At 46.3% G+C, this 52,500-nt stretch overlaps 1 protein-coding gene and 4 non-coding genes across 5 annotated transcripts; 1 reads left to right on the top strand and 4 right to left on the bottom strand.

Annotated features, from left to right (window-relative positions):
- Nucleotides 1–12,006: 12,006 nt before the first annotated feature.
- Nucleotides 12,007–12,080, top strand: trnat-agu (transfer RNA threonine (anticodon AGU)). The gene has a single exon. It is a non-coding gene; the product is annotated as a tRNA-Thr (tRNA).
- Nucleotides 12,081–17,258: 5,178 nt separating this feature from the next.
- Nucleotides 17,259–17,330, bottom strand: trnaa-ugc (transfer RNA alanine (anticodon UGC)). Its single transcript has one exon. It is a non-coding gene; the product is annotated as a tRNA-Ala (tRNA).
- Nucleotides 17,331–28,270: 10,940 nt separating this feature from the next.
- trnak-uuu (transfer RNA lysine (anticodon UUU)) lies at nucleotides 28,271–28,355 on the bottom strand. Its single transcript is given in 2 exon segments — nucleotides 28,271–28,306; nucleotides 28,319–28,355. It is a non-coding gene; the product is annotated as a tRNA-Lys (tRNA).
- Nucleotides 28,356–34,822: 6,467 nt separating this feature from the next.
- On the bottom strand, nucleotides 34,823–49,936 carry LOC137320180 (uncharacterized; the record flags this gene model as incomplete). The annotated part of the gene is made up of 5 exons (XM_067981903.1): nucleotides 34,823–40,199; nucleotides 45,175–45,301; nucleotides 45,906–45,979; nucleotides 47,963–48,083; nucleotides 49,326–49,936. Coding segments are annotated over 5 exons (983 nt in total), but the record flags the coding sequence as incomplete, so codon positions are not given.
- On the bottom strand, nucleotides 35,573–35,646 carry trnat-ugu (transfer RNA threonine (anticodon UGU)). Its single transcript has one exon. It is a non-coding gene; the product is annotated as a tRNA-Thr (tRNA).
- Nucleotides 49,937–52,500: the final 2,564 nt, after the last annotated feature.

Genomic DNA, 52,500 nt, shown 5'->3' with positions numbered 1-52,500 from the left:
CCTCTCTCTGTTTTTCTATCTCATTTAAACAGAGAGAGTCTGACCGAACCGATCATTTTCTCTCTCTCTCTGTCTCTCACTCTATTCACCTTTCTGCAGCATTTTTATTTATTAAAATGTTTTCTATATTAAAACTTCAATTAGAGGCTGGAAACCTGTCAGTTAAATCTCGTTTCTCAACCTTTGGATGATTTGAGTGTTTGAAATGGTGCTGTGCCCTGAGCTCGGAACCTGTTTGCCATCCAGACCCGGGGAGGTGAGAATGAGATGGAGTCCCTGCTCCCTCCACAGCTCTTTACAGTAAACACACAGAGAGAATGAAATGGTCAAACACTGTCTGAGAAACAGCAGCCATTCCAGCTCTGCAGCCCTTGTGTATTCGGAGCAGATTCTGCCCAACTTTAGTTCTTTAAATGTGGACGCCGGGCAGGGTGGGATGTGACGGAGGTCCCTGGGGTGTTTGGGTCACAAGGGGAGAGGGGGGAGACAGGCTGAGGGTGGAGGGGGGACTCGGTTTGGGGTGAGGGAGAGACAGGCTGTGAGGGTTTCAAATCAGTAAAATAGGTCCTTGAAATGTGGCTCATTCCAACAGACAGGTCTCCTGGTCAAACCAGTCCTGTCCTGGGCTGTCCCTGGATTAACATGAGAATGGACAAGTCCCTGAAGGAGACCCATTGAGATTCAGTCTAATATCTCAAAGGCTGAAGCAGGGAGCTCCCCGGGGGTAGGGGATGGCTGTGTGTCTCGTCCCAAACCCTCCCCAGGGGCGGGGACAATCTCTCAGTCTGCCGGGGTCCTTCAGCCTGTCCTGAGTGTATTTCTCCCTCTCTGTCTCTCTCCCAACTTTTCTCTCTTTTTAGATTCTCTGGTTTGTAATCGGGATTTGTGTCTCAGTATTGGTGCTGAGGGATTGTTGGTGTAACTGGGAGTGGGAATGGGTGTGGGGGAGTTCTGGGCTCTTGCTGTGCCTTTTTAATCCCTTGCTTTTGTATTTTAATCAATTCCCTCTCTCTCTCTCCCTCCCCTCAGGAAACTTTTCGATGAAATGCTGCAAGGAGATGATCCAGAAAGAGACATTTTGTGAGAAGGAGGAGGAGGAGGAAGAATCCTGGGCCAAGAATCGTTCTCTCGGCTGGGGACTGACTGACTGAGACCTTCACCGCAGCCTGGACCCGATGGGGGCCACGTGAGTAATGTTTCGGTTACTCTGGGGACACTGGGGATCACTGGGACATTCTGGGGACACTGGGGATCACTGGGACATTCTGGGGACACTGGGGGATCACTGGGACATTCTGGAGACACTGGAGGATCACTGGGACATTGTACAGGAGCTGACACTGAGACACACACTGACCGTCTGACAGTGCAGCGCTCCCTCAGTCCCGACCGTCCAACAGAATATCACCATCTGTTCGAGCCCAAATTCCTCCCTTCGTTCATTGCAAGTGCAACTTTTCAGAAATAACACAAAGTGGATCAAACTATTATTCAGAGGCTGACAATGTGACATATTTGGGGTCTTAATTGAAATTAAAAGCTCTTTCAGGAAGCGTCCTGCAGCACGCAGAGGGCCGAAATGTGAAAACAGCCTCCAAATGTTTTCTTAGTTTGAAGTTTAATTTTTGAAAAGGTCACTGACAACTCAGAAAAAAATAGTGTTAATTCCAAAGCCATTTTGGGCCCCCATGTGAAATTGTATTGTAATGGAACCACACAGACACATGGGGAAGCTCGGGAGCAAACTGATTGGAATTTGAGATTTTAATCCCATATTCATTTGTGGCACAGCTCAGCTCAATTCAAACCCAATGTCTGTGCAAGGGACACGTGTCTCCTGACTGTACAGTCTGTGTGTGTGTGTGTGTGTGTGTGTGTCTCAGTCTCACTGGTCCCATAACATAACTTTAAAGCAGTAAAATTAACCAGAACCTGCTCCAAAGACAAAACCGATCCAGATCTTGAAGGTGTGATGATTTCCTCCTTCTCTCTGCTCTGTTGGTGGGAGGCTCATTTCCAGTCCCAGGTATTTGTCTATTCCCCATGTCTGATGGGTTGGTTCCTGTGAACAGTTTGTCAGAGAGTGTTTCACTGCCTCAGGGTGTTTACAGAGAGAGAGAAGCAGCTCCCATCTTGGTCTGAAAGACCCAGTCAATGAGAGATTTATAAAACAATCCAGCCCAGTGCAGTTAAACCTTGTCCCCCATTAATCCAAACACACCATATTGTGAGCAAAATTCAATATTTCACAGGGCCAGTGAGTCCCAGACACGGATTGTACCCACCTCCCTAAACTAAACTCAACTCCTTACTGCAAAAAGTGTCTGTCAAAACACAGCCCGTTTAGGGACTGAACCCCTCAAATAACCGTTACACTCAACATTGCAATCTCTCAGTGAATCGTTCCCTTTTACCCACTGTGTGCTGTACATGAACAGGAGCTCACACTGAGACACACACGGGCCGTACAGTACCAGACAGGAGTGAATCCTTCCCTTTTACCCACTGTGTGCTGTACATGTACAGGAGCTGACACTGAGACACACACGGGCCGTACAGTACCAGACAGGAGTGAATCGTTCCCTTTTACCCACTCTGTGCTGTACACGTACAGTACAGTTGTGGTGGTGGTTGTTGTGGCGGCCCAAACGCAAAGGCCGCCGCTCTGGCATCGCTCTGGGATCCCCGGCTGCACCCTGGCCTCACTCTGGGCTGACTGGGTGCACTCTGGGACCCCGGCATCACTCTGGGGTCACTGGGACATTCTGGGGTCACTGCGGGATCACTGGCGACACTCTGTCGGCCTCTTGCCGCCATGTGACAAGATGGCGGCGGCTGCCATTTTTTCCAAGATTGTGGCCGCGCTTGCCGCCATTTTGCCCAAGATGGCGGCCGCGCCTGCCGCCATGTTTTCCAAGATGGCGGCCGTGCTTGCTGCCATTTTTTCCAAGATGGTGGCCATGCCGGCCGCCATTTTGTCCAAGACGGACTCCGAGCTTGCCTCCATTTTGTCCAAGCTGGCTTCATTTATTGTATGAATAATTGAAAAGTTTAAAATGTAATATAAATAACTCAATAGTTTCATTCATTAAATAAATAATGAATTGCTTATTTTATTATATCAATAATTAAATTGTTTTCAAGTGTTTAATTTATTATATGAATACTTCAAATGTTTCATTTATTATAAAGAGAATTCAATAGTTTAAATTATTCGATTGATTAATTTATTATATAAATAACCAAGAGTTTAATTTATTGTATAAAAAATTCAATAGCTAAATTTATTATATAAATCATTCAATTGTTTAATATATTATAAATAATTCAAGTGTTTAATTTTTTATGTAAATTATTGAATTGTTTAATTTATTATATGAATAATTAAATTGATTAATATATTTGATAAATAATTCAGTAGTTTAATTATATAATAATTCAAGTGTATAATTTAATATATAAATAGCTCCGTTGTTTAATTTATTGTATAAATAATTCAATTTGTGAATTTATTATACAAATAAACAAGTGTTTAATTTATTAATGAAGCATTCAAGTGTATAATTTATTACATAAATAGTTCATTTGTTTAATTTATTATTTAAATAATTCAACTGTTTCATTTATTATCTAAATAATTCAATAGTTCAATTTATTATATAAATAATTAAAAGGTATTATTTATTAAATAAATAATTCAATAGTTTAATTCATTATATAAATAATCAATTGTTTAATTTCTTACATAACGACTTCAGTTGTTAAAATAAACTATTGAATTATTTTCATAAGAAATTAAGCATCTAAATAATTCAATTGATGAAATTATTATACAAATAAACAAGTGTTTAATTTATTATATAATAATGCATGTCTAATTTATTATATAAAAAACAATTGTTTAATTTATTATATAAATGATTGAACTGATTATTTGATTCTCTAAATAATTCAATTGTTTAATTTATTATATAAATAATTCATGTTTAATTCATTATATAAATAATTCAAGTGTTTCATTTATTATATAAATAACCAATTGTTTAATTTATTATATAAATAACCAATTGTTTAGTTTATTATATAAATAACCAATTGTTTCATTTATTATATAAATAACCAATTGTTTAGTTTATTATATAAATAATCCAAGTGTTAAAATTATTATATAAAGAGGTCAAGTGTTTAAATTATATAATTAATTCAAAGGTGCAACTTATCATAGAAAGATTCAAGTGTTTATTTAATCATATTAATAATCCATTATTTAATTTATTGCATGAAGAATTTCAAAATGTTATTTATTATATAAAAAATCAATTGTTTAATTCATTATATTCATAATGAATTAAACAATTTCATAATGAATTGTTTAATTGATTATATAAATAATTCAAAGGTTTAATTCATTACACATAATAAATTGTTTACTTTATTATATAATGAAGTCTCGTGTTTAATTTATTAGACAAATCATTCAAGTGTTTAATTTATGATATAAATAATTCAACTAAATATTGAATTCTTTATATAATAAATTAAACGAAGGAAAATTTATATAATGAATTAAACTATTGAATTATTTCTACAATAAATTAAACACTTGAATCCTTTATATAATAAATAAACACTAATTGTTTATGTAATAAATTAAACAATTGATTATTTAATGAATTGAACTATTCAATTATTTATGAAATGAATTGAACGATTGAATTATTTATATTATAAATTAAACACTTGAATTATCTGCTTCCAATGTCTTTGTTTTTCGGCCTGATATTAAGATCATCAATGGCGGCTGCATCACCCAGCATGCAGCGCGGTTCAGATTGTGCCCTATCTGAATCAGTGGAGCCCAGCGCGCAGGCGCAGTAGTGACTCATTTTCGGGCAGTGTGTCCTGAGCATGCGCGGCCAGTCGAGGCTGCGGGAGGAGCGCGTTCGGTGCAGGTCAGAGGATCGGAGCAAGAGGCTCAATAAACCCCGGGGCCCGGGTCCGGGCCCGGGCTCAGGCCCAGGCTCAGGCTTTACAAACCCCGAGTGCGGCCCCAGACCCGAATATAAAACAGTGAACATTATCCCCCCCTCACTACCCGCCGGGAAATGAAGGGGAAATGGGGATCGGTCAGGGAGCGTCTGTAAATGAAGGAGAAATGGGGATCGGTCAGGGAGCGTCTGTAAATGAAGGAGAAATGGGGATCGGTCAGGGAGTGTCTGTAAATGAAGGAGAAATGGTGATCGGTCAGGGAGTGTCTGTAAATGAAGGAGAAATGGGGATCGGTCAGGGAGCGTCTGGAAATGAAGGGAAATGGTGATCGGTCAGGGAGCGTCTGTAAATGAAGGAGAAATGGTGATCGGTCAGGGAGCGTCTGTAAATGAAGGAGAAATGGGGATCGGTCAGGGAGTGTCTGTAAATGAAGGAGAAATGGTGATCGGTCAGGGAGTGTCTGTAAATGAAGGAGAAATGGTGATCGGTCAGGGAGCGTCTGTAAATGAAGGAGAAATGGTGATCGGTCAGGGAGCGTCTGCAAATGAAGGAGAAATGGTGATCGGTCAGGGAGCGTCCATAAATGAAGGAGAAATGGTGATCGGTCAGGGGACGTCTGTAAATGAAGGAGAAATGGTGATCTCTATACCTTTAGTCATCCAGGGAGCTCTTGCTTTGGATGCTGTTCCTTTCCACCTCGTGGGAATCTGTCTACTCTGTACCCAAACCCACTCCTCCTTGAAGGCCTCCCACTGTTCAATTACTGTTCTGCCTGCCAATTTTTGATACCAATCCACCTGGACAAGATCCCTTTTTAACTCACTGGAATTAGCCCTCCTCCAGTTAAGAATTTTCACATTTGACTGTCCCCTGTCCTTTTCCATAACTGTTCTAAACCAAATGAGATTATGATCACTGCTGCCCCACTGAAACATGCTCCACCTGCCCCACTTCATTCTCCACACCCAGCCCACTACTGTACTCACACTCTCTCACACCCTCTCACACTCACTCTCTCTCTCACACCCTTTCACTTATGGTTTAGGGCCACTGAAAGATGATGCGATGGGTTTGGATTTCAGCACAGGGAGGAGGGAGAGTGTGTGGGACGGGGATTTACAGCTTTGAGGAATGAGAGAGGAAATAATGTTCCATAGAAAGTAAAGTTATCTGATCTGAATTTCTATCCTGTAGTTACAGTGATAACTTTTATAAACTACTTTTACAGGGGAGGATTTGCAGAGGGAAACTCAAACCAAAGATCACGTCAAGATCTGACAGAGTCACTCGATTCATCAGGACCTGAATATCATCGACCTTTGAATGTTGAAGGAGAAATGTTTGTCTGTTCTGTCTGTGGGAGATGATTTTAGACATCAGTGTGAGTGGGAAAGCACCGAGACACACACCGAGTGAGAGTGTTCTAGTGCACTGACTGTGGAAAGAGCTTTAACCAGTTACACAGCCAGAAAAAACATCGCACCATTCACAGCGGGGAGAAACCGTACACGTGTTCTGTGTGTGGACGAGGCTTCAACTGATCATCAACCTGGAGAGACACAAGGACACCCAGACCATGGAGAAACCGTGGAAATGTGGGGACTGTGGGAAGGGATTCAATTACCCGTCCAGGCTGGAAATTCATCAACACAGTCACACTGGGGAGAGGCCGTTCACCTGCTCCGTGTGTGGGAAGGGATTCGCTCATTCATCCACCCTGCTGACACACCAGCGAGTTCACTCTGATGAGAGACCTTTTAAATGTTCTGACTGTGAGATGAGGTTTAAAAGCAAAATTAATCTGCTGATACACCAACGTACCCACACTGGGGAGAGGCCGTTCACCTGCTCCGTGTGTGGGAAGGGATTCACTATTTCATCCAGCCTCCAGACACACCAGCGAGTTCACACTGGGGAGAGACCTTTTAAATGTTCTGACTGTGAGAAGAGGTTTAAATGCAAAAGGAACCTGCTGACACACCAATGTACTCACACTGGGGAGAGGCCGTTCACCTGCTCCGTGTGTGGGAAGGGATTCACTCAGTCATCCCTCCTCCTGACACACCAGCGAGTTCACACTGGGGAGAGGCCGTTCACCTGCTCCGTGTGTGGGAAGGGATTTACTCAGTCATCCCTCCTCCTGACACACCAGCGAGTTCACACTGGGGAGAGGCCGTTCACCTGCTCTGTGTGCGGGAAGGGATACACTCGGTCATCCACCCTGCTGACACACCAGCGACTTCACTCTGATGAGAGACCTTTTAAATGTTCTGACTGTGAGAAGAGGTTTCAAAGCAAAAGTAATCTGCTGTCACACCAACGCACTCACACTGGGGAGAGACAGTTCATCTGCTCTGTGTGTGGGAAGGGATTCACTTGGTCATCTGAGCTTCTGACACACCAGCGAGTTCACGCTGGGGAGAGGCCTTTTAAATGTTCTGACTGTGAGAAGAGGTTTAAAAGCAAAATTGAACTGCTGAGACACCAACGCACTCACACTGGGGAGAGACCGTTCATCTGCACCGTGTGTGGGAAGAGATTCACTCAGTCGTCCATCCTGCTGACACACCAGCGAGTTCACACTGGGGAGAGGCCATTCACCTGCTCCTTGTGTGGGAAGAGATTCACTCGGTCATCCATCCTGCTGACACACCAGCGAGTTCACTCTGATGAGAGACCTTTTAAATGTTCTGACTGTGAGAAGAGGTTTAAAAGCAAAATTAATCTGCTGATACACCAACGTACCCACACTGGGGAGAGGCCGTTCACCTGCTCCTTGTGTGGGAAGAGATTCACTCAGTCTTTCATCCTGCTGAGACACCAGCGAGTTCACTCTGATGAGAGATCTTTTAAGTGTTCTGACTGTGAGAAGAGGTTTAAAAGCAAAATTGAACTGCTGAGACACCAACGCACTCACACTGGGGAGAGACCGTTCATCTGCACCGTGTGTGGGAAGAGATTCACTCAGTCATCCAACCTGCTGAAACACCAGCGAGTTCACACTGGGGAGAGGCCGTTCACCTGCTCCTTGTGTGGGATGAGATTCACTCGGTCATTCATCCTGCTGAGACACCAGCGAGTTCACTCCGATGAGAGACCTTTTAAATGTTCTGACTGTGAGAAGAGGTTTAAAAGCAAATTTAATCTGCTGACACACCAACGCACCCACACTGGGGAGAGGCCGTTCTCCTGCTCTGTGTATGGGAAGGGATTCGCTGGGTCATCAACCCTGCTGAAACACCAGCGAGTTCACACTGGGGAGAGGCCGTTCACCTGCACCTTGTGTGGGATGAGATTCACTCGGCCATCCAACCTGCTGAGACACCAGCGAGTTCACTCCGATGAGAGACCTTTTAAATGTTCTGACTGTGAGAAGAGGTATAAAAGCAAATTTAATCTGCTGACACACCAACGCACTCACACTGGGGAGAGGCCGTTCACCTGCTCAGTGTGTGGGAAGGGATTCGCTTGGTCATCCTCCCTGCTGAAACACCAGCGAGTTCACACTGAGAGACGTTTAAATGTTCTGACTGTGGGAAGAGATTTAAAATCAGAAACGAACTGCTGAGACATCGACGCACTCACACTGGGGAGAGACTGTTCACCTGCTCCGTGTGTGGGAAGAGATTCACTCGATCATCCCACCTTCTGAAACATTAACTTGTTGACACTATTGAGTGACCTTTTAATGCAGTGACTGTGAGAAGAGCTTTAAAAGCAGAAATGAACTGCTGACACATCAACGCATGCCCATTGGTTGAGAGACTGTTCACCTGCTCCGTGTGTGGGAAGGGATTCACTCAGTCATCACACGTGCTGAGACACCAGCGAGTTCACGAAATGAGCAGGTCCAACGAGCCGGTCTGTAACACAGGCCAATGACTCAGTGCAGCTCGTGACCCAGTCACTGGGCTCCGTTATAGCCTCTCCTTTGAGTAACACACAAAGAGAAATTGTAAATCTGAAACAGAAAGAGATAATGTATAACACTTCATATCAACCACCAGTTTTTCCCTCTTTCCGGCTTTTAAAACAATCTGTTTCACAGTTTGTCAAACCCGAAACAGCCTCTGGGATTTGCTGATTGAGAATTTCAGTGGAAATTGGGACCGTCATTAAGTATCGGAACAAATATCCCCGCTGAGGTTTCGGGGTTGTTACTGGTTTATTTATATCAGTGAGTGACCGATTTTAAACCAGGTGAGGGTCTAAACCTAAGGTAAGAGCCTGGGATAGACAAGAGATTCTTCAATGTATCAAGTTAAATTACACTGACTCCACCAACACTGGACATCACATCCCTCAAACATTGTTACCTGTTACTGTATAAAACTGGTGAGGGTGGAAATGGGAAATAACTGAAAAAAACTTCATTGTTTCAAAGTTAATTCTGATCATTATTATTATACAAACATTCTACAGCCGGTCCCTTAAAAAGGACCCAATATCAAACCAGTCCCCAGTCCTTGGGCCTGTGCCTATGTTGTGATTTGCACCCGCTTCTGACTGACTTGGTATCAGACGCACTCCCGTCAACAGTAAACGGATGGAGCCGGATCCATAAGAGAAAAGTGAGGACCGACCTCCGCGGTTCTCCCAGAGTGCGGGAGGCGGAGTAACAGCAGCAGACAGAGAGATCTCTCTAAACCAGCCGCCGCCGTCGGAGAGAAGCGAGTCCCGTTCCGAGCCGTGTCTGTCAGGCGCCCGCTGACCCTCTCTTCACTGAAGGGGACCGATTCAGCACCAACTCACACACCCACCATTGGATCATTGAATCACCTTCAACACCTGAATTACATCACCACTTAATCCTCTATACACGAGGAAATACAAACCTTGTCCACGCAACCTGTCCTCATAATGTAACCATTTTAGCCCCGGTATCATTCTGGTCTTTCTGCGCTGCACCTCCTGCAAGGCCAATATATCCTTCCTGAGGTCTGGTGCCCAGGACTGAATGCCGTACTCTAAATGTGGCCTTAGCAGAGTTTATAGAATTCTAACATAACTTCCACCCTTTTGAATTCCAGTTCCCTTGAGATAAAGGCCGATATTCCATTAGCCATTTTAATTATTTTTTGCACCTGTCTGCCAACTCTTCCTGATTTCCCGAAGTATCTCTGCTCACCCACAGTTCCTGGCTTCTCACCATTTCGAAAATACTCTGATTTATCTTGCTTCGGGCCAAAGTGGATGGCCTCACACTTCCCCAGATTGAAACTTTGAACAGTCTGGGGCTCTTTTGTATCGAAAAGAGAAGGCTGAGGGTGACCTGATACAGGACTTTAAGATTATGCAAGGGTTTGATGGGTCAGATGTAGATAAGGTGTTTGTACTTTTGGGAGTGGGGACGTCAGAACTTAGGACCATGAATATAATAGTCATCAATAAATCCAATCTGGCATTCAAGAGAAACATATTTATCCAGAGAGTCGTTAGAATGTGCAGCTCGCTCCCACAAGGAGTAGTTAAGGCGAATATCATGGATGCATTTACAGGGAAGTGAGATAAACACATGGAGGAGAAAGGAATATTCGTGTTTGCTCATCGAGTTCGATGAAGAGGGGTTGGAGGAGGCTCGTCTGCAGCATAAACACCGGTATAGTCTAGTTGGGTCGAATTGCCTGTTTCTGTGATGTGCATTCGATGTAATTCGATGTAAGCTCCATCTGACACAGTTTTACCAACTGACTGAATCTATCAATTTCCTTTTACAACTTTATGCTCCCATCTACACGACTCACTGTGCCTCCTAACTTGGTGTCATCAACAAACCTGGATATACCGCTCTCGATTCCTTTATCTGCCTCATTTATACAGATCCCTGGGGGACACCACTAATCAAATCCTGTCAATTTGAGTACATACCCATTAACCCTACTCTCTGTCTCCTACCTCCAAACCAACTCCCTCCCAATGTCAATGGGTTGCTTTGAATTCCACATGTCAACAGAAATGAGAACAGTCTCTGATGTTAAACCTTAACGAATGCCTCTGGAAGTCAATATACACATAACCCCCATAGACACTCCATCATTTACCACGTTAGTTACATCTTCAAAAAGTTCAACTATTTTCATTAGACTTGACTTACACTTTACAAATCCATGCTGGCTCTCTCTGATCAATTCAGGTTTATCCAAGTGCTCAGTCATTCTTTCCCTAATAACAGATTCTGGTAACTTCCCCACAACAGACATCAGACTAATAGGTCTATAATTTCCTGTTTTATCTCTCCTACCCTTCCTATATAATGGAATGATATTTGAATTTTTTCAATCCATGGAACAATTCCTGAATCAAGAGAGTTTTGAACGATCATGACTTAAGCATGTGCAATTTCCTCACCTATTCCCCTTCGTCCCCTGGGATGGTAAACATCAGGTCCTGGAGATTTGTCTATCTTTAGTCTAATTATTTTCTCCATTACCATTATTTTACTTACACTGAATCCCCTTGATTTATTTTCAGTTTTCCTCGTGTCTCTGGTTTATTATCCTCATGCTTTTCTGTGAGTATTTAGCAAGTCTGCCATTTCCTGATTTTCAATTACAATATCACCTCCATCTGTCTTTAAGGGGCCCACATTATTCTTAGTCACCCTTCTTTCTCTTAATATACGTGTAAAAACCTTGAAAGTTGTCCTTAATTTCACTCACAAGTTTTTCTCGTTTTCCCTCTTTGCACCTTTTACGATTTTTTTTTAGTTTCAGCACCACAATAAACAACACTTCACTGTGAAATTTGTTCAATTAGTTCTTCAGTGTCAGAGCGAGAATTGTCCATCCCTAATTTATTTAAAGTAACAAACAAACACAAGCACAAATATTCATCCATGTATCAAAGCACTGATGGACACAGAAAGATAAACACAGCCTGAAACGCAGTCAGTATCGGGATTCACAGGGAAACGGGCAAGTGAAATAGACAAAGATCAAACAGTCTGAACCCACAACAGAATGTGACGTGTAGCTGATAGATATTAATGAGAGGAGGTGGGAAACAGTACCATGACTTGGCTCCGTGGCTTAGTTGGTTAAAGCACTTGTCTAGTAAACAGGAGATCCTGGGTTCAACTCCCAGCGGTGCCTTTGTGTAATTCGTGGTGTTTAGTGAATTTGAGAAGCACACAGTGCTGTGTTTTGTTCAGGATCCAACACGGAACTGATCAGGAGGTCTTTTCAAAAATGCCTTTTCATCAGACAGACAGCCCTCTCATGGAATGTGTCCGTGACACGTTCTTGTTTCTGGGCTCGTTAAGGTCGGGGTATAATTCTTGATTCGATGTTTCATACCGTGACTCTCTGATGGTTTACTGGGTCAAGGCCCTGATCCCTGGTCTGTGCTGATTCTCTGATAGTTTACTGGGTAATGGCCCTGATCCCTGGTCTGAGCTGACTCTCTGATAGTTTACTGGGTAAAGGCCCTGATCCCTGGTCTGTGCTGATTCCCTGATAGTTTAGTGGGATTCATTCTGTGTCTCTCAGTCTCTGGTACTGTGTGTGAGTGTGGGATTCATTATGTGTCTGTCAGTCTCTGGTACTGTATGTTAGTGTGGGATTCATTCTGTATCTGTCAGTTTCTGATACTGTGTGTGAGTGGGATTCATTCTGTATCTGTCACTCACTGATACTGTGTGTGAGTTTGGGATTCATTCTCTGTCTTGTCAGCAGTGTGTGTGAGAGTTTGTGATTCATTCTTTATAGGCAGTCTCTCATACTGTGTGTTAGTGTGGGATTCTTTCGGTATCTGTCAGTCTCTGTTTCTCCATGTGAGTGTGGGACTCATTCTTTATATACAGTCCCCAGTACTGTATGTGGGAGTTGAATTCATCCTAAATATGCAGTTACTCATACTGCATGTTAGTGTGGGATTCATACTGTACCTATCAGTCCCTGGTACTTGATGAGAGTGTGGGATTAACTCTGTGTCTGTCAGTCTCTAGTACTGTATGTGAGTTTGGGATTCCTTCTGTATCTGTGAGTGTTGGATTCATTCTGTGTCTGTGTGTCTCTGGTACTGTATCTGAATGTGAGTTTCATTCTGTATCTGTACGTAATTATTCTCTCAGATTACATTATTGCGTTCAATACTTCAGCTTTAATATCTTAATGTTTGAAGAGTTTTACTCCTTATTTAATTTGTAAATATGGACGAACTTTAGGATTTAATGTTGGAGGTTTTAATCAGATAATTTGTGTGCTTTTTGGACCACTATTAAATCTGCATCTCTGTGAGTACTATTGTGGATGATAATGAATCTTTCAAACTGATAAGGTGACATTTTTGAATTGGTTTGTAATGTGTAGATCAGTCTGTAGAAATGGAATTGATACTGTATCTTTCAGTCTAATATTGTATGAGATTTTTGGACTGGTATATAATGTGTATCTCAGTCTGCACTAATAGAATTGATACTCTATCTTTAAATTTCATTCAACGAGTGCATTCTGAACAGGTATCTAATTTGTTTCTCAGGTTTACTATCTTTCAGTATTTCTCAATCGATACTGTACGTGAGGTTTGGATTTGTTTGCAATTTGTAGCAAATGGTTCACTTTTCGAATGGATATTTCATGTATTAAAGTCATGTGTGTGAGAGTTCTGGGATAGTATTCAATTGGAATCTCGGGTACATTATTGGGATTCATTCTGTCCCTTTCAATCGGATACCATGTGTGAATTCTCTCTGGTATTTAATTCGTAGCTATGTTGCCCTATTGTGAGATTGACACAGTGCCTTTCAATCTGAGAGTGTGATTTTGGACTGGGATTTTTGTATCTACCTGTCAGCGGGACAGAGTTCGGGGCAAATGGAACAGTGTCTGCCTCACCCGCACTGTTTGAATGTTGGATTGAAATTGTGTCTCTGGAACTTGGGATCAGTGTGGGACTGACTACTTCTACTGTCTGAGACTGTGGAACTGATGACCTGTCTGTGTCTCTGTGCTCTGTGGGTGATAATGTACCTCCTGTGTGTGAGAAGGAGCTGGCTGCACTCCTCCTTGTGCCTCGGGTGGAGGAAACATCACATTCATTCTGGATCATTCAAGGATTCGCCTGTGGAAAGAAAATGATCTCTTGTAACTCAAGAAACGGTGAGGTTGAAAATGGAAAAGTGATCAGTTTAATATCTCTAATGATCATTTTGAATATCGACAAATGAAAACCAGTGATACAAACAGTGTCAGTGTCTGACTCCACTGCAGCACTCAGCTTCTGCACACCAGGTGTGTTGGGCTATTTTACAACAATTTAGTGACATCCAGACACAACCCAACCCCTGCACTGATCCATGAATGGGACCACCCGAAGGGGCAGGGACCTTTGTCCAGGTCAGGTTTCTAATTCCCTCTCCCATGGGACTAACCGTTCAACCGAAACCAAACAGCCACTGTTTAAATTGTGTCCTTCACACTTCTCACCTGCTGCCTGCAATAGATGCTCTTTGTATAACTCCCCACATCCTTACTGTCCGGCTCTGTTTCCACTCTTCACTGTCCAATAACAATAAACAGGGTGAGACTGGAACTAAACCAGGACCATTCACTCCTGGTTTGGGGAGTGAAAGCAGCAATGGTTTTAATAGCAGGTTCTTCCCATTCTCTCTCCCTTCCCCTGGACACACCCTGTCCACAGACAGCCCGAGAATGACCTCTCCCTTCCCCCCCTCTCACTCCATGTTCCGGGACCAGTTCCTGATCCACTCCGCCTCTTACAAACAGCCCCCGGACTCCCCCTGCCCTTCCCCCGGACTCAATGCCGATCTCTGAGCCCATCTGCGGACACGGTCCCGGAGCGATGAGCTGCTGTAACGAGGCTGCTCTTTGCTCCCTTCCCCCAGGGGCCGTGATCTCTCCATTCCCGCCTGTCTGAGCAAAGGAAGTGGGTCTGGGGGAAAGGTCAGAGGGAATGGGCTCCACAGGCAGTGCAGGAACAGGCACCAGAATGGGAAACAGATGGGATTCCACCAGTGCCTAACGCTGGAATCCAGACTGACTTTACAATCTCCAACTATTAAACTCGAGGTTTCCATCCCTGCTGTTTCTCTCGGGCTCTTTTGATGGGAAAGAGTCTTTCAGAGATAAAGTGGGCGGCTGTGGAATGAGCCAATGGGTTCTGTTCATTCTTGGCTCCCTTACTGATAAAGTAACATTTGACTCCGAAACTGGAGGGAGGATTCCTCAAACCAATCTTGGAGAAACGGGGGAGGAAAGTGGGAGTCGGTGTATTTGCTGGGACCGTGTAGGATTAATATCAGACAGCAACAGTCCCAGTTTATTTCAATCGGAGTGAAACTCTCGGTCACTGAGAGTAATACAGAACGGCCCTGAGCTGCAAGATTGCAGAGGGGACAACATGCAAGAGAGGGTTAAATGTGTGACACTGTCCCTGAGAGTGGGATTAATAATGTGTCTGTCTCTGAAATAATATCAGTGAGGGATGAGACTGCATCTTCTGTCTCTCCACCTTGGAATAGCATTTGGAATGGAATATTTTCCAATTTGTTCCTGGGTGAAAACGGGACATTACAGGTCAGTTTCTCTCTCTCTCTTTTGTACAGATTATGAAGGTGGGAGACTGTTACTGAGAGTGATACAGAGACACTGATAGGAAGTGTAATTCTGATACTGTGCCTGTCTGTTTTTATCTCTCTCTAGCGCTGTACATGAAGGTGGAATATTGTTACTGAGTGTGAAACGGACACACTGATGGGAAGTGTGAGACTGATACTGTGTCTGTTTGTCTCTCTGTCTGTCTGTCTTTCTCTCTCCCCAGTGCTGTACAAGGAGGCGGGATACTGTGACAGAGCGTAATATAGACACACTGATAGAAAGGGAAAGACTGATTCTGTGTCTGTGAACAGACCTCCGGTGCTATTGGTGAGACGGTCACTGTCCCTTTTACTGTATATCAGCCGGTCTGACGGGGCATTCATCATTGGCCAGTCCTGTCAGGAAAGGTAGAGAGAAACCGTCTGTAACTGTCTGACACTGGACTGTCTGTGAGTGTTGAATTTATTCAGTAACTAGTCGTGTCTGGGTGTTGAGAACGGGATGGAGAGGACACCAGTTACTATTATCCGACAGTCAGTCAGTTTAGGAAGAGAGAGAAACACAGAGAGACTGGAGGAGCCCAGAGCGGATAATTTGTATTTTCATCTTAACCAAACATATCACTGTGTGCGGACAATACAATAATGTAAAAGGAGGAGGACAAGGTGAGGCACAGACAGCATTGAGTCTCATTTCACTATAGACGGACGCAGGACTTGTCCCAGGTGAGGGTTTTGTGTTTGAAGATCACTTCACGAAAAACACCTTGACGATCTGGGGTTGCAGACGGACATGACGGGCAGGAAAAGACCAGCTCGTTCATCAATCCTGCCCCACATGCCTGGAGCATCGTGACTGGACACTTCCTGCACACACCACCAGCCCCACCCACCGGGAACATGGAATCTCCTGGGAGCGGTTACAAACCAGAAAAAAATCCAGGGCCAATCAGGAGGGGAAATTCTGGGAAATTCCTCCCCGACTCCCTCAGGCTATCGAATCGAGTCCAGTGGATCACACTGACCATGCGTAGGTTAACTGTAAAACCACTCACCTTCCATATGATGCGATCTCTGCCCCAGTCAAGAACCAGTCCAGATCCCTCGAGAAGGCAGGGAGAGAGTCAGCACTTACCGCACCAAAGAGAGTCAGAGTCAGCGCCCACCGCACCAGAGAGAGTCAGAGTCAGCACCCACCGCACCAGAGAGAGTCAGAGTCAGCACCCACCGCACCAGAGAGAGTCAGCACCCACCGCACCAGAGAGGGTCAGCACCCACCGCACCAGAGAGGGTCAGCACCCACCGCACCAGAGAGAGTCAGCACCCACCGCACCAGAGAGAGTCAGCACCCACCGCACCAGAGTCAGCACCCACCGCACCAGCCGGGAATACATTCCAGATGCTCACTCCTCTCTGGGAAAAGAAGAAGCTCCCAACATCCAGACTATTCTTCCCTCTTTGTGGTCGGAACGCCGGTCCGCTGCTTCCCCCCAATCTGTGAAACTGGAAATAATCTATCACTGGGCAAGCTGTTCAACCATGAGATGGGAGCCATTCAAACACCGTGGGCGCTCTCCCATTGAATTATATTCTGTGCGGAGCGTTCGGTTTTTCGCGAGGTGAAGAAACTCTTGTCTCTCCTTGTGTGTAAATGTGAGGCGAGTCTCAGATGATATTCTCACAGTTGAATCTAAAATTTGAAATGTAACTTGTTTGGAGATGCCGGGGATTGAACCCGGGACCTCATACATGCAAAGCATGCGCTCTTCCACTGAGCTACATCCTCACGGGGCAAAAGGTACCTGAGAAATAAACAAGCAGACACTTTAGAAGTGAAGCCGTGAGCTTTCTGCTCCGTCTCTCCAGGACATCGAGATGCCCAGCGGTCCCGCGTGTTCACAATGTTCAACCTCTGCTTCAGTTCACGGGGTTTCTGCTCCTCTTTACTTTGAACTTTCCAAAAAAAATCTGCGGAAATAAAAAAACCCAATCGCTAATGGTCAGTGACAAGGCTGAAATCCAACCTCTGAATCATAAAGTGAGATGGAAGAATGACAGAGCGTCAAACAGGAACAAGAGCTGGGACTGCTCGCTCGATATTGCACCGTCACACATTCCCCTCAGTCGGCGGCTGCTTTGAGTTGAGCTGTTGAGGGGACCGTGAGATGAAGTCCCGCTCCGGGACAATTTAATGCTTGTGGAGCCTCAGAAGTTGGAACTCGCTGAGCTCAAAAAGCGTCATTCAACTTTCCGTGGGTAATTCTGGTGAAAAATTATTTCGGAAGATGCTGAGAGTTGAACCCAGGACCTCAACACATGCAAAACATGCGCTCCATCACTGAACTAAATCCCCAGATCACAAAACCCTCGAACCAAGGAAAGAAGAACTGATTGTCCTCATTTTATGAGGCCACCCGTGGTGGGTGTGCACTCCACTCTGCATTTTACTGGAGAAATAATCAATTTATATTATGTAACTATCCCCCACTCACTGCATTTTACTGGAGAAATAATCAATTTATATTATGTAACTATCCCCCACTCACTGCATTTTACTGGAGAAATAATCAATTTATATTATGTAACTATCCCCCACTCACTGCATTTTATGCCTGAGAGACACCTTGATTTAATGAACCTTCAGTCCCTTTATCTACATGTCTTTTAGACATTATGCTATCACAGCACATTCCTCCCTTAGGTCTGTTCATTCCCACTTTACTGTTGTCAGCATCCTTTTAGTTTTATCTGCAAACTTGACTATAATAACCATCATGCATCCTTCTCGGCCCACCAGCACTTTCTTATTGAACACACGTTACATGGTTCATTCTATATTAATACACAGTACAGTTTACATTTATAGATACATAGATTCACAGTACATTTTGTTCTACTTCTACTATTGATTATAATTATACTAAATTCTATCTGTTAATGGGTTAATCCTTACACGTTGTTCTTCCTGACTCGAAACACCGTAGTTCAATCCTGGATGTGATTAACTGCAGAATCCAACCCCTGCAGTCACTTGTGAACTCGCTGGTGTCTCAGCACATGTGATGACTGAGTGAATCCCTTCCCACACACGGAGCAGGTGAACAGTCTCTCCACAATGTGCGTGAGTTGATGTGTCAGCAGTTCATTTCTGCTTTTAAAGCTCTTCTCAAAGTTACTGCATTAAAAGATCACTCAATAGTGTGAACAAGTTGATGTCTCAGAAGGTCAGATGAATTTGTGAATCCCTTCCCACACATGGAGCAGGTGAACAGTCTCTCCCCAGTGTCAGTGTGTTGGTGTTTCAGATCATTTGTTTTAAAGCCCTTCTCACAGTCAGAACATTTCAGAGGTCTCTTATCAGTGTGAACTCGCTGGTGTCTCAGCAGGTGTGATGACCGAGTAAATCTCTTCTTACACAGGGAGCAGGTGAACGGCCTCTCCCCAGTGTGAACTCGCTGGTGTGACAAAAGTTGTGATGACAGTGTGAATCTCTTCCCGCACACGGAGCAGGTGAACGGCCTCTCCCCGGTGTCACTGCGTTGATATCTCAGCAGTTCGTTTCTGCTTTTAAAGTTCTTCCCACAGTCAGAGCATTTAAAAGGTCTCTCATCAGAGTGAACTCGCTGGTGTGTCAGCAGGGTGGATGACCGAGTGAATCTCTTCCCACACACGTAGCAGGAGAACGGCCTCTCCCCAGTGTGAACTCGCTCGTGTTTCAGCAGGTCGGATGATCGAGTGAATCCCTTCCCACACACGGAGCAGGTGAACGGCCTCTCCCCAGTGTGATTGCGTCGATGAGTTTCCAGCTCTGAAGGGTAATTGAATCCCTTCCCACAGTCCCCACATTTCCACGGTTTCTCCATGGTCCGGGTGTCCTTGTGTCTCTCCAGGTTGGACGATCAGTTGAAGCCTCGTCCACACACAGAACACGTGTACGGTTTCTCCCCGCTGTGAACGGTGTGATGTTTTTTCAGGCTGTGTAACTGGTTAAAGCTCTTTCCACAGTCAGTGCACTGGAACACTCTCACTTGAGTGTGTGTGTCTCGGTGCTTTTCCACTCACACTGATGTTTGAAATCTTCTCCCACAGATAGAACAGACAAACATTTCTCCTTCCACATTCAAAGGCCGATGATATTCAGGTTCTGATGAATCGAGTGACTCTGTCAGATCTTGGCGTGCTGTTTGGTTTGAGTTTCCCTCTGCAAATCCTCCCCTTCTAATACCCTGCAAAAGGAGTTTATAAAAGTCATCACTGTAAGTACAGGATAGAAATTCAGAACAGACACTTCTCGTGTCTACAAAACATTCTTTCCTCTATTGTGCCTCAAAGCTGTAAATCCCCGTCCCACACACTCTCCCTCCTCCCTCTGCTGCAATCCAAACCCATCGCATCATCTTTCAGTGGCCCTCAACCATGAGTGAAAGGTTGAGAGAGTGAATGTGAGAGAGTGAAAGGGTGAGAGAGTGAAAGGGTGAGAGAGTGAATGTGAGAGAGTGAATGTGAGAGAGTGAATGTGAGAGAGTGAGTGTGAGAGTGTGTGAGAGAGTGAGTGTGAGAGAGTGAGTGTGAGAGAGTGAGTGTGAGAGAGAGTGAGTGTAAGAGAGTGAATGTGAGTGAGAGTGAGTGAGAGAGAGTGTGAGAGAGTGAATGTGAGTGTGAGAGAGTGAATGTGAGTGAGTGTGAGAGAGTGAATGTGAGTGAGTGTGAGAGAGTGAGTGTGAGAGAGTGAATGCGAGACATTGAATGTGAGAGAGTGAATGTGAGAGTGAATGTGAGTGTGAGAGGGTGAGTGTGAGAGAGTGAATGTGAGTGAGCGTGAGAGTGAATGTGAGAGTGTGAATGTGAGAGAGAGTGAGTGTGAGAGTGAGTGTGAGGGAGTGAGTGTGAGAGAGTGAGCATGAGAGTGTATGTGAGAAAGTGAATGTGAGAGTGAGTGTGAGAGAGTGAGTGTGAAAGAGTGAATGTGAGAGAGTGAATGTGAGAGAGTGAGTGTGAGCACAGCAGTGGGCTCGGTGTGGAGAATGAAGTGGGGCAGGTGGAGCATGTTTCAGTGGGGCAGCAGTGATCATAATCTCATTCGGTTTGGAACAGTTATGGAAAAGGACAGGGGACAGTCAAATGTGAAAATTCTTAACTGGAGGAGGGCAAATTCCAGTGAGTTAAAAAGGGATCTTGTCCGTGTGGATTGGAATCAAAAATTGGCAGGCAGAACAGTAATTGAACAATGGGAGGCCTTCAAGGAGGAGTTGGTTTGGGTACAGAGTGGACAGATTCCCACGAGGAGGAAAGGAACAGCATCCAAAGCTCGAGCTCGGATGAATAAAGATATAGAGATCACCATTGCTCCTTCATTTACAGACGATCACTGACCGATCACCATTTCTGCTTCATTTGTAGACGCTCCCTGACAAATCACATATCTCCTTCATTTACAGATGCTCCCTGACCAATCACATATCTCCTTCATTTACAGACGCTCCCTGACTGATCACCAGTTCTTCAATTACAGACGCTCCCTGACCGATCACCAGTTCTTCAATTACAGATGCTCCCTGACCAATCACCACTTCTCCTTCATTGGCAGAAGCTCCCTGACCGATCACCATTTCTTCTTCAATTGCAGACGCTCCCTGATCGATCACCATTTTCCTTCATTTACAGACGCTCCCTGACCGATTACCATTTCTCCTTCATTTACAGACACTCCCTGACCGATCTCAATTTCCCCTTCATTTACAGACGCTCCCTGACCGATCACCATTTCTCCTTCATTTACAGACGCTCCCTGACCGATCCCCATTTCCCCTTCATTTCCCGGCGGGTAGTGAGGGGGGGATAATGTTCACTGTTTTATATTCGGGTCTGGGGCCGCACTCGGGGTTTGTAAAGCCTGAGCCTGGGCCTGAGCCCGGACCCGGGCCCCGGGGTTTATTGAGCCTCTTGCTCCGATCCTCTGACCTGCACCGAACGCGCTCCTCCCGCATCCTCGACTGGCCGCGCATGCTCAGGACACACTGACCGATTATGAGTCACTACAGCGCCTGCGTGCTGGGCTCCACTGACTCAGATAGGGCACAATCTGAACCGCGCTGCATGCTGGGTGGTACAGCCGCCATTGATGATCTTTATATCAGGCCGAAAAACAAAGACATTGGAAGCAGGGAGAGCGCGTTTGGACCAAGGATAATAAAATAAACTGAAACCCCAGTGCTTCGAGCCATTTAAACCGGCACAAACACACAGCATAGAAGCTCCCCCCCCTCCACCCCGAATTTGGTGAACTCCAGAAAAAAACATTTCAGTGACTTTTATTAATTTCGTTTTATTAACTGAAGGGTTCAATTTATGTTTATTTTCCAAATGCACCTCGGGACCGCCAGTCTCACCATTCATCCCGCCTGGCGATTAAGGAGAGATCCGGACCAATAGGAGGAGCGGAAATTTATAGGCATTTCATATAACTCGTGGGGTGTTGCAGGGATCAGTACTGTGGCTCAATTATTTACAATGTATATCAATGACTTGGATGGAGGAACAGAGTGTCTTGTGGCCAGATTTGCTGATGATGCAAAGATAGGTGGAATAGCAAGTTGCAATGAGGACACAACGTGTCTGCGAAGGGATGTTGCCTGGTTAAGCGAATGGGCAAAAATTGGCAGATGGAATATAATGTGGGAAAATGTGAAGTCATCCACTTTGGGAGGAAAAAAATATTTTGCTTTTTTATTTGAATGGAGAAATACTACAAAATGCTGCAGTACAGAGGGATCTGGGTTTCCTCGTGCAAGAAAGACACAATTCAACATACAGGTGCAGCAGGTAATCCGGAAGGCAAACGGAATATTGGCTTTTATGTCTCGGGGGATGGAGTATAAAAGCAGTGAAGTCATGCTACAAATGTACAGGGTGCTGGTGAGACCACAACTGGAGTACTGCGTACAGTTCTAAGGAAGGACATACTTGCATTTGAGGCAGTTCAGAGAAGGTTCACTAGGTTGATTCCGGGTATGAATGGGTTGTCTTATGATGAAAGTTTGAAGAGGCTGGGTCTATACTCAATGGAGTTTAGAAGAATGAGAGGAGATCCAATTGAAACAGACAAGATTCTGAGGGGACTCGATCGCGTAGATGCTGAGAGGATGTTACCCCTCATGGGGGAATCTAAAACTAGGGGGTACAGTCTCAGAATAAGGGGTCACCCGTTTAAGACGGAAATTCGGAGGAATTTCTTCTCCCAGAGCGTCATGAGTCTTTGGAATTCTTTACCCCAAAAAGCTGTGGAGGCTGAGTCATTGAATACATTGAAGTCTGAGTTAGACAAATTTTTGATCAGCAAGGGAGTCAAAGGATATGGGGAAAGGGCGGGAAAGTGGAGCTGAGGTAAAAATCAAATCAGCCATGATCTAATTAAATGGCGGAGCAGGCTCGAGGGGCCGAATAGCCTGCTCCTGCTCCTATCTCTTATGTTGTTATGGTAAATTGACTGGACGGCTGTGCGGACAGTTGGTCCTCCAACCAATCGGAGTGTGTGAGGGGCGGGAGTTGCGCCACTGAATGGGCGGTTCGAAGTCCAGATATCCGTCATTGTCTGAAGCATCATTTTTTTAAAGTAATTTATCTTAAGCTCCAGGAGAAAACTCGACCTTTCTGTTGTGGCTTGAAACAGATGAAACCAGATGAAATGGAGCAAATATTTCAACATTTATTAGAAAAACACATTAATTAAGAACAGCCAACATGCATAATTTGAGATATCTCAATTCTACTGATAAAGGGAATGTAGTGGATGTTGTGTTGATGGATTGTGAAAAGGTGTTTGATAAGATGACGGACAGGAGGCTTGTTGATAAAATTAATACCCACGATATTAAAATGAATGCGGCAGTGTGGATAGGAAGTTGTGTAAAGGGCAGAAAACAGAGAGTAGTGGTTAATGGATGTTCTTCAGACTGGAGGGATGTAAACAGTGGTGTCTCCCAGGGTCAGTGTTGGGACCATTGCTCTTCTCAATATAGAGAATGATCTCAGCTTGGGTATGTGGGACACAAGGTGAAAATCTCGAGATGACTTCAACGTTGGCAGCGTGGGGAACTGTGACTTCATTGTAATGTGCACAGGTTCGTAAACAGGCAGGTGAAATTTAATGCAGAGAAAAGTGACGTGATACATTTTGAGAGGAAGAAAAATGAGATGAAATGTACACTAAATGGTCAAAGTTTAAAATTAGAGGAGCAGAGAGACTTAGGGATGGAAGGTTCTAAATAATGCATTGTCTTATTAATTAACAAGTCTGAGAGTCAGCAACTTTAATACATTATTGAGAAATATATGAGCAAATTCTCTTTCCTGTACTGTACCAGAGTAAACATGCAAATCCCCGTGTACACGAGATGATCCCGCTGGATGGAACCTCAGGCACCCTGAGCTTGATCTCCGGTGTCTCCAGTCCTGACTGTCCCTTACATCAGTATCCCCTCACTTTTATACTGTGTTGTGATCCATCTCTGTCACTGGAGCTGGAACTTCCCCAGTCTGTGGTTTACAAGGACACATTGCTTGGTTCCCAGCAGTTATTTATCTTCAGTAGCGTTCTCATGATCACTGAACTACCCTGCTTACTGTTAATTAGACTCATAGAATCAAAGAAATTCATGGTACAGAAAGAGGCCATTCGGCCCATCATATCTGTGCCGGCCGAAAAAGCGCTATCCAGCTTAATCCCACTTTCCAGTTCTTGGCCCATAGCCTTGTAGCTTCCGGCAGTTCAAGTATTCTTAAAATGCGATGAGAGTGTCCGCCTCAACCACCCTTTCAGGCAGTCAGTTCCAGACCCCCACAACCCTTGGGTGAAAGAATTTCTCCTCAGTTCCCCACTAAACCTTCTACCAATCACTTTAAATCTATGCCCCTGGTTATTAACCTCTCTGCTGAGAGAAGTGGGTCCTTCCAATCCACGCTATCTGGGACCCTCATAATTTTGTTCACCTCAATTAAATCTGCCTTCAGTCTCCTCTGTTCCAAAGAAAACAACCCCAGCCTATCCAATCTTTCCTCATAGCTAAAATTCTACAGTCCAGGCAACATCCTTGTAAATCTTTCTTGCCTTGTATAAAATGTCTGCTATTTGAAAGTCGTGACATTGATCAAAGTCCATGTTAAGTTTTCTTGCCATTTGTGTCAAGATTTGGAAAAGATCTGCTGCCTGATACTTTAAATATTGCCGACCTTTAACTGTAGCTCACAGTGTCTGAACAGTCACTGTTATCATTATCCTTTTATGTATCTCCTTGTACTCCACCTCCTTAACAGCACAAGCTGATCACAGCAATGTTTTCTTCAAATGGAATCCCAATGTGAAAAAATGCACAATTTCAAAGCGAAGCATCATGTGCAAGATTGGAAGGAGAGTGCGAGTGGAGATAATGGGCTTGGATCAGTGATCCCTTTAGCATTAAGACATTCATTATCTGAAAGAAGCCCGGAGATGAGATTTTTGTCTATATTTATCAGTATAGAAAAGAAGGGAGTTGAAATCTTTTTGTCTATTCATCCTGCTATCGACAAAATCCTTCGCCTCTCAATGCCCAGCATCTTTCTTTCCAACTCCCTGCTCTCTGCAGGGAAGGATTGGTTTCATTAATTCTCTGTGTTTTCAGCAAACATCTCATTCACCTCGCAGATCTGGCCGTGTCTTCTACTTATAAGTCATCCCATCATGTTAGCAACTCAAGATAAGCTGTTTTATGTTGATGGAATGCATTTGAGTCAGTTTTCTAGATCAATATGTCGAGGAATCAACAAGGGAACAGGCTATTTTAGATCTAGTATTTTGTAATGAGACAGGGTTAATTAGTAATCTTATATTAAATGATCCTCTGGGGAACAACCATCATAATATGATAGAATTTCACATTGAGTTCGAAAGTTTGAGAGTGATGTCATTAAGTCGGAAACTAGGGTCTTAAATTTAAACAAAACCAATAACGTAGTTATGAGGATTGAGTTGGCTAAGGTAGTTTGGGAAATTAGATTAAAAATATGATGATAGACAAGCAATAGTGAACATTTAAAGAAATAATTTATAATTCCTCAACAAAATTACATTCCCTTGAGGGTTAAAAACTCCACCGGAAAAGTGGTCCAACCTTGGTTAATTGGAGAAATTAATGATATTTTAGGTTAAAAGAGGCTTATAATGTTGCCAAAAAGAATAGTAAGCCTGAGGATTAGGAGAGTTTTAGAAATCAGCAAAGGATGACCAAGAAATAGATAAATATGTATAAAGGAAGAGATTAGCGAAAGTAAACATGGGTCCCTTGGAGACAGAGACAGGAGAATTTATAATGGAGAATAAGGAAATGAAAGAGATGTTAAACAAGTATTTTGTATCTGTCTTCACAGTAGAGGACACAAAAATCATACCAGAAGTATTAGGGAACCAAGGTTCTAATGAGAGTGAGGAACCTGAAGCAATTAAGATTAGTAATGAAAAAGTACTGGAGAAATTAATGGGACTAAAAGCTGACAAATTCATTGGCCCTGATGGCCTACATCCTAGGGTTTTAAAAGAGGTGGCTGCAGAGAAAGTGGATGCATTGGTTTTATCTTCCAGAGTTCCCATGATTCTAGAAAGGTCCCCGTGGATTGGAAGGTAAGAAATGTAACCCCTCTATTCATAGAATTACATAGATAGAATTACAGCACAGAAACAGGCCATTCGGCCCAACAGGCCTATGCCAGTGTTTATGCTCCACATGAGCCTCCTCCCTCCCTACTTCATCTCACCCTATCAGCATATCCTTCTATTCCTTTCTCCCTCATGTGTTTATCCAGCTTCCCCTTAAATGCATCTGCTATTCGCCTCAACTACTCCTTGTGGTTGCGAGTTCCACATTCTCACCGCTCTCTGGGTAAAGAAGTTTCTCCTGAATTCCCTTATTGGATTTATTAGTGACTGTCTTATATTTATGGTCCCTAGTTCTGGTCTCCCCTGCAGACATAAGGGTCAACCACATAGCACAGAACAGGAGTCATAAGTCGGCCAGAGAGTAGATGTGGCAAGTTGCCCTTCCCTGAACTAGTTGGGTTCGTATGACAACCCACGGTTTGTTTTCTGGTGCTGTCTAATGAAGCACCAGATTTATTGAAGTCAATTTCACAACTTGTCATGGTGTAATTTGAGCTCATTATTCCCGGCTGCTAGTCCAATCACACAATCACTACACTACTGTACCCATAATAGTGTCCTTTGAACGGGCACTTAATAATTCGAGAAAGGAGAAAACAGGGAACTACAGGCCATTTCGCCTGACAATAGTAGCAGGGAAAATGCTAGAATCTATTACTAGGGACGTGGTAAAAGGGCACTCAGAAAATGATAATACGATTAGGCACATGAAACACGGTTTTATGAAAGGGAAAATTGTGTTTGACAACTCTATTAGAGGTTTTGAGGGTTTAGATAGCAGGGTAGATAAGGGAGAACCAGTGGATGCAGAATATTTGGATTTTCAAAAGGCATTCGATAAGGTGCCACACAAGGTTGTGACACAAGATTAGGGCTCATGGGATTGTGGGTAATATATTAACATGGTTTGGGGATTTGATGACGTACAGAAAACAGGAAGTCGGAATAAACAGGTCATTTTGGGGTTGGCAGGTTGTAACTAGTGGGGTGCCGTGAAGATCAGTGCTTGGGCCTCAGATATTTACAATCTATATTAATGACTTAGATGAGGGGACCGAGTGTAATGTATCCAAGTTTGCTGACGATACAAAACTAAGTGGGAAAGTAAGCTGTGAGGAGGACACAAAGAGGATGCAAAGTGATACAGACAGGTTAAGTGAGTGGGCTAGAAGTTGGCAAATGAAGCATAAAGTGTGGAAATGTGAGGTTATTCACTTTGGTTGGAAGAATCGAAAAGCAGAATATCTTTTAAAATGTAAGAGATTAAGAAATGTTGGTATTCAGAGGGATTTGTGTGTCTTTGTACACGGATCACAGAAATTTAACATGCAGGTGCAGCAAGCAATTAGGAAAGTAAATAGTATCTTGGCCTTTATTGCGAGATGGTTGGAGAACAAGGATAAGGAAGTCTTGCTGCAATATCGGGCTTTGGTGAGACCACATCTGGAGTACTGTGTACAGTTTTGATCTCCTTACTTGTGGAACGATACACTTGCCTTAGAGTGGGTGCTAAAAAGTTTGGCTAGGTTAACTCCTGGGATAAGAGGGTTGTCCTGTGAGGAGAGATTGAGTAGAATGGGCCGATATTCTCTGGAGTTTAGAATAATGAGGTGATCTCATTGAAACATATAAAATTCTTAAAGGACTTGACAGTGTAGATGCTGGGAGGCTGTTTCCCCTAGCTGGAGAGTCTAGAACTAAGGGTTATAATGTCAAGATAAGGAGTCGGACATTTAGGACAGATATGAGGAATAATTTCTTCATTGAGAGGGTTGTGAATCATTGGAATTCTGTACCCCAGAGGGCTGTGGATGCTGAACCATTGAGTATTTTCAAAACTGAGATCGATGGATTTTTGGGTGCTCGGGGACTCAAGGGATGTGGAGATAGGTCAAAAATCAAGTTGAGGTCGAAGATCAGCCATTAATTTATGGATTGGCGGAGCAGGCTCAAGGGACTGAATGGCCAACTCTTGCTCCTTTCGCTGATGTTGGTCCGCTGGAAAAGCCGAACTTGCCAGCTGTTTTAAAACTTTTAGCCTGAACAGGGACTTGAACCCTGGACCCTCAGATCACTACCTGTTTTAAAAGTCTGATGCTCTACCGACTGAGCTATCCAGGCTCACTGTTGGATTAGTTTCCATCATACAGATTCATGGTGGGACTCTGCATTATCCCCGTCGATGTCGAATTCGGGGGCGTATCACTTTTATACAATTTTCAGCAACGTGTTGAGGAGAATCCTTGTTTCTGTTGAACATGATGTAAGAAACATGGACAGAGAACTCGTGAGTTTACAATTCTTCTTGTTTGTACAAAATGTCTTGTCATTCGTTCGCAGCAATTAAAAAATACACTTTACCCAATGGCTCAAAAGCTGAACTTGTTCCACACGGGAGCTGGGAAAGGCCTCTCGACATTTCAGCCGATCAACAATTGAAAGCTGAATAATTTCACCCGTTACACCGTGACACCAGGCAGCAGATTTGCCTCCCGAATTTTCCCTACACGACACTTCAAACCGATGAATCCCTGCTTCACGGAAAGAAGAATTGTGTGTTTGGTTCTTTAGATTTAAAGATGTCGTGCCGGCCGCTTTACCATTTCAGCTCTCGCCAATCGCCCCCTCTCCCTCCTATAAACAAATAAACTCTCACCTGCTATTGCAAGACGGGAGGCCAGAGGAGCCTCAGTGCCCACATGGGGACATGAAGAAGTCGATGTGTTATGGAACCGGTTGTCCCTTGAACTCCAGTCAAAATGTTTCGAAGGTTCAACTACTTTAGATGGCGCTGGAGCTCACAACCCCAGCATTTCTCGAGTGTATAATTATTGTAGAAATAACGCGCGCTGACCGATTGCTCCACTGGAGCCGCGCACGGTCTGTGTCCCCAGTGCTCCCATCAAACAGCTTCATCCTCGGTCTCTCAATTATCGCTTCCTGATCTTTCCCACACAGAAGCCTCCAACCAAGAGGCGATTCGTTAAACATCCGCAGTGACCTTTAAAAGCCGTGGCTTCTGAAACAAAACCCCAGACGATAAGAACTTTTAATTATATTATTATTAACTTAAGGACAATTATTTTCATGCTACTTTGAGGATTTGGGGAAATTGGGAGCTGAAACTAAGAAACTCTCTCTGGGCTGTCGGTGATTGGAGAGATGGGCGTTATTTCATTTGAAAACCGAGGCTCGGAACTTCCTGATGATGAAGTGTGAGAGAAGATTGTGGTTAGTGGCAGTTGCCGGGGAGATCCAGAGGAGAGGGAGAAAAGTCAAAGTCACAGCTGTGACAGCTCAAGTGCTCTGCTTATCTGTAATATTTATAGAGTCATAGAGTCATAGAGTTATACAGCACGGATAGAGGCCCTTCGGCCCATCGTGTCCGCGCCGGCCATCAGCCCTGTCTACTCTAATCCCATATTCCAGCATTTGGTCCGTAGCCTTGTATGCTATGGCATTTCAAGTGCTCATCCAAATGCTTCTTGAATGTTGTGAGGGTTCCTGCCTCCACAACCCTTTCAGGCAGTGAGTTCCAGACTCCAACCACCCTCTGGGTGAAAAAGTTCTTTCTCAAAACCCCTCTAAACCTCCCGCCTTTTACCTTGAATCTATGTCCCCTTGTTATAGAACCCTCAACGAAGGGAAAAAGCTCCTTGGTATCCATCCTATCTGTGCCCCTCATAATTTTGTACACCTCAATCATGTCCCCCCTCAGCCTCCTCTGCTCCAAGGAAAACAAACCCAATCTTCCCAGTCTCTCTTCATAGCTGAAGCGCTCCAGCCCTGGTAACATCCTGGTGAATCTCCTCTGCACCCTCTCCAAAGCGATCACATCCTTCCTGTAGTGTGGCGACCAGAACTGCACACAGTACTCCAGCTGTAGCCTAACCAGTGTTTTATACAGCTCCATCATAACCTCCTTGCTCTTATATTCTATGCCTCGGCTAATAAAGGCAAGTATCCCATATGCCTTCTTTACCACCTTATCTACCTGTTCCGCCGCCTTCAGGGATCTGTGAACTTGCACACCAAGATCCCTCTGACCCTCTGTCTTGCCTCGGGTCCTCCCATTCATTGTGTATTCCCTTGCCTTGTTAGTCCCTCCAAAGTGCATCACCTCGCACTTTTCCGGGTTAAATTCCATTTGCCACTGTTCCGCCCATCTGACCAACCCATCTATATCGTTCTGCAGACTGAGGCTATCCTCCTCGCTATTTACCACCCTACCAATTTTTGTATCATCAGCGAACTTACTGATCATACCTTTTACATTCATGTCCAAGTCATTAATGTAGACCACAAACAGCAAGGGACCCAGCACCGATCCCTGTGGTACCCCACTGGCCATAGGCTTCCAGTCACAAAAACAACCTTCGACCATCACCCTCTGCCTTCTGCCACTAAGCCAGTTTTGTATCCTAAGTGCCAAGGCACCCTGGATTCCATGGGCTCGTACCTTCTTGACCAGTCTCCTGTGGGGGACTTTATCGAAGGCCTTACTGAAATCCATTTAGAAAGTAATATAAAATACAGGACAAACCAGTTTGGTATCGGTTATCAAAAATACTAAAAGTCCCGGGTTCAAAGGCGGGACTTTTAGTATTTTTAGTAAAGAGGGAACTGATTTAACCGCCAGACCGAAATCATTCCCCATGAATCTGAAGCGTCTTGGGGAAAACGGCAGTGCGAACTATTCTATTCATGTCATGACTTGAAAGACCCTCCAATTACCGACAGTATCTTTGAACGGGTTGTGCAGCCAAACCGCGAAAGAAGCCGCTTTGCATTCGTCAAACGTGTAGGTGACGATATTGGGATTGATAAGGGTCGATTTCAATTATTTGAAATCTCTCCATATGACCCGGAGATTGACGGCAGAATCGAGTTTTTCCTGTAAGTCCTGAATTGAAGGGAAAGGCGCAACAAGCAGGTCGGAGAAATGAAGGGCAGAAAATGTGGATGAAACTTGCACGAGTGAAAATCCCTGTATGTTGGAAGACTCAGTCCCCAGTGGTGGAGAGGATTGGGATTTCAAGCTGTCTCACAGCTCACACACACCATTGGCTCATTTAATCACCTTCAACAACTCAAATACATCAACACTTAATCTTCTATACACAAGGAAATACCAACCTTTTCTCTGCAACTTGTCTGCATAATTTAACCATTTTAGCCCCGGTATAATTCTGGTGAATCTGCGCTGCACCCCCTCCAAGACCAATATATCCTCCCTGAGGTGTGGGGCCTAGAACTGAATGCAGGACTCGAAATGTGGTCTCAGCAGAGTTTATATAACTGGAACAGAACTTCCACCCCTTTGAATTCCAGCTCCCTTAAGATAAAGGCCAAAGTTCCATTAGGCTTTTGAATTATTTTTTGTAACTGTCCACTGACTTTTCATGATTTCTGTACTTGGACCCGTAAACATCTTTCCTCCTCCACAGTTCCCAGCTTCTCACCAGTTAGAAAATATTCTCATCTATCTTGCTCAGGTCCAAAGTTCACACTTCCACACATTGAAAGTTTGAACAGACTGGGCCTCTTTTCCATAGGAAATAGAAGGCTGAGGGTGACCTGATGTAGGATTTTAAGATCATGCAAGGATTTGATAGGTCAGATGTAGATAAGGTGTTTGCATTTTTGGGGGTGAGGGCTTCAAAACTTGGGGCCATGAATATAAGATAGTCACGAATAAATCCAATATTGTATACAAGAGAACCATATTTACAAAGAGGCTCGTTAGAATGTGCAGCTCGCTACAACAAGGAGCAGTTAATGCGAAAAGCATGGATACATTTACAGGGAAGCTGGATAAACACATGGAGGAGAAAGGAATACAAGGGTTTGCTCATCGGGTTAGATGAAGAGGGGTTGGAGGAGGCTCGTCTGCAGCATAAACACCGGTATAGTCTAGTTGGGCCGAATTGCCTGTTTCTGTGATGTACATTCGATGTAATTCTATGTGAGCTCCATCTGACACAGTTTTACCAACTCACTGAATCTATCAATTTCCCTTTGTAACTTTGTGCTCCCATCTACACTACTCACTGTGCCACCAAACTTGGTGTCGTCGACACACTTGGATATATGGCTCTCTATTCCTTCATCTACCTCATTTATACACATAGTAAAAAGCTGATGCCCCGGTACAGATCCCTGGGGGACACCACTAATCACATCCTGTCAATTTGAGCACAGACCCAATAACCCTACTCTCTGTCTCCTACCTCCTAACCAACTCCCTACCCATGTCAATAGGTTGCTTTAATTTCCATCTGTTCTCATTTTTGTTAACAGTCGCTTATGTGGTCCCTTATCGAATCCCTCTGGAAGTCAATGTACATATAACACCCATAGACACTCCATTATCTACCACATTAGTCAAATCTTCAAAAAGTTCAACTAGTTTCTTTGAACTTGACTTACCCTTTACAAATCCATGCTGACTCTCTCTGATCAATCCATGTGTATCCAAGTGCTCAGTCATTCTTTCCCTAATAACAGATACTGGAAACTTCCCCGCAATTTCCGATCTTATCTCTCCTACCATTCCTAATTAATGGAATGACATTGGCAATTTTTCAATCAATGGAATAATTCCTGAATCAAGAGAGTTTTGAACGATCATGACTAAAGCATGTACAATTTCCTCACCTACTCCTTTTAATCCCCTGGGATGGGAACCATCAGGTCCTGGAGATTTGTGTCTTTATTCTAGCTATTTTCTCCATTACCATTATTTTATTTATACTGAATCCCCTTGATTTATTTTCAGTATTCTTTGTGTCTCTGGTATATCATCCTCATGCTTTTCTGTGAGTATTTAGCTGGTCTGCCATTTCCCAATTTTCAATTACAATATCACCTCCATCTGTCTTCAAGGGGCCCACATTACTCTTAGTAAACGGGCAAGCGAAGTAGACAAAGATAAAACAGTCTGAACCCCCAACAGAATGTGACGTGTAGATAACGTGACGTGAGATAAGTTCCCCTCAATTGGCTCTGTGGTTTAGTTGGTTAAAGCACTTGTTTAATAAATTAAGTAAATCATAGATTCAACTCCCAGTGGCGCCTTTGTGTAATTTATGATGTTTAGTGAATTTGGCGAGCAAAAATACACAGTGCGGTGTTTGGACTTTGTTTCGCATCCAACACGGAACTGATCAGAATGTCTCTTCAAGAATGCCCCTTCATTGGACAGACAGAACACTCACAGATGGTGTACATTACACGTTAATATCAGGACAGGTTCATCTTTCTGGGCTCGATGAAGTCGGGGTATAATTCTCGATTCAAGGTTCATATCCCGGAGAATCCCTAATTTGTCCCTAGACTTTGGATCTTGAGCTGCGGTTCAAACTTTTGCAAAGAGGGAAAAGAAGTCCCCAAATCACTCCACCTGAATCTCAAGCGCTTTCGGAAGAAGTTCAGGTCAAACAATCAGGACTTTAAAGGCACCTCAATGACCTGCACTTTCATTGATCGAGCTTTGCTTACAATTGCATTCGACCTTGAAACCGCTCTGGACTTTCCCCTCACTGAAGCAGAGTGTGGCCGCTCTGTACCTGTGAGCATGTCGGTGACGAGGTTAGCTCTGATATTGGTCACTTTCAATTTTTAACATTTCACCAAGCGTCAGGGAAAAGAAAACGAGAATCGAATTGTCCCTGTAAGTGATGAATTGAAGGGATTGGTGCTCCAAGCAGATCTGGAAAATGCGCAGTGCAGTCTCTCAGGAGTTCCAAATCCACCCTCTCACCACTTGGCGATCATATTAACTGAGCTTTACTCTGGCCCAGTGTCACCGCGCTGAAATCGAGTATTTCTCCGGCACATTTCTCTTAACTTCACAGTTGCTGGTTTAAGAGTGAAGACCGGCTCATTGGATTTTCACTCCTGCAAGTTTCAACCATTCATTTTGGACTGACTGTAAACAGCTGTTCTATTGGTCACTGCAAACTCAAAGTTGAGCTCAGTGAGTGACTGGTTTAGTGGGTGACTTCTTCACCTGTCTCGGTGGTGCTATCGGTTGGTGCGAAAGTTTGATGGTTCGAGCCCTAATTTTATTTTCCCAAAGGAATCATCACCTCAAAGTTCCAAGGTTTCACTGTGTGTTTTGTCTGCGAGAAAATGTACCGTGATCATTGCCGGCTGAGCAGGGCTGATATTCCACCATTTACCCTGTTGTCGGAGAGCAGGCACATGAATCATATAAAGGAATGGAACATTGGCTTCACGGAAATCACAATTCATAACCCATTTATTTTAAACGGGTTTATTTTAAATGAGTTAATGCCTGCCTTAAATGGTAGACTCAGAACTGTCACACAAACAGGTTAAATCTTCATAGAATAATTACCACGATTATTTTTAGACTGGACGCCGCACGGTGACTTTGCTGTCAGTGAAGAGAGACGAGAAAGACCAAAGTGCCTTTTGCCCCTCTCAGTGTGGCCCTGAAGGACTGTGTCCAGGCTGAAGTTATGTTCCCACCGGACGATCCTCCCCCCAGATTGTCCTTTCTGAGCTCCAGTCAGGTGACGTTAAACACTCAGGTGGGAAAGACCAAAGTCTGCAACAAGGTGTTTAAAACAAAACTGATTTATTTAACAGATATCCAGAATATTAAACTCCAGCCCAGTTATAGGGCTTATTAACATCAGGAGAAACAAACCCCAACTGTCAGAATGAACATGGTTCAGTCCTGGATGGGATTAACAGCAGAATCCAACCCCTGTAGTCACTTTTGAACTTCCTGGTGTCTCAGCACGTGTGATGACTGAGTGAATCCCTTCCCACACACGGAATCATAGAATCAGAGAAAGCTACAGCACAGAAGGAAGCCATTCGGCCCATCGTGTCTGTGACGGCCGAAAAAGAGCTATCCAGCTTAATCCCACTTTCCAGGGCTTGGTCTGTAGACCTGTAGGTTACGGCACTTCAAATGCACATCCATGCACTTTTTAAATGAGTTGAGGTTTTCTGCCTCGACCACCCTTTCAGACAGTGAGTTCCAGACCCCGACCACCCTGTCCGCTTCTGTGTATCCTCGAACTTCATCACTGCTATCCGGAGGTCGAGGAGACAACCATTCGCTCCTCGATGACATAAATCGTGAATTATACCCTGACCCCGACGAGCCCAGAAACAAGAACGTGTCCTTAAATTAAAGTGTTACAGACACATTCTGTGAGAGGTCTGTCTGTGCGATGAAATGGTGTTTTTGAACAGTCATTCTGATATCAGTTTCCTCCTCAAACCTCAACAAATACCAATTCCAAAGTGTGACTTTGTCGCTTAATTCCACAAATTAGGTAAAAATAATAAGTGACACAAGACACTGCTGGGAGTTGAACCCAGGATCGTCTGTTTACAAGACAGATGCTTTAACCATCTAAACCACAGCACCAATTCACAGCACCTGTTCCCCACCTCGTCTCACTAATATCGATCAGTGACACGTTACTGTCTGTTCAAGGGACAGACCGTTTGATCTTTGTCCATTTCCCTTGTCCGTTTACCTGTGCATCCTGACACTGCCTGCATTTCTCGCTGTGTTTATCTTTGTGTATCCATCAGTGCGTTGATACACCGATGATTAAGTGTGCTTGTGTTTGTTACATTAAATAAATTCGGGGTTCAGACAATTCTCGCTCTGACATTGGAGAACTATTGAGCTGAACTTTACAGCGAAGTCTTGTTTATTGTGGTGCTGAAACGAAAAAACCGAAGAGGTCCAAAAAGGGAAAAGGAGAAAAAACTTGTGAGGGAAAATAACGACAACAATCAAGGTATTTACAGGTATATTAAGAGAAAGAAGGGTGACTAAGAGTAATGTGGGACCCTTAAAGACAGATGGAGGTGATATTGTAATTGAAAATCAGGAAATGGCAGAGTTGCTAAATATTTACTTTGCATCGGTCTTCATAGAAAAGGATGAGGCGAACATAGCAGAGACACGAGGAAAACTGCAAATAAATCAAGGGGATTCAGTGTAAATAAAATAATGGCGATGGAGAAAATAATGAGATTGGAGATTGTCAAATCTCCAGGACCTGATGTTTACCATCCCAGGGGAATAAGAGGAATAGGTAAGGAACTTGTACATGCTTACTCATGATCGATCAAAACTCTCTTGATTCAGGAATTGTTGCTTCAATTGAAACATTGTCAATGTCACTCCATTATTTCGGATGGGTCGGAGAGATAAAGTTGGAAATTCTAGGCCTATCAGTCTGACGCCTGTTGTGGGGAAGTTACCAGTATCCGTTATTGGGGAAAGAATGACTGAGCACTTGGATAAATATGGAGTAATCAGAGAGAGCCAGCATGGATTTGTAAAGGGGAAGTCAAGTCGAACAAAGCTCGTTGAACTTTTTGAAGATGTAACTAACGTGCTCGATAATGGAGTGTCTCTGGGTGTTAGATGGACATTGACTTCCAAAGGCATCCAATAAGGGACCACATAACAGACTGTCAACAAAAATTAGAGTGCGTGGAATTTAAGGCAACCTATTGAAATGGGCAGGGAGTTGGTTAGAAGGTGGGAGGCAGAGGCCTGGGATAATAAGGGATGTACTCAAATTGGCCGGATGTGATTAGTTCTGGGGCATCAGCTTTTTCCGATATGTATAAATGACGGAGATGAAGGAATAGAGAGCCGAACACTCACGTTTGTCGCTGACATCGAGTTAGGAGGCGCAGTGAGTAGTGTAGATGGGAGCATAAAGTTACAAAGGGAAATTGAGAGATTCAGTGAGTTGGTAAAACTGTGTCAGATGGAGCTTACATAGAATTACATCGAATGTACATCACAGAAACAGGCAATTCGGCCCAACCAGACTATACCGGTGTTTATGCTGCAGACGAGCCTCCTCCAACCCCTCTTCATCTAACCCTATGAGCAAACTCTAATATTCCCTTCTCCTCTATGTGCTTATCCAGCTTCCCCGTAAATGCATCCATTCTATTCGCCTTGTGGTGGTGAGTTGAACATTCTAACGCCTCTCTGGGGAAGTCTGTTTCTCTTGAATGCCAGATTGGATACATTAGTGACTGGATTATATTCATGGCCCCAATGTTTTGGAGTCCCCACTCCCACAAGAGCGAACGCCTTGTCTATGCCTCACCGATAAAGCCCTCACATAATCTTAAAGCCCGATATCAGGTCACCCTCAGCCTCCTCTTTTCTATACAGAAGAGCCCCAGCCTGTTCAAACTTTCAATATGGGGAAGTATAAGGTCATCTACTTTGGACGGAAGCAATATAGATCAGAGTGTTTTCTAAATGGTGAGAAGCTCGGAACTATGGAGGAGCAGAGAGATTTCGGGATCGAAGTACAGAAATCACTAAAAGCCAGTGGACTGCTGAAAAAATAATTTGAAAGTCTAATGTGATGTTGGCCTTTACCTCAAGGGAGCTGGAATTCAAAGACATGGAAATATGTTCCAGATAGAAAGCTCTGGTGAGACCCCATTTAAAGTATTGCATTCAGTTCTGGGCACACCCCTCAGGAAAGACATATTGGCCGTGGAGGGGATGCAGCGCAGTTTCACCAGAATGATACCGGGGCTAAAATGGTTACATTATGAGGGCAAATTGCGTGGACAAGGTTTGTATTTCCTCGTGTATAGAGGATTAAGTGGTGATGTAATTCAGGTGTTGAAGGTGATTCAATGATCCAATGGTGGGTGTGTGAGTTGGTGCTGAATCGGTCCCCTTCAGTGAAGAGAGGGTCAGCGGGCGCCTGACAGACACGGCTCGGAACGGGACTCGCTTCTCTCCGGCGGCAGCGGCTGGTTTAGAGAGATCTCTCTGTCTGCTGCTGTTACTCCGCCTCCCGCACTCTGGGAGAACCGCGGAGCTCGGTCCTCATTTTTCTCTTATGGATCCGGCTCCATCCGTTTACTGTTGACGGGAGTGCGTCTGATACCAAGTCAGTCAGAAGCGGGTGCAAATCACAACATAGGCACAGGCCCAAGGACTGGGGACTGGTTTGATATTGGGTCCTTTTTAAGGGATAGGCTGTAGAATGTTTGTACAATAATAATGATCAGAATTAACTTTGATACAATGAAGTTTTTTTCAGTTATTTCCCATTTCCACCCTCACCAGTTTTATACAGTAACAGGTAACAATGTTTGAGGGATGTGATGTCCAGTGTTGGTGGAATCAGTGTAATTTAACTTAATACATTGAAGAATCTCTTGTCTATCCCAGGCTCTTACCTTAGGTTTAGACCCTCACCGAGTTTAAAATTGGTCACTCACTGATATAAATAAACCAGTAACAATCCCGAAACCTCAGCGGGGATATTTGTTCCGATACTTAATGACGGTCCCAATTTCCACTGAAATTCTTAATCAGCAAATCCCAGAGGCTGTTTCGGGTTTGACAAACTGTGAAACAGATTGTTTTAAAAGCCGGAAAGAGGGAAAAACTGGTGGTTGATATGAAGCGTTATACATTATCTCTTTCTGTTTCAGATTTACAATTTCTCTTTGTGTGTACTGACAGGAGAGGCTATAACGGAGCCCAGTGACTGGGTAACGAGCTGCACTGAGTCATTGGCCTGTGTTACAGACCGGCTCGTTGGACCTGCTCATTTCGTGAACTCGCTGGTGTCTCAGCACGTGTGATGACTGAGTGAATCCCTTCCCACACACGGAGCAGGTGAACAGTCTCTCAACCAATGGGCATGCGTTGATGTGTCAGCAGTTCATTTCTGCTTTTAAAGCTCTTCTCACAGTCACTGCATGAAAAGGTCACTCAATGGTGTGAACAAGTTAATGTTTCAGAAGGTGGGATGATCGAGTGAATCTCTTCCCACACACGGAGCAGGTGAACAGTCTCTCCCCAGTGTGAGTGCGTCGATGTCTCAGTAGTTCGTTTCTGATTTTAAATCTCTTCCGACAGTCGGAACATTTAAAGGTCTCTCAGTGTGAACTCGCTGGTGTTTCAGCAGGGTCGATAACTGAGTGAATCCCTTCCCACACACTGAGCAGGTGAACGGCCTCTCCCCAGTGTGAACTCGGTGGTGTGTCAGCAGGGTCGATGACTGAGTGAATCCCTTCCCACACACTGAGCAGGTGAACAGCCTCTCCCCAGTGTGAACTCGCTGGTGTGACAGAAAGTGTGATGACCGAGTGAATCCCTTCCCACACACGGAGCAGGTGAACGGCCTCTCCGCAGTGTGAGTACGATGGTGTCTCAACAGTTCAATTTTGCTTTTAAACCTCTTCGCACAGTCAGAACATTTAAAAGGTCTCTCATCAGTGTGAACTCGCTGGTGTGTCAGCAGGGTGGATGACTGAGTGAATCTATTCCCACACACAGAGCAGGTGAACGGCCTCTCCCCAGTGTGGGTACGTTGGTGTGTCAGCAGATTCCTTTTGCATTTAAACCTCTTCTCACAGTCAGAACATTTAATAGGTCTCTCCCCAGAGTGAACTCGCTGGTGTGTCAGGAGGCCGGATGACTGAGCGAATCCCTTCCCACACACGGAGCAGGTGAACGGCCTCTCCCCAGTGTGATGGCGTCGATGAGTTTCCAGCTCTGAAGGGTAATTGAATCCCTTCCCACAGTCCCCACATTTCCACGGTTTCTCCGTGGTCCGGGTGTCCTTGTGTCTCTCCAGGTTGGACGATCAGTTGAAGCCTCGTCCACACACAGAACACGTGTACGGTTTCTCCCCGCTGTGAATGGTGTGATGTTTTTTCTGGCTGTGTAACTGGTTAAAGCTCTTTCCACAGTCAGTGCACTGGAACACTCTCACTCGGGTGTGTGTGTCTCGGTGCTTTCCCACTCACACTGATGTTTGAAATCTTCTCCCACAGATAGAACAGACAAACATTTCTCCTTCCACATTCAAAGGCCGATGATATTCAGGTCCTGATGAATCGAGTGACTCTGTCAGATCTTGACGTGATCTTTGGTTTGAGTTTCCCTCTGGAAATCCTCCCCTGTAAAAGGAGTTTATAAAAGTTATCACTGTAAGTACAGGATAGAAATTCAGATCAGATAACTTTACTTTCTATGGAACATTATTTCCTCTCTCATTCCTCAAAGCTGTAAATCCCCGTCCCACACACTCTCCCTCCTCCCTGTGCTGAAATCCAAACCCATCGCATCATCTTTCAGTGGCCCGAAACCATGAATGAAAGGGTGAGAGAGAGAGTGTGAGGACAGCACTGGGCTCGGTGTGGAGAATGAAGTGGGGCAGGTGGAGCATGTTTCAGTGGGGCAGCAGTGATCATAATCTCATCAGGTTTAGAACAGTTATGGAAAAGGACAGGGGACAGTCAAATGTGAAAATTCTTAACTGGAGGAGGGCAAATTCCAGTGAGTTAAAAAGGGATCTTGTCCAGGTGGATTGGAATCAAAAATTGGCAGGCAGAACAGTAATTGAACAGTGGGAGGCCTTCAAGGAGGAGTTGGTTTGGGTACAGAGTGGACAGATTCCCACGAGGAGGAAAGGAACGGCATCCAAAGCAAGAGCTCCCTGGATGACTGAAGATGTAGAGATCACCATTTCTCCATCATTTACAGACGCTCCCTGACCGTTCACCATTTCTCCATCATTTACAGACGCTCCCCGACCGTTCACCATTTCTCCTTCATTTACAGACGCTCCCTGACCGATCACCATTTCCCCTTCATTTACAGACGCTCCCTGACCGATCACCATTTCTCCTTCATTTACAGACGCTCCCTGACCGATCACCATTTCTCCTTCATTTACAGACACTCCCTGACCGATCACCATTTCTCCTTCATTTACAGACGCTCCCTGACCGATCACCATTTCTCCTTCATTTCCAGACGCTCCCTGACCGATCCCCATTTCCCCTTCATTTCCCGGCGGGTAGTGAGGGGGGGATAATGTTCACTGTTTTATATTCGGGTCTGGGGCCGCACTCGGGGTTTGTAAAGCCTGAGCCTGGGCCTGAGCCCGGACCCGGGCCCCGGGGTTTATTGAGCCTCTTGCTCCGATCCTCTGACCTGCACCGAACGCGCTCCTCCCGCAGCCTCGACTGGCCGCGCATGCTCAGGACACACTGACCGATTATGAGTCACTACTGCGCCTGCGCTCTGGGCTCCACTGAATCAAATAGGGCACAATCTGAACCGCGCTGCATGCTGGGTGATGCAGCCGCCATTAATGATCTTAATATCAGGCCGAAAAACAAAGACATTGGAAGCAGGGAGAGCGCGTTTGGACCAAGGAAAATAAAATAAACTGAAACCCCAGCTCTTTGTGCCATTTGAACCGGCACAAACACACTGCGTCGAAGCTCCCCCACTTTGGTGAACTCCAGAAAATATTTTTTACGGTAACCTTTATTAATTTCGTTTTCTTAAATGTTGCAAGTGACGGGTTCAATTAATGTAAGGAATCTTACAACACCAGGTTATCGTCCAACAATTTTATTTTAAAATCACAAGCTTTCGGAGATTATCTCCTTCGCCAGGTGAGCAGTGAATGAGGTTCTCAAATCGCATATCTTGTATTCGGCTGGGACACCATCACACCAATCAAAGGTGTCGTTGGTGTTCAGACAGGTTCGCCACGGAAAACAGTCGGTCCCAGTATACTGAATACACATTGTGTCAAATTACACAGACAGAGAGAAAGAGACCCGAAAGGCAGAGAGAGAGAGAATATTAAAAACAGATAACTTTTTTTTCCCCTTGCTGGTGGGGTTACGTGTCGCGTGACATGAACCCAAGATCCCGGTTGAGGCCGTCCTCATGGGTGCGGAACTTGGCTATCAATTTCTGCTCGACGATTTTGCGTCGTCGTGTGTCTCGAAGGCCGCCTTGGAGAACGCTCACCCGAAGATCGGTGGCTGAATGTCCTTGACTGCTAAAGTGTTCCCCGACTGGGAGGGAACCCTCCTGTCTGGCGATTGTTGTGCGGTGTCTGTTCATCCGTTGTCGCAGTGTCTGCATGGTCTCGCCAATGTACCATGCTCCGGGGCATCCTTTCCTGCAACGTATGAGGTAGACAACGTTGGCCGAGTCACAGGAGTATGAACCATGTACCTGGTGGGTGGTGTCCTCTCGTGTGATGGTGGTATCCGTGTCGATGATCTGGCATGTCTTGCAGAGTTTGCCGTGGCAGGGTTGTGTGGTGTCGTGGACGCTGTTCTCCAGTGTACTGGGACGTGCTGTTCACCGTGACTGGCCTGTTTGAACAACAACGACATCTTTTGATTGGTGTGATGCTGTCCCAGCCTAATAGAAGATATGCGATTTGAGAACCTTCCACTCATTCACCTGACGAAGGGGATAATCTCCGAAAGCTTGTGATTTTAAAATAAAATTGTTGGACTATAACCTGGTGTTGTACGATTCCTTACATTGGACTCTGCACGTCGGGAGGGAGAGGGAGAGAGAGAGAGAGAGAGGGGCCCATCAAACAGGTTGGAGGAGTGGATTCAATCTGCACTAAGGTCACTTCAATGAAGGCAGCCCTCCCTCTTCCTTTCACCTTGCTGCCCCGGGCACCGTTTCCCTGCTCCTGGGTCACTGCTGCTCCGAGTCTGGCCTTTGGTCGATGCCTGGGGTCACTCCCTCCCCCGAATCCCCATCCTGGATCCACTCTCGCTGAACGGCTCAGGTGAGAGCAGGGACATGGCAGGCCTTTCATGGGAGCGTCACTCAGTCCACAACTGACACCCTGTCCCTTCCTAACAGGTCAATCCCACCACCTAGAATCTTACAGCACAGGAGGCCTCTCGGCCCATCGTGCCTGTGCTGGCTCTTTGAAAGAGCTGTCCCATTAGTCCCACTCCCCTGCCCTTTCCCCATAGCCCTGCAAATGTTTCCTTTCAGTGTTTATCCAATTCCCTTTTGAAAGTTATTATTAAATCTGCTTCCACTGCCCTTTCAGGCAGCTCATTCCAGATCATAACTCGCTGCGTAAAATAAAACCCTCATCGCCATCTGGTTCTTTTGCCAATTACCTTAAATCTGTGTCCTCTGGTTACCAACCCTTCTGCCACTGGAAATAGTTTCTCCTTATTTAATCTATTAAAACCCTTCATAATTTTGAACACCTCTATTAAATCTCCCCGTAACCTTCTCTGCTCTAAAGAGAACAACCCCAGTTTCTCTACATAACTGAAGTCCCTCATCCCTGGTACCATTCTAGTAAATGTCCTCTGCACCCTCTCCAAGGCCTTGACATCCTTCCTAAAGTGTGGTGCCCAGAATTGGACACAATACTCCAGATGAGGCCCAACCAGTGTTTTATAAAGGTTTAGTATAACTTCCTTGCTTTCGTACTCTATGCCTCGATTAATAAAGCCCAGGATCCTGGATGCTTTTTTTCTTAAAACAGCCTTCTCAATTTGTCACCTTCAAAGATTTGTGTATGTGCACTCCCCAGGTCTCTCTGTTCCTGCATTCCCTTTAAAATTGTACCATTTAGTTTATATTGCCTCTCCTCATTCTTCCTGCCAAAATGTATCACTTCACACTTCTCTGTTAAATTTCATCTGCCATGTGTCTGCCCATTCCACCAGTCTCTGTCCTCCTGAAGTCTGTTACTATCCTCCACGTTGTTTACTACATTTCCGAGTTTCGTATCATCTGCAAAGTTTGAAATACCCTGAATACCCAAGTGCAAGTCATTAATATATATCAAAAAGAGCAGTGGTCCTAATACTGACCCCTGGGGAACACCACTGTATATTTCCCTCCAGTCTGAAAAAAAACCGTTCACCACTACTCTCTGTCCCTTAGCCAATTTTGTAACCATGCAGCCACTGTCCCTTTAATCCCAGGGGCTTCAAATGATCCCTTCTGTCTCTGGACCCCGTTTATACCGTCCTTCCCCAAAAACTTATTCCACAACTCTGCCCTCTGGTGTAGAAAGGTCCCAGCCCTCTGACTCCAACTCCCTGGTTTAGATGAGTGGAGGCCTCCAGCCCATGGAGCACCCCATCTAACGGCCCATGAAAGGACTCTGTGTTTTCCCTCCGCTACCCTACTGAGAGCCTCCCCTCCGGGTGTTCCATCCTGCCCACACTCACCCCAGTTTGTACACACGTTCCCTTATCCTGCAGTCAAACTTGGAATGAAAATATGCAGAATCTTATCTGCCTCTACAAGGCCCCCTTGTCAGAAGATGGTGGGTTCGAGCCCCACTCCAGAGACTCGAGCACCTAATCCAGGCCGACACTCCCAGTGCAGTACTGAGGGAGTGCCGCACTGTCGGAGGTGCCGTCTTTCCGATGAGACGTTAAACTGAGTCCCTGCCTGCCCCTCTCAGGTGGACGTAAAAGATCCCACGGCCACTAATGGGAGAAGAGCAGAATTCTCCCCTGGGTGTTCTGGCCAATATTTATCCCTCAACCAACGCCACTAAAACACAGATTATCTGGTCATTATCACAACGCTGTTTGTGGGATCTTGCTGTGCGCAAGTTGGCCGCCCGTTTCCTAAATTGCAACAGTGACTACACTTCAAAATAGTACATTACTGGCTATAAAGTGCTCTGGGAAGTCCCGAGGTCGTGGAAGGGGCGAAATAAATGTACGTTTTTTTAAAAACGAAGTCCCTTTGACACTGGGGATCAGGCCTGCAGTCCTTTTAACCCCTGGTCCCCTGGTACCCAAGCCCTAGACCACCCCTCTTTACTCCGAGGGCTAGTGGAGGGCAGTTGGGGCAAGGGATGCTTTGCCACAAAGTGCCTGAAGCAGAGCCCACTGCATCTTTCACAGGACGACTGGATAACCGTATGAAGCTGAGGCTCGTGCTATTGGGGAGAGAAGGGGAGAGGGGCTTATGTCCCGGGAGGTGGAGGGTGCTAAAACCCACAAAGGGGTGAGTGACGCTGACCGAGGAACGAGACAGGGTCCCCGAGACCGAGAGCAGTAAGTGGAGAAGGGGCAGGTGTTGCAGACTGAAGCCTGTGCTGGGTGCTCCTACCATTGGTGTCCCTCATCTCTTCCTCTCGCTGCTTCATGTCGGCAAAGTCATTGACGATCGACTCTGACAGATCCTCCAATCGTCGCAGCTCCACCTCAAGTGGCTTCAGCTTCTCCGCCTTGGCGATCTGGGCAGGGAGAGAGAGAGAGAGAGACGGTCTGTAAGATCGGACAAAGATGTAGTAAATCCATTGTTGACTTGAGAGACCCACACTACAGAAAGGATATTGAAGCACTGGAGGCAGTGCGGGAAGGATTTACAAGGACGTTACCGGAATTGAGTGGATGCGGACGTGCCCGTCACGATAGATTGAGCAGGCTGGGGCTCTTTTCTCTGTAAAAGACTAAAAGGAGACCCGATAGAGATATTCAAAATTCGGATTGGTGAATGTGGAGAAACTGCTTCCACTAGTGGGGGAGACCAGAACAAGGGGGCCGAAATATAAGAGAGGCACGAAAAGATCAAGTAAAGAATTCAGGAGGAATTTCTTTACAGAGAGCGGTGAGAATGTGGAACTCGCTGCGACACAGATTGGTTGAGGCGAATAGTATTTAAGGGGAGGCTTGATGCGTATATGAGGGAGAAAGGAATCGAGGGATATGGGGGCAGAGTGGGAGGAGGCTTGTGTGGAGGATAAACACCAGCATGAAGCCACTGGGCCGAATGGCCTGTTTCTCTGCTGTAGATTCTACATTACCGCAGGGAAGGGGATAGAAAGCACGGACACTCACATCTTCATAGTTCTTGGCTTCAACTCCATGTTTGGTGTTGAGAATAATCAGCTGGTCAGGAACTCGAAAATGGCCTGAGAACAAGAAAACACCAAGCTGAGGACCGGCCCCCGCCGACACCCCGTGTGGGACCCGCGCCCCCGCCGACATTACTGCTCCATGGTCATGGAACTGCGCACTCCCACAGGGGCCCCTGAACCCCCAAACCCATGGGGACTCCGCACTCCCACACGGGCCCCTGAACCCCCAAACCCACAGGGACTCCGCACTCCCACAGGGGCCCCTGAACCCCCAAACCCATGGGGACTCCGCACTCCCACACGGGTCCCTGAACCCCCAAACCCACAGGGACTCCGCACTCCGACATGGGACCCTGAACCCCCTGGCTTCTGTGATGGTGGGGATACCGGGAGGAGGCCGAGATGGATCATCCACTCGGCACTTCTGGCTGAAGATGGTTGCAAACGCTTCAGCCTTGTCTTCTGCACTCACGTGCTGGACTCCGCCATCACTGAGGATGGGGATGTTGACAGAGCCTCCTCCTCCCGTTAGTTGTTTAATTGTCCACCACCATTCACGACTGGATGTGGCAGGACTGCAGAGCTTTGATCTGATCCGTTGGTTGTGGAATCGCTTAGCTCTGTCTATAGCATGTTGCTTCCACTGTTTACCATGCATGTAGTCCTGAGTTGTAGCTTCACCAGATTGGCACCTCATTTTTAGATACGTCTGGTGCTGCTCCTGGCATGCTCTTCTACACTCCTCATTGAACCAGGGTTGATCCCCTGGCTTGTTGGTAATGGTGGAGTGAGGAAAATGTCAGGCCATGAGGTTACAGATTGTGCTGGAGTACAATTCTGCTGCTGCTGCTGATGGCCCACAGCGCCTCATGGATGCCCAGTTTTGAGCTGCTAGATCTGTTCTGAATCTATCCCATTTAGCACGGTGGTAGTGCCACACAACACGTTGGATGGTGTCCTCAGTGCGAAGACGGGACTTCATCTCCACGAGGACTGTGCGGTGGTCACTCCTACCAATACTGTCATGGACGGATGCATCTGCGACAGGTAGATTGGTGAGGGCAAAGTCAAGTAGGTTTTTCCCCTTGTGTTGGTTTGCTCATCACCTGCCGCAGGCCCAGTCTGGCAGCTATGTTGCTAACAGTCCTTTTATACTTGTTTTAACTGTATGATTCACTTGTTTTATTCCTTATGCTAGCTGCACTTGTGTATTTGGGCAACAGACCTACTAGACCACATCTAGAATACTGTGTGCAGTTTTGGTCTCCTTATTTAAGGACATAATTGCTTTGGAGGCATTTCAGAGAAGGTTCACTCGACTGATTCCTGGGATGAGGGGGTTATCTTATGAGGAATGGTTGGACAAGTTGGGCCTGTCCACACTGGAGTTTAGAAGAATGAGAGGTGATCTTATTGAAACATATAAGATCGTGAGGAGACTCGAAGGGGCAGATGCTGAGAGGATGTTTCCCCTTGTGGGAGAGACAAGAACTCGGGGACCACAGTTTAAAAATAAATGGTCTCCCATTTAAGACGGAGATGAGGAGAAGCTTTTTCTCTCAGAGGGTGGTGAGTCTGTGGAACTCCCTTCCCCAGAGAGCGGTGGAGGCAGGGTCAGTGAATATTTTTAAGGCTGAGTTAGATCGATTCCTGATTAACAGGGGAGTCAAAGGTTACAGTAGATGGACAGGAAAGTAGGGTTGAGGTCACAATCAGATCAGCCGTGATCTTATCAAATGGCAGATGGGCCGAATGGCCTACTCCTGCTCTTAATTCATATGTTCTGATGCTGTTTTTCTCACTTCTTAAAAATATCACACTTGTTTTTTATCACTGCTGTATTATTTTTTAATTAGTTATTTTATTATTTCCTGTATTTTTTGATGAACCTGAAGTATTTATATTACCTGTGACACTATTTGTGACCTGGACTTTGTTCTCATCCCTTTTTCTTATCAGTGAGCTATTTTCACTTTTATTATTATTTCTGCCCGAGCCCTCCCCGTACCCCAGGACCCCCCCCTCGGACTCACTCACCCGGGGGCAGGCGGCTCTCGAAGCAGATCTCGAACATGTCGTAGTCGTCAGTGGTGAAGGCGAATTTGCCCTTAGTCGCCTCCTCCTTAGAGTACAGGATGTGTCCGGAGGAGTCCGTCACCTGGGGGAGGGGAAACAGAGAGGTTACACCCTGGCTCCAGCCCGGAACTGTCCCCCACAGCTCCCTCCCCACACCACCCTCCCAATGGTGGAAAGGCACAAAAAGATCATTAAAAAGGATAATGGAACGTTGGCCTTTATCTCGAGGGCTGGAATACAAAGAGGTGGAAGTTATATTACAGCTGGACAGAGCTCTGGTCAGACCCCATCTGGAGACACTGCGTCCAGTTCTGGGCACCGTCCCCTCAGGAAGGATATATCGGCCTTGGAGGGGGTGCAGTGCAGATTCACCAGAATGATACCGGGGCTAAAAGGGTTAAATTACGAGGACAGGTTGCAGAGACGAGGCTTGTATTCCCTCGAGTGTAGAAGATTAAGGGGTGATCGAATCGAGGGGTTTAAGATGATTAAAGGATTTGATGGGGTCGATAGAGAGAAACTATTTCCTCTGGTGGGGGGGAGTCCAGAACAAGGGGGAATAATCTTAAAATTAGAGCCCGGCCGTTCAGGGGTGATGTCAGGAAGCATTTCTTCACACAAGGGGAGTGGGAATCTGGAACTCTCTCCCCCGGAGGGGGAAAAGGGGGAGGCCGGGGGTCAATTGAAAATTTCAAAACTGAGACTGATGGATTTTTGTTGGGTGAGGGGATTAAAGGGAATGGAACCAAGGGGGGAAATGGAGTTAAATACAATAAGTCAGACATGATCGGACTGAAGGGGGAACAAGCTCCACCTCCACCCCCCCCCCCCTCTCTCTCCCCCCCCCCTCTCCCCCCTCCTCCCCCCCCCTCTCTCTCTCCCCCTCCCCCTCTCTCTCTCTCTCTCTCTCTCTCCCCTCCCCTCTCTCCTCCTCCCTCTCTCTCCCCCCCCCTCTCACTCCCCCCTCTCTCTCCCTCCCCCCCCCCCTCTCTCTCCCTCCCCCCCCCCTCTCTCTCTACCCTCTCTCTCTCCCTCTCCCCCTCCTCCCCCCCTCCCCCCCCCCCCCTCCTCCCTCCCCCCTCTCCCCCTCCCCCCCCCCCTCCCCCTCTCCCCCCCCTCCCCCCTCTCCCCCCTCCCCCCCCCCCCCCCTCCTCCCTCCCCCCTCTCCCCCTCCCCCCCTCTCCCCCTCCCCCTCTTCCCCCCCTCCCCCCTCCCCCTCTCTCTCTCTCCCCCCCTCCCCCTCTCTCTCCCCCTCCCCCCTCTCTCCCCCCTTGAGGTGGGGGCGGGCGGCCGGCTGTTCGCTCAGCTCGGACTCTCCGCTCACCAGCCTGTCCTTGTGGATCTCCTCCCGCAGACACTTCCTGGCGTTGGACGGCAGCTGGAAGGAGATGGCGCCGGCGGCCAGCAGCTGGTTCAGGGCGGCGAGGGGCAGGAGCAGGGCGGGGGGAGGAGGTGAGGGCCTGAGGCCGGGGACTGGGAGTCGGGGAGGGCCTGAGGCCGGGGACTGGGAGTCGGGGAGGGCCTGAGGCCGGGGACTGGGAGTCGTGGAGGGGCCTGAGGCCGGGGACTGGGAGTCGGGGAGGGGCCTGAGGCCGGGGGACTGGGAGTCGGGGAGGGCCTGAGGCCGGGGACTGGGAGTCGGGGAGGGGCCTGAGGCCGGGGACTGGGAGTCGGGGGAGGGGCCTGAGGCCGGGGGACTGGGAGTCGGGGAGGGGCCTGAGGCCGGGGACTGGGAGTCGGGGAGGGGCCTGAGGCCGGGGACTGGGAGTCGGGGAGGGGCCTGAGGCCGGGGACTGGGAGTCGGGGAGGGGCCTGAGGCCGGGGACTGGGAGTCGGGGAGGGGCCTGAGGCCGGGGACTGGGAGTCGGGGAGGGGCCTGAGGCCGGGGACTGGGAGTCGGGGAGGGCCTGAGGCCGCTCTCGGGTCGCTCGGTTCCTGCGCGGTTTCCAGGGGCAACGGATTCCGGGCCCAGGCCCAGCGACCGTTACTATGGGCGGCCTGGTATTATGGGATGGAGGGAGAGGCCTGTCCCCAACTTTAGTTCTTTCAATGTGGACGCCGGGCAGGGTGGGATGTGTCGGAGGTCCCCGGGGTGTTTGGGTCACGAGGGGAGGGGGGAGACAGGCTGAGGGTGGGGGGGACTCGGTTTGGGGTGAGGGAAGAGGGGGAGACAGGCTGAGGGTGGGGGAGACAGGCTGAGGGTGGGGGAGACAGGCTGAGGGTGGGGGAGACAGGCTGAGGGTGGGGGAGACAGGCTTGAGGGTGGGGGAGACAGGCTGAGGGTGGGGGGGACTCGGTTTTTGGGGTGAGGGAAGAGGGGGAGACAGGCTGAGGGTGGGGGGGACTCGGTTTGGGGTGAGGGAAGAGGTGGGAGACAGGCTGAGGGTGGAGGGGACTCGGTTTGGGGTGAGGGAAGAGGGGGGAGACAGGCTGAGGGTGGAGGGGACTCGGTTTGGGGTGAGGGAAGAGGGGGAGACAGGCTGAGGGTGGGGGGGACTCGGTTTGGGGTGAGGGAAGAGGGGGAGACAGGCTGAGGGTGGAGGGGGACTCGGTTTGGGGTGAGGGAAGAGGGGGAGACAGGCTGAGGGTGGAGGGGACTCGGTTTGGGGTGAGGGAAGAGGGGGAGACAGGCTGAGGGTGGGGGGGACTCGGTTTGGGGTGAGGGAAGAGGGGGAGACAGGCTGAGGGTGGGGGGGACTCGGTTTGGGGTGAGGGAAGAGGGGGAGACAGGCTGAGGTGGGGGGGACTCGGTTTGGGGTGAGGGAAGAGGGGGAGACAGGCTGAGGGTGGAGGGGACTCGGTTTGGGGTGAGGGAAGAGGGGGGAGACAGGCTGTGAGGGTTTCAAATCAGTAAAATAGGTCCTTGAAATGTGGCTCATTCCAGCAGACAGGTCTCCTGGTCAAACCAGTCCTGCCCTGGGCTGTCCCTGGATTAACATGAGAACGGACAGGTCCCTGAGGGAGACACATTGAGATTCAGTCTAATATCTCAAATGATGTGGAGATGCCGGTGATGGACTGGGGGTGGACAAATGTCAGGAATCTTACAACACCAGGTTATAGTCCAACAGTTTTATTTGAAAATCACAAGCTTTCGGAGGCTTTTCTCCTTTGTCAGGTGAGTGTGGGATTCCATGAAAGGGCACCGCTTTATAGTCAGAGCACAATGCCTGGTGATCACAGATAATCTTTCCAACTGCCCGTTGTCAAGGCAATCAAAGGAGTCGAATAGTGTTCAGACAGAGAGACACTACATACGGACAATCAGTATATTCAGTAGTCCCGTATGTAACGTCTCTCTGTCCGAACACTATTCGAATCCTTTGATTGCCTTGACAACGGGCAGTTGGAAAGATTATCTGTAATCACCAGGCATTGTGCTCTGACTATGGAATCCCACACTCACCTGACAAAGGAGAAAGCCTCCGAGAGCTTCTGATTTTCAAATAAAACTGTTGGACTATAACCTGGGTGTTGTAAGATTCCTTACATAATATCTCAAAGGCTGAAGTGGAGAGCTCCCCGGGGGTAGGGGATGGCCGTGTGTCTCGTCCCAAACCCTCCCCAGGGGCGGGGACAATCTCTCAGTCTGCCGGGGTCCTCCAGCCTGTCCTGAGTGTATTTCTCTCTCTGTCTCTCTCCCCAACTTTTCTCTCTCTTTAGCTTCTCTGGTTTGTAACCGGGATTTGTGTTTCAGTGTTGGGGCTGAGGGATTGTTGGTTGTAACTGGGAGGAGGGAGTGGGAGGCGGGGGGCGTGGAGAGAGGGGGAGTGGGAGGGAGGGAGCTCTGGGCTCTTGCTGTGCCTTTTTAATCCCTTGCTTTTGTATTTTACTCAATTCCCTCTCTCTCTCTCCCTCTCTCCCCTCAGGAATCTTTTCGATGAAATGCTGCAAGGAGATGATCCAGAAAGAGACATTTTGTGAGAAGGAGGAGGATGAGGGGGAATCCTGGGCCAAGAATCGTTTCTCTCCGCTGGGGACTGACTGACTGAGACTTCACCGCAGCCTGGACCCGATGGGGGTCAATGTGAGTAATGTCTGGGTTACTCTGGGATCACTGGGATATTCAGGGGACATTGGGGGATCACTGGGACATTCTGGGGGACACTGGGGGGATCACTGGGACATTCTGGGGACACTGGGGGATCACTGGGACATTCTGGGGACACTGGGGGATCACTTGGGACATTGTACAGGAGCTGACACTGAGACAAACACTGGACCGTCTGACAGTGCAGCGCTCCCTCCAGTACCGACCGTCCGACAGAATATTACCATCTGTTCGAGCCCAAATTCCTCCCTTCATTCATTGCAAGTGCAACTTTTCAGAAATAACACAAAGTGATCAAACTATTATTCAGAGGCTGACAATGTGACATATCTCGGGTCTTAATTGAAATTAAAGCACTTTCAGGGAGCGTCCTGCAGCACGCAGAGGGCCCAAATGTGAAAACAGACTCCAAATGTTTTCTTAGTTTGAAGTTTAATTTTTGAAAAGA

The sequence above is a fragment of the Heptranchias perlo genome, unplaced genomic scaffold (assembly GCF_035084215.1).
Source record: "Heptranchias perlo isolate sHepPer1 unplaced genomic scaffold, sHepPer1.hap1 HAP1_SCAFFOLD_995, whole genome shotgun sequence".
Lineage (NCBI taxonomy): Eukaryota > Metazoa > Chordata > Chondrichthyes > Hexanchiformes > Hexanchidae > Heptranchias > Heptranchias perlo.
Note: the sequence above shows the minus strand (reverse complement) of the source record. Positions and strands in the feature narration are given on the sequence as shown.